Source organism: Rissa tridactyla, chromosome Z (assembly GCF_028500815.1).
Source record: "Rissa tridactyla isolate bRisTri1 chromosome Z, bRisTri1.patW.cur.20221130, whole genome shotgun sequence".
NCBI lineage: Eukaryota > Metazoa > Chordata > Aves > Charadriiformes > Laridae > Rissa > Rissa tridactyla.
Window position 1 is genome coordinate 33,648,161 of NC_071497.1, and position 52,656 is coordinate 33,700,816.

General features: G+C 45.2%; 2 protein-coding genes across 12 annotated transcripts; one reads left to right on the forward strand and one right to left on the reverse strand.

Moving 5' to 3' along the window:
- Positions 1-16,201: 16,201 nt before the first annotated feature.
- FUT10 (fucosyltransferase 10) lies at positions 16,202-28,374 on the reverse strand. Of its 9 annotated transcripts, none has more exons than XM_054186623.1 (5): positions 28,242-28,374; positions 26,008-26,214; positions 23,138-23,423; positions 18,193-19,028; positions 16,202-16,448 (listed from the first exon to the last, which is right to left on the reverse strand). In XM_054186623.1, the coding sequence occupies exons 2-5, from the start codon at positions 26,086-26,088 to the stop codon at positions 16,224-16,226; spliced, it is 1,428 nt and encodes a 475-aa protein (XP_054042598.1). In that variant the 5' UTR covers positions 26,089-26,214; positions 28,242-28,374; the 3' UTR covers positions 16,202-16,223. The 9 variants fall into 9 exon arrangements, with proteins under 9 accessions (XP_054042598.1, XP_054042597.1, XP_054042603.1 ...); XM_054186622.1 differs by having other exon boundaries at positions 26,008-26,211; positions 28,242-28,373; XM_054186628.1 differs by lacking the exon at positions 28,242-28,374 and adding an exon at positions 28,014-28,033 and having other exon boundaries at positions 26,008-26,211.
- A 1,710-nt stretch (positions 28,375-30,084) lies between these two features.
- On the forward strand, positions 30,085-45,955 carry FNTA (farnesyltransferase, CAAX box, alpha). Of its 3 annotated transcripts, none has more exons than XM_054186897.1 (10): positions 30,085-30,259; positions 30,746-30,831; positions 31,423-31,537; positions 32,377-32,481; positions 33,206-33,332; positions 33,752-33,900; positions 39,061-39,123; positions 40,190-40,361; positions 41,896-41,960; positions 45,493-45,955. In XM_054186897.1, the coding sequence occupies exons 1-10, from the start codon at positions 30,129-30,131 to the stop codon at positions 45,548-45,550; spliced, it is 1,071 nt and encodes a 356-aa protein (XP_054042872.1). In that variant the 5' UTR covers positions 30,085-30,128; the 3' UTR covers positions 45,551-45,955. The 3 variants fall into 3 exon arrangements, with proteins under 3 accessions (XP_054042872.1, XP_054042870.1, XP_054042871.1); XM_054186895.1 differs by lacking the exon at positions 45,493-45,955 and adding an exon at positions 43,071-44,407; XM_054186896.1 differs by lacking the exon at positions 45,493-45,955 and having other exon boundaries at positions 30,086-30,259; positions 41,896-44,407.
- Positions 45,956-52,656: the final 6,701 nt, after the last annotated feature.

Genomic DNA, 52,656 nt, shown 5'->3' on the forward strand with positions numbered 1-52,656 from the left:
AACTCAGCTACAGCAAGCATCAGCATTTACTTGCCCAGGAAGACAGTAAGCAAGTCCTAAAATGTTACTGATGAGAAAGAAGAAATCTGGTGGTTTATTGGCTGTGCTAAAAATATATATCCATGCACACTGAAAAGGAGTGATTGGTCTCTATGGTACTTGGTTTTCTCTGTGCTATCTTTCCCTTTCCTCTCTTCGATAAACTCATGTTTGTTAATCCAGGCTTTTAAAGGGGAAAAGTTAGGTCATTGAGCACCAGACAGTTTAAAGTTAACCTTTTGTGTTTTAGTCTCACATTCTTTTATTATGACCACTAAAATTTAAAAAGCAGCCATTGCTGCTGCAGTGAAGTCCTGGTGGAAAGCGTCCATATGCTCTATACAAGACCGTCAGCTGAAGTAAAACTATGTGTTTCTGCTAAAGAAAGTAGAGAAATTATTTTTCTCATCCTCAGACACTGAAAATAAGTCATTGCATTTTTCAAAATGCAGTGCATATGTTCTCTCTCTGCCTGGGAGAGGAAAGGCCATACCACAGGGGAGGTCAATGTTTCTCTTCAACTTGGTATCCTTGAAACTTGTGCTTAAAAAAAAAAAAAAAGAAAGAAAAAAATACCAAATAAAAAACAAAGAAAGAAAACCTGGTGTTCTCCCATCATCCTGTGATTCCAGGAGCTGGAACACTGGCTCTCATCTTGTGGCAGTACTGAATTATTTTATGAACTCCCCACCCATCGGCCCAGAAATAGGCCATGCTGGGAAGTGTCTCACATTTCAGCAAGGTGTGGGCCAGGAAGGTGTCATCTCTGTCACAAGAGCATAGGAAGGCATATTACTTGTGGCCAGCACCTCAAATACCCAGGCTGTACAGGAATATCGTTACTGTCCTCACCATGCTGCGGCTACACCTGCCCTGGGAATCACCATTCCTGCACCAGTTCTCACAAGTGTAGCACACAGACACAGGATTCTGACGACCTGGAACATATCTTTAGCTTTGCCACTTATTGGGCTTCCTTCACCCAAAGCATCTCCACAGCCGCCAGGGGCGATGGCACAGAGGGCTCCTCCTAGCTGGACTGGTTCAATGCCACATGCCACCATCAGCATCTCGGGATGCTTCGCTTGCTGCTGTGAGGGCAGCAGGGCTGCCTGTGGCATCACTTGCATTTATTCACCAGGTCTCTCAACAGCTCAGAGGAAAAACATATCTGCCTCTCTGGCAGAGTTCAGTTAGAGGGAACACCAGACTTTCCTTCTTTTTACAAGCAAGTAGAAAATAAATTGACTGCTTACCTTTTATTTTAATTTAAGTAAGTGAAAACATGAGTTGTTTTTCTTTATAAAACTAAATGCATTCAAAATTGCTTAAAATCAAGTCAGGTGAGTCTAGTCTAAAAACTAGAGCTGCCATTTGAAGGGCAAAGGAAACCCTGAGCCAATGGAAATCTCTACCTGAGCCCTGGGGAAGAGGGTGTTTCAAAAAGGTGAAGTCAGCTTTGGAGAACAGTGACTTCCAAAAGTGCACAGAGAATATTTTCTTCATTCTGAAGCACTTATTTGGCTATTCAGAGCTGAGAACTGGAAGGTAAAAGGAAGGGCAGAAAAGTTTAATTTTCCTCTTCTAATCTATGAATATAAACAAGATGTAAAATGAGATTTATTACTGTTAAAATCTTGAAGGTCATTATGACCAGGAGCTAAATTCAAATCACTGGCTAAGGATCGTATTACTTATGTTTAATAAATGACTTAGTTTTAAATGTTGGACATGTTTTGATAAACCTTCTCTTTTGCAGTATGCATATAGTACTTCTATGTAATTACAAAGGAAAAAAAAGAAGAAACGAGATACCTCTTTCCACACAAACACCATGCAAAACCTCAGTTGAAATGCTGTTTGGGAGCTGACTGAATCCTGGCTCTCTTCCAGAAGCTGTTCAACCAAGATCACAAGAAAGAATCTTTAACTAGGAAAAGCAAATGGGTCTTCATGAGCCTCCAGCACCATAAAGAAAGTAAAAATTATTAATCCGAATAAACATATTAAACCTTGTAACTGGGTGAAGAACAGCTGTGGGTCCTGAGTGTATTCCCAGCTCAGCCAAAAGATACGCTGGATTTTATGAGCAAACGAGAATCAGACTTTCTTTGAGGAGAAAACAAACCTAAAAGCCCACATATAGCCAAATGTAAGCAATAATTTAAATTGAAGGTCCCTGATTTTTGATTTAAATCATGATTAAACATGATGTTTTAAATCATCATGATAAATGAGTTTCCCCTCTTGTCAGGACTCTCCTTATTAAGCTGACACATCTAAATTCTTAGTCAGAAAGTCTCAGCTATTAGTCAACAGAGGTCTCCTGGAGGGGAAAAAAAAGGTTTAATCCTGCTTTCCCATCCCCCTTTTTCAAGTAATTCGATTTTCTTCTATTGATCCTGTTTTTGTCACAGATACCTGGCCTCTTTGTCATAAGGAATGTCACCTGCAGTTAAAATCATGGTAAGCAGAACACAGATTTCCCAGAGCACGTGGTTAAGATATTTATTAAGAAAATGCAGATGAAGGTCATACTTTGCCTAGTTTTTTTAGGATCTGTGTCCATGTGAAGTCTCCCTCCCACTCAACCTTGCTTTTCTGGTTGCGGTTTTGTGATGCACAGACCAAACGCGACGCCAGTATACCTGCCCAAGCCAAGCATGAGACTTGTGGCAGAAGGTTCCCCCTGCAGCCTCCTTTCTGCCACTGTTACCCAGCAGATCCCTGGAGCGGCAGGAGAGGATGATTGATTCTCAATTCGTGTCATCACCGCTTTGCACACCCATATCTTTGAGCAGATGCTCCACCGGTTCCTTGTGTGTCAGTGGGCAGGCAGATTTGTTTTCTCCAACAGCCACTTTAGCAGTCAAGCTTGTCTCACCCTCTCTGCCTGATTTTGAGCACCACAATGCCCGGGCACAGAGAGCCAGATTAACAGCACAACACAACCAGCCCACCTGGAGACCCAGGTCCAGCTGCACAGCAGCAACAAAACATGACTTTCCATGGAAGGGGGGAGGGCTGCAGAGGGACTTGCATGACCACATGCTGTTGACATCTCCAGGTGGGTTGCCAAACCTACAGGAACTTTTACCTTAGTGCAATATTGCCCTGGTCCACGAGGGGCCATTGCAGAAAGCTCTTCCCCATCCCTCACCCTGGTTTATTCTAACACAGTGCTCTTCTGAGAAGGTGCTCGTAAACACCATCAAGGGTGCTTCAGTCATCCTTGGTAATTCTTTTGAATTATTTTAAAAATGTCTGTTAGCAACCAAACAAGGAGGCAAACTCTCGAAGTTTTTCTTTTGTAACCTCTAATTGTCCACTGTTAGTTGTATTCTGTCATGCAGCTTCTGGTGTTTTGCTTTTTTTTGCTAAACATCCAGTATACTGGAGTTTTACTTCTTTTAAGTAACAAATAAGAAAACCCAGATGAGAAATCCCTGCTACATAGGAGGCATCTTTGTCATGCACTTGGAGTGTCAACACACTGCAGAGGCAAAGGGGTGATAGCCGGGGAGAACTCTACAGGTGACAGTGACAGACAAGCAACCCCAGCACCTGATGACAAATTGAGTCCGGGAAGGCAAAACTGGGGGGTTTGTCAACAACCAGGACACCATACGGAAATGGCACTGTCCCTCCCTGTGCAGACCAGGAAAGATGGGCCAGACCTTACTGGTTTAACTGCACAATCCTATCTGCTGCTGTAGGAAGTACTTTATCTGCAAATTAAACTTCAGAAATGTAGAAGAAGGATCAATCACATCTCAATTTGATCCTGGGTGGGATATCAATATGAATATCATAACGTTAATAATGACATGTAGATTCTTCTTATAAAAAGGAAAGAAAAGTCATATGACATTAAATGCTTGCAAAATGGCACTTACCCATTTTCTTCATTTGTGTAAATAAACTGTAGTATTAATATACCAATTCATATTCATTTAGTACTATAGTATTACTTCTGTAAAATTATTGATGTAGTATGACTGATCAATAAACTGCAGATAACTGCTGCTTGGGAGTAAGCCTAGATGTTTGTAAACACAGCTTCTCACAATGGGCTGTGTTATTTTTCCTTTTCCTCCTTTTGTGCTTTCCTGCTGTCACTGTCATTTTGCATTTAGCTTACTGTGCAGGCAGCTCAAAGAACCTGCAGTGGACTGAATGTGAATACGACCACTAGTGGCTATTTCTTGGAGCATAGTTCTTTTTAGGATGATAAGGGGAGGTCTATGTTCATAGGATCTTGGGTGTCACCAGTGCTGTTGAACTCAGTCCCGTGTTGTGTTGGGCAATGCAGAGCAGATGTATATCACAGACAGGACAGCAGGCTGCCTATGCCACGTACACTCCACATGTCTCAGAGTGCTTCCTGACACAGCCTAAAGGGCATATGGGCAGGGTATATAGTCCCAAGCCAGTGCCCTGGATCCAAGAGAAACAGTAGCTTCAGGTGATCCTAAAAGCAAACCACGCTCCATTGTACAGAGCAGAGCAGAAAGAACATCAGCATCTCTCCACAAATCTGTCCTGAAGGGAAAACTATCTTCTGAACATAAAGATTGGTGTTAAATCTGGGTTGCAAGGATGCACAAGAGGCATTCACAGCAATGTAAGGCTGATGCCATGTAAGTCCTGTCTTGACTACGGTCAGTTCCAGGAGCGGTGTTGGGGAACGGTAACATGCTTCACATCCTACTTCTGTAATAATATTAAATTAACACACAGTTTGGCGTGAATTTGTAAATAAACCATAAAATGGTTCATGTGCAATTCACATGCCATTCACATGAATGATTCAAACAAAAAACAACAAACAACCAAACCAAACAATTCAAGATTTCCTGAATTTGATACAATGGCAGTTTTCTCCTTTGCTGTACAAAGAGGATCTTGAAGAGACAGCGGTCCGTAAGTGCAGCACACTAAAAGCCACTCATCATGCCCACATTTGCTCGGGCTGCTTGCCAACGAGGTACCCCTGAAGTTCAACCCCTTCAGTCCAGAAGTCTGAACACTTAGTTCACTTCTCATCGTCGTAAGTATTTGGGCACATCATTCCAATGATTACGTGTCATGGGAAATCAAACAGAGCTTTGAGTACCTCCTTCAAATCATACTCGAGAATATTTGTGCTTCGTGCAAGGGAGCAGGAAGGATTCCCTGGGCTGGCAGGGCAGGAACTGCAAGTGACCACATCATAAGCCTTTTCTCATATGAAGGACCATGTATTTTAATTTTCCTGCCCGACTCCTCAGCTGAGATAACCAAGCGAGGGCTAGTTCCTCTCACTTTTCAGGTGAACGAGATGCAGAGCTCATACCCTGCTTTGGGGGAGGTTCAGCCTTTCCGAGAGGGATACGACATAGCAAAGCGACGGGCACCACACGGCGAAAAGCCCCGGGGGTCCAGCTGCGGTGGGGCAGCGGTGCCCTGCCTTGCAGTGGCACCTGGTGGCCATGCGGGAGATTACACCCGCCGTGTGGGCACTCCTGCTCCCTGCCCCCCGCACTGCTGGGCTCACCGGAGGGGTTTTGCCGGAAGGTTTTTTCGCTCCTCGGGGGGAAGGTGGGGGGATGGTGTTAAATATTGATATGGGTTCTGAGGATGCGGTTGGCTGAGGCATCATGGATGTGAATTCAGGCTAATCAGCACAGGATGTATTGACCGTGAAATGCATCCACAGGGCTGAGTCAGTCCTGTCGTCTCTCAAGGTTATGTTGCCCCATCTGTTAACGAGCATATGGGACAATTTCACAGCCAGTCCCGCTGCTCTTTGGGGCATTGGGATGCTGATGCACCAAACAGTATTTTGGGTACCCACAGTCACCCCTGCTCCTTGTGTCAGACAAAAGGACAGACTCCCTATCTCCCAAAATTAGGCTACATCCATCCATCCACCCTGGACACCTTTCATGCACTACAGCTGCCATCCAGCCTATGTCAGGGCAGATCCCACAGCCTGCTCTGAGGACAGTGGGTCTGTCACATACCAGAGGACATATCTGTCCCCACCCTGCGGCAGGGAGAGAAGTCAGCTGCGGGTGCATGGCCCTGCTCCGTCACATCACCATTGGCTGTAGCATGGTGCCTGACCCCCTCCGACACTGAGGAGCTGGCCTGCCAGTGAGCAAATCAAAGCCTTCACCAAGCAGTGTTCCCACCTGGAGCAAGAAAAAGGCCAAGTGGGCTGCAAACTCGTGAGGCGTGTCCCTGACTCAAAGGGTTTGAGATGGGAGCTGAGTGGGACAGGTCTCCCAGTCCCCCAGCAGCAAGTGGTGCCTGAGAAGGAGCACTGCCCATGATCCTGGGCTGAGAGTTCAGTGCCTTTTTTGGGAAGACACATTTCTGCCTCTCCTTTCCTCTCCATTAGCAGCCTGGCACTTGCTCCCAATTCCTTTGCTCTTCTCCTTGGTAGACTCGACCATATGCACTCCACAGTGAAATGCTGCAAAATCCCATGTTGAACTGTGGCAGTCTGAGTCACTTCTGTGCAGAGCCACAGGTGACAGAAATAAAGGAGAAGTCATTGTGAGAGAGGGATGAGATTTGACCCCATGCTGCCACCAGCTCCTTCTGCAGAAATACTGTAATACCTTCGACCCTGTGAAGCACAGGCATGTGTGGGCCAAGAAAAAAAAACAAAAAAACAAACAAAACAAAAAAACAACAAAAACACAGACAAAACCAAAACCAAAAAAAATAACAACAGCAAAAATCACATGCAAAATATCTACTGTTTGGTCCCCTTACAGAGAAATTCAAGGTCTCAAAACCAGACTTTCCAAGTGTCAGCATATTCAGATGTTTCTATCTATCATCTCAGGCGTCGAATTACTTAGCCTCTTTTCCAAAGATGTCCCTAGCAAGGAATACTCCAGCAGGACATCTGCTTGAGTCTGCAAAGAGCCTGGAAAGAAGCGCTGCCAAGCATAATCTCCTCTAGCACCTTAGCAGTAGATTTGGCCACAGACAGGGGAAACGCCCTCAGGAAGCTGACCCCCCTCCATGCAAATGAGGAACAACTTTCTGGTGGGTTTTCCCATGGGTACAGGTATGAATACCTTTACATAGCAGCTCGTGAAGAGGTACAGAACAGGTGCGGTACAGCTTCTGGCTGTTCTCCACTGATGCTGGAGTGGACTTCAAAGGAAAAATAATGCCTACAGGAGTGAAGAGACAAGAAGTCATACACACACTTTAGGCTGACTGCAGCTGTATCTTCTTCTCCGTAAGTGTAAAAAATTCTACAGCCTTGCAGCTTTCCATAGCACCCAAATCACTATTGCTGTGCCTATAGAAAAAACTCTGGATATCTTCCCCCTGTCCTCAGCAGCACCCCTAGAGCTGGTTTTCCATCCAGCAAACTAATTTTTCGCTCTAGAGCAGAGCCCCAGTGCCAGGTAGCAGGCATGCCTTTTGTTCTGGTGGGAGAAGGGATGCTGGAACAGCTGCAGCATGGGGGCATAGACACACCTCAGTAGCCCTGCCCATCAAAAGTGGTTGGCTCTGCAGTGACCACCATCCTCCCACTATGCCACCCAACATTTGCATTATCTACAGCCTTCTGTGTCCTGATGGTCTCACCAGCTCCCACACAGTGGGCCAGGGATTTAGGATCCAATGACGCATGGTTTCTTCATGCTTCTCTTAAAAAAGCATTCTTAAAAATCCAGTAATAATAGCAAATTGTGTGGACAACGCCTTCTATCATCTCTGAGCTGGGCAGGCCCCAAAAAGGTGAGCTCTTGTTCGAGTGCTTGCATCTGTTTATTTCCTAAACCTACATTTAGGTCATGTATGTAATGGCATTTTCTCCCTTAATAACTATCACCGGCCTCCTTGTGCAAGATGCAAGAGGTCTGCTTTAACACGTGCCAGCCATGAGCTGTATGGCGAAGTGCCATCAGGCGAGCGGTGCAAGGCGAGCATGTAGCAAGGGTAATCCTGACTGTAGTTAAACTACACTCTAGTCACAGCAACTCCTTGCCTTCACCTGCATGTCTCCAGCTCTGTGGAAACCTCGGTTTTAAGCCTCTACAGTAGTGGGTTATCCCTCATAACAGGACTTGTCACTCCAGACCATGTCACAGGGGTGGCAGACATGGCCAAGGCTGACTCCTGAGCAGGATTACTTCCTCATGATGCCATATGCATCTGAGCAGCACCACCCCCAGAAGACACATTCATGTCAGCACATCTAACGCAACTTGCCCTACTTTAAGAACAGCTCAGAGTTGTCTTCCAGAGGCTTTCAGGTGTGTGATCAGCAAGCTTACCTCAACTTTCACACCTCTTGGCCACTATCTTCTCTGCTGCTACCAAAAAAAACCCTGAAAAGCAACGCTATTTTCTTCCAAAATACTGCCGACAGTCATGGCAGCGAGGTTGTTCCTAAGGAGCACGCTTGCCCAGCAGGAGCCAGTACACAAAGCTGTTCTGCCTTTCTTGGGCGACTCCTCCCCTTATGGGGCAGGCTGACTCTGACAAAACAAAAGCAAGTCTTAATGCTGCCTGCCATGGGCAATCTTAAAAACAGCTCTGTGGTGACAACCAGCCATGGGGGCATGGAGCTAGCTCCTCTGCCCATACAGGCTATCCCTCTCCAACTTCACCTGAAACCTTCCTTTTGTCTTCTTTCTCACTCTCTCCAGTGAGTGACCATCAATTCCCACCAGAAGACGTGCCCAGATGGACAGGCTGGCCTTCTCAGGAGTCTAAGCAGGGACAGGGAGGGGGGGTCTATCAATGAGAGGGTGCCACAGCAAGGGGGCAGAGCCTCCCTTTCCTTTGGACCTGCCCCAGTTGCCCCAGCTGATATTTCAAGTCTTTTCTTCCTATTTAAAGAGTGGAGCACAGTGAGCAAGCACTACTGAGCATGGAGAGGAACCCTGCTCCAGTAACAATGGAGGAGCAAAGCTATCTTGCATACCTGTCCCCTGTGCCTCCACAGCCCAAGGGTCTGGGACCAGCTTCTCTGTGGCAAGACTCGTTTGAAGCTGGAGCAAGGCTTTTCAACCAAACCAAAAGTGCAGTCCCTCTGTCACACCACCCTCTGAGTGACCTGCGACCTGCAACCTGCAGTGACAGCCAAAATGTTGTCCCTGTGGCTGCTGCCTACTGCCTGCATGCCTGGTCATTGTTTTGGCTGTGGGCTTTGACTCTAGTCATTAGGCCAGACAGTCCAATTCTGACCTCTCAGACAGAAGAAGAAGGGTTTTTCTTTAATTCTAGATTAAGTCTTTTTAGGCAATGAAGAGGCCTTTTCTGATCAGAGTTTGAATCTACTTCCATTATTATGGGGATTTTTGTGTGTACCGCTCCCACCACTAGAATGGATCATCTTGGGTTTCTGTGGTCTTTGCACGAAATACACGGCATGGAGAGAAAGGATGTGTTTTTGCTGACTCTGGGAAAATGCATCAGTCAGGAACAGTGAGTAATGGCTTTAAATGCAAACAACTGTTAGCAGAACATTTTACTGTATTAATAATTTACACTCCACAGAAAATTTAATTTAGGCAAAGTGAGAGTTTTGTGGCATAGTTACAAAAGGCACACATGATCCTGGGGATAACGGATCTATAGTGAGCCTATGACTCCTCCTGAGGAGCCGTACCCTGACAGCCAAGTCTCTTGGTTTCATCACTGACCTTGAGGTACAGTTTGTACAGTGTCTTTCTCAGTGCGCCAATGGCTGGGACAGGGCTGCAGTACGAGAGCATTTCCTCATCTATACAAAGAAAAAGAAGGTATTCTGAGGCCCACCCATGCTAAAGAAATGCCTGAAGCTGCAAAGTGTGCACACCAAAACATTCAGAAAGGTTGCCAGGAAAGGGGAAAAAAATAGAGTTATCTTCCAAGCTTGTGGCCCTGGAAGGCTTGCTGGATTATATTACCAATGCACTGTCACTTCTACCTCCAGATGGCAGCCACTGCACGTCAAGCTGCCTCGGACCCTGCCCTGCCCCAAGGACTGCAACAGCCAGGGTCCACCAGAGGCCCAAGGACACCCCACCACCCAGAAGACACGTGCCAGTGGTCCAGAAGGACCCTGTTTTCTGCAGGCAACACACAGCATTGAAAGGGAGATTGACGAAGCTGCCAAGCAGCCCTGGAGCCTGCAGCAAAGCTGATCAAACAGAGATGGCTTTGCTTAGGCTTCCCTAAACTGGCTACGTGCAGCATGCTTCAGTCCTCTGAGCCTTACTGCCCCACTTACTCCTCCCAGCCTGGGGAGCCGTGGGACCACAGACCTAAATACCCAGGGTACGCAGAGCCCAGGAAGGTCGTTCTCGGTCTGAAGGCTCTCAGAAAGCAACATGCAGCCTCTTGCCATTTAATGTGGCTTTTTGTGTGTAGGAGACTACCAGACTGGCAAGTCAAATGCCGCAGAGGTTAGAGATGCCAGGTGGTTTCCCTGTGCCTGGGCAGAATGACACAGCCTCTGGCTAAGTCTCTTTCAATGGTGCTTTTCCCAGACTCTCACCCCATTCCAGGTTCAGGATGGACAGCAAGTGAAAGGGAAGAGGAGGAGAAGCTAACTAATCTGTGTGTGCATGCAGTTTTGGGATGGAACTAGGAATGCAAAATGGATGGGGCTTCATGGGCTTGGTGGTGCCCCAACTTCCCATAGTATTTCAGGAATTAAATGTTTTTAATTCCCGTGTTTTTAAAAAGGCCAGTTACACAAGTGTTCTTGATTCTGCTTTAATTTGCAACCTTAGCAATCTTCAGACAGTTTTTCCCTGCAGAATATACGTACATACATTAAACAAGATTGCTTTCAAGACATCTGATTGATCAAATGCAAAAAAGCAGTCTCTACGCCCTATCTTTTTCCAAGGCCAGAGAGTTAAGAGATCAGCAAATGTCTGTAGGTTTTTAATAATTAATTCACCAAGCCTGAGTTTAGGAGGCACACTAGAAACAAGGTCTGCACATGAGGGTTCAATAACAATGGTTTAAAAACATTTAGGGGGGAATGTCAGCCAGCAGGACATAGCAGCATATGTCCACACCACCCCATGCTACCCACCCTTCCATCCTTCCTGCTGCTGAAGAAAGTGCTCCTGTGAAGGGTAATACAGATGAGCTCTCTCTTTCCATTAATTACACAGAGGGAGCCTGGCTGTAGTTAAAGTAGAGCCTGTTTTTTGAACAGTCTCCACAGATCTGTGCCGTATGTCGGCTACATGAAACCTCCCCACCATTCACCTCATGCATACGCAGTAGTGACACACTTTCCTACAGAAGCACACAGGCCCCCTCATTGTATTTCATATTAGGCTAACGCCGCACTGCTAACAAAACTGAGCATCGCGTGCTTTGCAAGTGTGCATTACCAGCATCAAGATCTTTGGCTTTCTTTAATGCCTGCCACAAGGAAGCGTTTCGTTTTGTTTCTCTGTAAAATGCTGAATGAGGGAGGAAAGTTGGGATTTGACCTCTGAAGCCCGCAATGCACAGTTGTGCACCCACAGCATAGGATCAAGGCTTGTCTTGCATTGAAATGAACACAATCAAAGTCCTCCTTATATTTCTTTTCTCTAATCACTTCCCCAGTCATTGGCTTGCTGTTCATTTTCTGTGGTAAATTCTCCATTGTTCCTCTAATGTATGCCTAGCACAGCAGTCTCATATGATCTGCTCCCACCTGTGTTAACACCCCCACCCCATCAAGCCCTCCTAAAGGACATGAAACAAGGGAAGTGTGTTGGCTACTGTCAATGCTAAGGAGATTTTTGAAGAGTAAACAAATATGCAAAAATGAACCAATTTGGGGAAAAACAGGTTGAGTGGTCAGAGTCCAGAGAAGGAAAGAAATTTTGAACCTGAAGTCAGTGTGCACTGGGATCAAAGCGATGTGTCAGGAGAGCCCCCATCACTGGAATGCTGCGGGAAGGTACGGAAGAGGCAGAACACAGTAGGCGAAGGATGGGCCCAACTGCGCAGCACTCTGCCATGGCACGGGGGATGCAGCTGTCGAGGGCTTGTGGGGAACGGTCAGGGGATAAACTAACACCAGGGGTGATGTGGGGGCATCTCCTGTGGACCAGCTCACCAAGAGGTGAAGCAGCTCCTAGACAGTTGTAGGAAGCCTCATGAAGGCAGAACCAGACATTCCCAGGGGAGTTTTCCCACCAGCAATAGCTTCTGGAACAGACAGAAGCACAGTCAGGGTCGAGCACAGGCATCCAGATCCTAGGGATGACAGAGAGGAGGCTCAGGCCTCTGACACAGCAAACGTGAAGTGGAAAAATGTGAGCAAATGTTTGCAGTGAAAAAACATCCACCTCATGTTTTGTTTTCCTACATAACCAGATGCCGCAGAGGAGGAGAGGCACAAGGGCACAGGTACATCAGAGAGAGCTAGTGGAAGGAGGCGGCTGGGAGTAGAGAGGCCAGGGGAATGCAGTAGCAAGGGTAAAAGCAATCCCTGCTCCCATTTGTCTGTGCTTCAGTCCTGATTTTCCTCGGGGAGAGGGAAGAGGAAGACCATGTCCAAGGCTGACTTCCAGGGTCGCCTCTTTCCCCAGGCTCTCCCAGACCCACTGCGACTGCTGAAGATTCCCAGAGACAGAATCACAGAATCACAGAATGGTAGGGGTTGGAAGGGACCTCTGGAGATCATCTAGTCCAACCCCCTGCCAGAGCAAGATCACCTAGAGCAGGTTGCACAGGAAGGCATCCAGGCTGGTTTTGAATGTCTCCAGAGACAGAGGCTCCACCACCTCTCTGGGCAGCCTGTTCCAGTGTTCTGCCACCCTCAAAGAGAGGACGTTCCTCCTCATGTTTAGGTGGAACTTCCTATGCTCAAGTTTGTGCCCATTATCTCTTGTCCTGTCTCTGGGCACCACTGAAAAGAGCCTGGCCCCATCCTCCCGACACCCCCACTTTAAGTATTTATAAGTGTTGATAAGATCCCCCCTCAGCCGTCTTTTTTCCAGACTGAAGAGACCCAAGTCCTTCAGCCTTTCTTCATAAGAACTGCTGTACCCTCTCCAGCAGTTCCCTGTCCCTCTTGAACCGGGGAGCCCAGAACTGGACACAGTACTCCAGGTGCGGCCTCACCAGGGCAGAGTAGAGGGGGAGGATGACCTCCCTCGACCTCCTGGCCACACTCTTCTTGAGACACCCCAGGATGCCATTGGCCTCTTGGCCACGAGGGCACATTGCTGACTCATGGTCATCCTGTTGTCCACCAGGACTCCCAGGTCTCTTTCCACAGAGCTGCTCTCCAGCAGGTCAGCCCCCAACCTGTACTGGTGCAGGGGGTTATTCCTCCCCAGGTGCAGCACCCTACACTTGCCCTGTTGAATTTCATAAGGTTCCTCTCTGCCCAACTCTCCAGCCTGTCCAGGTCTCTCTGTATGGCGGCACAGCCTTCTGCTCTGTCAGCCACCCCTCCCAGCTTTGTGTCATCAGCGAACTTGCTGAGGGTGCACTCTATCCCCTCATCCAGGTCATTGATGAATACATTGAAGAGGACTGGACCCAGTACTGACCCCTGGGGAACACCACTCATCACTGACCTCCAAGTAGACTCTGTGCCCCTAATCACCCTCTGAGCTCTGTCTTTCAACCAGTTTTCAATCCACCTTACTGTCCATTCATCTAACCCACACTTCCTGAGCTTCCCTATGAGGATGCTGTGGGGAGACAGTGTCAAACACCTTGCTGAAGTCAAGGTAGACAACATCCAAGGCAGACACCCCCAAGCTGAATGTAGGCATCACCTGAAGGGGCAGTCTGGCCTCCAGGTTTCGTATTTCTGATGCAAAAGCTGCTGTGAGCTTAGAGGCCACTAATATGTATGACTTCCGGGGGAGCTGACGGATACGCGTTCAGGGGAATAAATGCAAGCCCAGTAGGAACTGCCTTTGTGTCTTACATCCCGCAACAGGGGAAATCAGGACAGCTTGTTACCAGTATGCAAGAGGTTGGGAGGCAGCACACCTTCAGACAACTTCACCTTTCTACTGTGTAAATCTACAGTGGATGGAGATGTCTTCCGAAACACCTTCTGCTGACCACTTGAAATTTCAGAGTGTGGATTGTAAACCAGTTACTTCTGTCTTCCTTTCCCTCTCACTCCACCAAAATAAAATGAAGGATAATAATGCACCATAAATTAAGTTAAATATGCCGCATATCTTTGGATAATATCTATCTACCAGATTGCCCAGGAAGCTCAGGAGCTGACAGATTCCACAATGGAAACAAAGGAAAAAATATCTTCAGTTGTGCAGCTCCTGAGGTCTTTAAACAACATGGCTTGAGATTTTTGGCAAAAGAGACAGCAGTACATCACCAAAAAAAAAAAAATAAAAAATAAAAGACTCCTTCATGTTGCAGATATTCTGTGCCATCCTGGGAGGAGAAAGAGAGATTCATGGCAAGGGGCTGGGATTCAGCAGTTCTCTTTGCGAATGTTGTGGGGTTTATGTCCAGCTCTTGGTCCTGGTTTAGGAAAGCCTCTAAGTCTGGTGTTAATGCCACTCTTCTGAAGGGCTTCATTTGTGAAGCTTAGTTATTATTTGCACTGTAGACCACTGGGGAAAGAGTTTAAGACATGTCCAAGAGATGCTGTGTGCCATACTGGCAAATCACTAGTGGTGAGAAATTTCAGCAGGACTGTTTTTCTTAATCAAAACTAAGTACGTGCTCATAGAAACAATGACCAATAATACTACATGGTTTGTGGCCACAAAACTGCTCTTTCTCTTGTTATATTTAAAATAAATAAAAAATTCACCAGCCATTTGGTGAGGAAATTTCTGGTGAGGAAACTTTTCCAAGGTAAGTAAATTTTGCAGCTGAATTTCCTGGTGTAAATGCTACTCACATCCTTCCACATTGCTACCCATTCACAAAACAGCTAGATGCCTGGCAGCAATCTTTAAATAGCCTGCTACAAGGAACAACTGCATGGGAATTATCAGAAAGGTGAAAACCTGCCTTTCCAGCTATGTGAAGAACTCCATATTAGTAGTTACATTTGGCTGTGTCACCATACCTGGGCAGGGGTACGAATTACTGTCCCTCATCTCAATGACTCCACCCAGACAATGCCATTTTGCAGATCCTGTGGAAGTTGACTCCTCCACAGAATGAGGCTGGAAGAACTTGGGATGAAAACTGCAACAGTCTGCATGCCAGGCAAAGGTGTGTCCTTTGGCAAGTGATGACCTAGATCACCATGCTTTTTCTTTATCAGATAAAGTAACTTGGGGTTTTCTGTGTTACAACGGGGAGGCTGCTTGCCTACCTCTCCTTGTGCCTACTGAAGACTTTTCAGCACCAATGGATAGTTTTATCCCTCTCCTTTCAAGCACATAATTCCATGTTTATATGTGATACAAATACTACTCCATCATCAGAAAGGCAAAAAGGTAAGTCAGATTGAGGCCAGCCCTGTTTCTGGGGAACGGAGATAATTCACGTGCTCTGCTTATTTTTAGCAGAAGTTGGTGGGTAAATCTGAGCCAGCACATTTTTCATTCAATCTGTCCCTGGACACTAACAGATGGTGCTTCTTTGTGCCAAGCACTAATGCACTTTACATTGGCATTCAGTGTCAGGACACAAAGCCCGCCAAGTCCCTGCTAAATCTGCTGATGCCAGGAAAATTGGTAATAAACGCTAGCCAGGGACACAGTCCCAAGTTTTTCCTCCACCTCCAAAGCAGCACAGAAGCTGTACCAGTGCAATAGTGTCAGCTGCTCTCCAGGTCACGGCTATCAAGGCAGCAAAGGAGGGTTCTGGACTGGGGAAAAGGGTGTCCTGAGGCCATGAACACGGATATGTATCTGAAGATGGAGTGAGATCCATCTGCTTCATGGGAATTAGCTGTGTGCTTAAGACTGGGCTTTGAGAACCTTGACAACTTGTGCCTTAATGCTCAAACATCTGAACTACTAACAATTAAAATAAATAATTCTAAAATATAAATATAAATAAATACACACACACACACGGATCTATACCACCTGACAGGGTGATTCTATTGTTTAGCACTCCTTATTACTCATTGAGCACTGAACATACTAAATTCAGTCTTACAGGTCTACTTCCTACAGCTACCAATCCTATGTATGATAAGATCACCTACAAAAGAAAATTCCACAGACCGCTCTGAGGAGCTCGCTTTGTTTTACAGGTCATTGTGTTTATTCTTTGAATACAAGCATCCAAAATTCTTGAGATGTAAAATTCCTGTTTCTTTCCACCAGGTGCCTCAGTGCCCAGGCTTCTTTCTTGGATTGCTCAAAGCTTGCTATCCACATCTCTTGGAGTGAAGTCCAGCCAGGGTTTGAAGATGAGAACCAGAACGCTTCTGGTTTGGGGCAGCTCAGATGGTTAACCTGAGCCTGCCACCTCAGAGGCAGCCGTCCCTGGCAATGGAGAGAAATAAAAGGGGTTATTTCAGGGACCCTGGCAGACAGAGAAGAAAAGTGCTATGCCATTAGTAAACTATGAAAGCAAGTCAGTGACATTTTCCTTTCCACTACAGGCTCTAGCCATGTCCCCGTGGATGTCAGAGGGGAAGCTGTCCCCACAGTGTCCGGGACAAGGTCAGTCATGCTGGCAAGAGTCTGAGTCTCAGATCCAGTCTGGTTGCAAATGAGCAGCATCAGTCCACCCAAAATGAATTCTAAGGCAAGGAGTTCTGTTTTCATCTTACATACACACACACATATTACTGAGATTTTTTTAAGAAGAAAAAACAAGCCATGAATCTGACCAGGAGAGCAAACCGGTCTTCATAATCTTCTTGACTTGAGAGCAACAAAAGCATGGGGAAGGAATACCTGTATCTAACCTATTCTATACCTTTCCATGGTTGTATTCCTAACTCAAAGAGAAGACATCTATCCAGATTTGCACCAGATTCAAACAGGAAATCCTGGTTATCAGTTTGCATTCCCCATCACTACAGCTCACCTTAGTAACTTCAAAAGCTTTCTTCATCTCTCTTCTACTGGCTGACCACAGAGTGTACTGATCAGACTGTGACCAGCTAAAATATGGCCTAATGGATATAAGACAGCTGTAGCATACTAGAGCTGTAGGATACTAGAGCCATTGATCAGTTCCATTACTGGACACAAAAAGATGTGTTTTTTTTATTCATGCTGATAACTGAGCTCGTGGAGAGTGTAAAAAAGGCTACTGACTCTAGGTACATAGACCTGGAAACCATAAGGGAATGTAGCAACTAAAATGAGTATCCACCAACTCAGAAATATACGTGGTGAGAGTTTTTAGCTTCAGTCTAATTCCAAGTAATGCCCTGTTTGTATCAGACAAATCCACAACAATTAGTAGCCTCAGGAGACTGACAGCTCATGGTGCCTTTGAAGTGGCCTTCTGGTCTTATACCTGGCACTGTTGCAAGACTGCTGGGCCCTCAGTGCTGGGCTTCCTGATAAGACAGCCATTTCTAGATGGTCTCTATCAGCATAATTTCAAGAGGATCAGATGGGGAGGAACAGGTCCAATTCCTCTCACAAATACACAACCTGGCTTAAACATCAATGTTTCAATGTTTAGTCATCAAACGTGGCCGCAGACACATTTGCCACTACAGGTTTGAATATACCCATAGACACACAGATCCAGACAGTCATAGAGTATTTAATTCAGGAGGGTGATCCTTACTTCATGATCCTCCACTGATCATCTAGTCCAGTTGCCTATTCCAAACAGGTCTAATCATATCTAATTGCCTAGGGAAGCAGTGAGCTGAGTCTTAAAACACCTCCAAGGACAGAGACCCTACAACCTCTGTGGGCAACCTGTTTCCAAGTGTTCCAGGTCATCTAAAGCAAGCCAGCAAGTTAGGCTACTTCCTGTAGCCTGATAAAAACAATTCAAGCCCTCTGCTGAAATGACTATCAGCTCAACGGCCAATGTGTATGAGCTCAAGCTCTGCAGCAGTATGAGGAACACATGCTCTGGCTGTGCACCCACAAATTCTGCCAACATCTTTTGACATGAGGATGTACAACCCAATGACATTGCAATACAAGTGGCTGTAGACTGGCCAGAAATCTGGTAACCAAACTTCCTGGGACAAATCTGAGACTAGTGTCACTTTAAAGCCTCTCTCAGACACAAGGACAAAGTCACACGTACCTTTTCTGTCCTTCTGATGTTTTCCCACACTCTGTTACACACCATGCACTCAAAGGTGTCAATGTAATTGTCCTGGGTGATATCTTGCACTCCCCACTTACGTTCCTTCATCGCTGTAAGCAACCTTGGGTTGGAAATGTCCCCTTTCAGTTTCCATTGTAGGTAGGACTCATATTCTTGATCATCTGTATCTAGTGTTTTGATATAGTGGGCCAGCTCCCGAGGGTGTGAAAAACTGGACACCAGGATTGCACTCTTGTTACTAGGAAGCCAGTCTACAACGCTGGGAGACCCAAAGTACACTGGTACCACTCCCAACTTCAGTGGCCTCCAGAGTTTTTCAGTGATGTAATCTTCACAGATAGCATTTTCAAAAGCAAGAATGAACTTGTACTGTGCCAGTATTTTATAGAAGTTCCCATCATCCATGGCAGCTGGATTTCTGAGATGCTGAGGAAGGTCTCTGTTATGCAGACATTCCCCGTAAGAGTCTACTTCAATGTGGCACATCAGCTCACGCACATACCTGTCCCGGTCAGAAGGAGGGTTGCAGTCAGACTGCACATATACAAGTGGCGCAAGCCTCTTCCTCAGGCTGTTCTTCATCTGCAGTGGGATCATGTACCTCAATGATTTCAGGACCTCTACGCCCTCAAGGTACTGCGTGGTCAGCGGTAGGTGAGAATGGCGGCTAAAGGTTGCAGTGTGGTTGAATAAGGTGATGGCTGGTTCATGGAAGAGTTTGTAGTTGTTTTTTGGCGACTCTTCATGGAAAAGGGCCCAATCATGGTAGTCTTTACGAGGGAGGGGTAGGCTGTCTATACTGAAGTCAGTACCTAGACAAAAGCAAACAGTGTTTAGCCTGCCCCTAGCAATGATGCAACACTAACTACAATGACACAGAAGTCTAGTTTTAATTTAATATCAGCCCCACAACCATTGCATTTATGACATTATAAGGCAGTATTGCAAAGAGCGGAATTAATGCAAAGATAGAGGACTGTTATGACAGATAAAACTGAATTTGGCAGCAGAATCTAGAGAATGGGGATCAGTACTTAATATTACAAACGGTTTCCTTTCAGGTCGTATTAAAGGCCTCTCATTTCAAAGGCTCACTAGAAATTCTCCATTTTAATGCACTGAAATGAGACTAATAAGATGCTTAATAATTCCTTGGTTTCGTAAATAGGGGAACAGATGGTGTTGCTTCTAACTATGACATGAGGGAAATGGTTACCGCAGGGCTCAATTTGGTCCTAGTAGCAAAACAACAAAAAGGATGCTAGAATATTGGACAGGGTTAAAGAGAAAAATTACAAGAATGACTTCAAGTCTTGGAAAGACATTGTACTATAGCGAGTTTGGAAGCTCATCTATGTAGTTTATCAAAGAGATAATTAAGAGGTGATGTATCACAGCTGCCAGATACACATCAGATGCGTAAAGAAGTAGCTTCTGGCAGAAGATAGCTTCTCAAACTAATGCCAATAGTAGAAGAACCATATCTAAACTCTAAAAACAGACCACTGCAGCTGCTTGCGCCACCCTGTGAGGACAGGGAGCCTCCAGAACAACTTAGAAAAGCTGTGGTGGAAGCTTTAGGACAAACCTAGAAGCCTTTTTCCAAAGGCTGATCTGTGCAAAACTGAATTCAAAATACCGGCTTGTGAATATGACCCTTGGTCTCCCTTCAGTACCGCTGTACCACACTAATACAACTAGCCTTATTGCAGATGAAATGCAAAGCTGGTCGACTCTCTGTTAAGATACCTCCTCACTGTTTTATAACTGTATCTGTTTTTTACTTACACTGAATATACAAAACTTTTAACTGGTCTTGTCAGGAAAGGGAAGTTCCTAACTGAAGCAAACATTGAACAGCTGGTTTAGAAAACACCACAAATCCTTTCTCTTTGAACAAGCCATTCTACCATCCCAGTCACACTCGTAACTTTTCACTCTCTGATGTACCCTTGACCTCAAACCACTGATGGGAAAAAAGCGAGAGCTAGCAAAAGTCTAACACAGAATTTTGATCTAGAACCTAATATATAAAGAAGGAAAAGAAATGCCCAGTGGTCTTTGTGGCTGCACAAGCCTGCCAAGATGACTCCAAGGATGACCCTGTAAAACCAACATAAGACTGCCAGTAACATAAAAACCTCCTATAGAGCAAGATCTTTCAAGAGCATCAGGTGGGTTTTTTTAAGGCCACTAAGTATTTTACCTTCTTTTCTCTACTGAAGGGTGTTCTCAAGTCATCAACACTAAAAGGATGAAGGGCTGTACCACTGAAAAATGCTCTTTGCTGCCTCTGGTTTTGATGTGTTATAGTGATAGAAGAAGGTAAGCAAAATTGAAAGTGAATCATATTCTCACAGGGAAGCTAATAAGGCCTATCTAGTTCTGAAAACACTTCGTTCTAAGCGATGCCCAGAAGAGAACCAGCACTGCATACAGACAATAATGAAATGCTGTGGACTGAAACCACAGCACTTCAGCTCTCTCTCTCAGAAGGGTGCTTCCTCTTTAAGGTAGTATTGCAGGGAAGAGGGAAGGAAAATGCAGGAAAGAATAAGACAAGGAAAAGGATCAGAGAGAGACGAAAATGCAGCATGAAAAACTTAATAAACAAGGAGAGAATTAAGCAAAGAAAAACTTAAAGAAAAATGCACTGTAGATCAGAGCACATCAGAATGACTGATTCTAATAGAACACTTAACCAATCTCAATCCAGCGTGAAGACGCCATGATTTTAAGGACTAAAGGGAAGATAGTATCAGTGTTCCATACCCCATGAGATGAAGGAAATAAAGGAGCTTATGAAGGGATAAAGAGAGCACACCACCACAATTAGGAGCAATTTCAACATCCAAACTATTAATTAGAAAATCTTAGATATGTGGCAAAATGCAGAAGAGAAAGACAGATGCTGTCAGGAGAAGTTATGCACCTTAGGAGACATCTTTTGTTCAGGTTTCATACTCCAAGGACTCAACGCTCCAGCGCAGAAAAGCTGGACATCCTCCTCCCTTGGGAACAACACGCCCGAGGTTCTGACAGCATGGCACCAGATCAAGCTCATACTGACTCAGTTGCACTGGTAGCTCACGCTACACGCCAAGAGTCTGTGAAGCGTGCAACACTGAAAAGGTGGAGTTGGAAATCCCTCCCAAAAGCTGAGACAAAATCCAGCAAGTGGGTGCCACATCTCACTTCCAAACAGGAGATGATGGCCCTTGACAAAGTCATCACCTTCACCTAGAGGCTTCCCAGGCCAGGACAGTAAGTCAGAACAAGCTGCAGAAAAGAAGGTGGTCCTACCAAGGCAGTTCTGCTGGAAAACATCTGTACCCCATATTTTTGCATAATATTTTTCCTAAGCTTCGGATCATTCTTCCCTTGAATAGCTCACTGACCAAATATTAGGGGAAAATGAATGCAGTTTCTTTGGAAGGTGAAACTGTGCCCTGATCCAACCCTAGCATGGAAATGCAGATGTTCCGAGTTTTCACTCAGCAGGCTGTTTAGAGGGAAATTCTGGAACACCAAAACCTGTCTTTTTTGCAGGCCCACAGCTCAGTGCATCAAGGTCAGTGTGTGAAGCTTTTCTTTATTACGTAGCATTTTTTTTCACCTTCAATACCAATCTATGACCTTTTTCTCTGCTGGTTTTAGCACTGTGGTATCATTTATTGTGGTTTAAAAATAAGTAATATTTTGCATGTTTTGACATTTGTCCTTACACAGTTCATAGCCAACATCACTAGAAAAAGAAAAAAAACTACAGGGAGAGTCTTTTGCCTAGCATAAATAGTCCTTTAAAAATAAGTAAGCAAACCATGTTCACAAGCCTGCTAAAAATGAACAGTAATAGTCCTTCTAATGCTGAAACAAACAAACAGAATTGCTTCCAGAGACCAAAACCACCAGAGTTTACAGCCTTCATGTGATGCAAACCCAGATTTCCTTGTCTTTAATTGGGTCAGCTTCTCATTCCTTTGCTTTCATGCTTGACCACTATATTATCAACTGAAAAAGCTGACCTACTTGGAGCTCTGAAAAGATTAGTGATGAGAAGTTTTTAGTTCACTGTTCACCAAGCTAAAGGCCCTTCTTTCTTATATTTTGAGTTCACCTGTATCCTGACTGAGTGAATGAGATTCAGGACTCTGTTTTATTTTGGTTTGTTTCCAGACAAAGGAGCTGAACCTAGCAGTCACAGAAAAGCATTTGGCTTCATTTTTCCACCTAAAATTCACTTTTTCTCTGAAAAGCAACTGTGGGGGGGAAAGGACAAAATGAAAAAAATGCCTGGTTTTAAAAGATGCACCTTTTGCGTTTTGTAGACTCACTTTACAGTATATGTAATGGGAAGTTTCTGAGGTGGCAGAGCCAGTGCAGCTCAGAAGGTTGCACTCGCTGCTGATCCCTGTGCAGAATCAATAGGTCTCTTTCTCTACTTTCCATTTACAGCCTGCTCTCGGCACATGAGGCAGGGGAGTTGCACAGTTACCAGCGAGGGCATTATTTTAAGACAAAAGACTTGCACAAGTGCAACAAAGGCCTTGCAGAACCTCTGCTAGGGGTGACAAGCCAGAAGACTGGAAAGAGCTGGCTTGATCTCAGACTGTCTTTTCATGATTTGGCAACCACAGGAAATTATCTTTTCTCCCATAAACAGGGAGCACATGTGATTGGAAAGCAGCATGAGAAGGCAACAGTCATCCCACAGATGTGCACAGCCACTTTTCAGAGCACATTTTCAGAGAACGTGCATCTCTGTATCTCTACTGATGGCATTCAGCAACAGAAAAGTTTAGCACAATGACCTGCCTAAGTTTCCTGCTCTCAGTGATTGCCTCCTAGAATAATTAATCTGCAAAGGAAAATAGCTGGGCAGGGGGGAAAGTTACTCCTTTAAAAGGAAATAGATCCTTACCATAGAACAGAAACGCTCTCGTCATCTGATTGTGCTGGTAGGTCTTGTTGATGGTAAAGAAGCAAACATCCTCTCCACACTGACCCAATCTCCCTGTCTCTCCAGTCAGGGGAGACCACCAGAGCACAACCGGATAGTGATTTACATCAGAATCTGTCTTGAAGCTGCTGTGAAGCTCCTGCTTCTTAAACTGAAAAGCGTGTCTCTCCACAGGCTTTAATGGACCACTGCGTAAACTGGAGATTACTGACGCCTTATTCTCTGAACTGCCCAGTTCAGTGATAACCTTCAGAGAAATAAACATACATATCACAGTGCACCACTGTCATTAGCCAGGACATTGACAAATCAGAGTTTTAGCATCAAGCACAAACCAAGTCTGCATGTGAAGTTTCTGTCAATCAAAGCAGATACATGCCACTGACTGCAGCCACTGTCCAGGGGATCTTATGTCAGAACAACAAAAGCTTTAATTTGAATTTGTAAGGAGGAAGCAAGGAAATACATTTCTGTACTAAGATATGGCCACATCACATATGATTTAACAACGCAACTTCTGCTTTCTCCCTGGAAAAAGCACAAAACAGAGAACAGCCCTTCTGTAGCCAGGTTTCGTCTGGAAATTAGCTGTAAAAAAAAAAATCCATGAAGCTTTCTTGTCTCTGTGTGGCCATCTGTACTGACCCCTATTAATTTTTAAACCACTGACTGAATAGACTAGGTGCAGACAGGCCTTAAAGACAATGCAACTACAACCTCGTGGCTAGTTAGTGGAGAAAAATCTCATCTGTATGCAAAGAAGTAAAAAACCTCCCATTATGAACCACCATTTACTGATCTGAAACCCTATGAGGAACCTTAAAAACTCTCCACCTGCAGGAGAAGACTCTAACACTGCTCACCATCAGCCATGAGACAGAAGCCCCTACAAAATCTGTGGGATTTCTGGTGTCCATGAAGCCACCACTCTTTTCTACAAGGTAGTACCTGCTATAAAAGTGTCCTGAGGCAGAGCAATCTGTTGAGCAAAGTGACAGAAATAGTGCCAGCAGGTATTGCCACAGAATACATAGCTCCTGCTCTTAGCTTTAGTGGGGCAAAGACCTTTCTGCTACCATGCAAACAGCTCTTTGTGTGTGCACCTTCACAGGCAGTGCGTAATGTCACCCCAGAAAAAAGCTGCAAGAACGATGGGGGAACTCAAATCCACCAGACAGCTTTCGCCACAGCACCTTCACTTGTCAGCCATTTCTGAAGGACAATACTCGAAAGCAGGGCAGGGTTGTTTGGAAACGTTTATCCTCACTGATCGCTTCACCCCAAGCATTCATTTTGCTGTTTGCCCTATCATTAGCTCTCATTGTTTAGCAAAACATACTGATTGTAGCTCTGCGTGACTCTGTGGAATACAGGATACTGGGACAGCACGCACAGGACGCTGTGCAAAGTGCAGCTGTACACAGAAATACAGAAAACATTCCTGCATTGGCGAGTGGACAACTGGGGAAAAGATTATACGTCTAATAGTTTGACAAGATATAACTGCAGCAATATAACTAAACTAAGTCTATAACTATCTCATGTCCAGGTTTCTCATGCCCTGGCAGAATTTAAGGAGTCTTTGTATTTGCACAGAATTTCTAGTAGCTCTCTCTGAACTGCTGGGGGCTGATACACCCCAACTATACTGACAGCTCTTCTGCTATAGCAGTTCCAGCACCAGCGCACCAAGTGTCACCGTCCAGTGAACATTCCCAGATAAAAATCCCAACCAGGCGTGGGGAAGGTCTGACCAGCTCCAAACCTGCTTACCTGTGGAGGTGCAGCAGAGTCACAAACGCTCCCAATAAAGGTTAAAGGTCCGAAAGACTTGCTAGTCTTGCTCCTATGCTAGGGCTGCCGTTATCACCTTTGGATGCCTTGTTCAGGGGAACAGAACTGAAAGTGATCATTGAGTATCAGTAACTGCCCCCAGGAAATAGCTGGAGTAAGCAGCTGGCCTGGGAGAGCTTCAGAGGTCCTGCTGCTATCTCCACTGGAAGTTACCTGAGGTACTGGTCTGATCCAGAGCCTCAGTATTGAGCACAGACCAAGTGGAAAGGCATCTCTGGGGCAGATGGAACACCTGGACACGTTCCTGTGCAACCTGCTCTAGGTGATCCTGCTCTGGCAGGGGGGTTGGACTAGATCATCTCCAGAGGTCCCTTCCAACCCCTGCCATTCTGTGATTCTGTGATCCTGGCTCTCTCGTAACTGAAGTCTCCTACAGTCCCATAACTGCCAGCCAAGGCTGATTCCACCTGTGTAAAAGTTGTTCTCTTTTAACGGAAATCTAGGCTAACCTACACCAGTCACTAATTAATATGCTTCCACATTGATTTTTCTCTCATGCGTTTTTTTACTGACCGGCTACTGGACTTCCCAACGCCAAGAACAGCCTTTGAGTCAAGGACTGAGGAACTAATCTCCATCGCCACTTACTGATGTGCTCAGATTTCCCAGTTTTTCTTCCACATTAGTATGAAATGGGTCCAGCCTTGCCGCCCTGCCTAATGAGTTCAAACGCATGAACAGGGAAGGCAATGCTGCTTGGAGGCAACGCAACACGGCATGGTATGGTACACCACTCCTGAGAAAATCCTCCAGGAACTGAGGTGCTATGCAAGAAAGGTGTTCTCTGTGTAATGTCATTTCTGGAGTGAGCTATTACCACCAGGCCAATGCTGCTGACAGAGTTTCTTTAAACACTCCTCTTAAAGCACAGACTTGTACAGAAAACGTCTGTCGCCTCCAATGCTCTCTCTCATCTGTCAGAATTGTGTCATACTTTGAGAGCAATCTCATGCATACCCCTCCCCTTGCCCCTGTACCTGGAGTGTCATCACAAGGAAAAAGGCAGCTGCAAAGCAGAAGCAAGATGCCCACAGTTTCTTCCTCCTCATCCTAATCATGCTGCACTGCCAGGACTGCCAGAGCAGTTAGAGCTAGACATCAGGAAAGCCAGCTTGTCTAAAGTCTTCAGCCTTTGCTGCAGAGTTTTCCCACTCCATCCTTACTCCTCTTCATGGTGACTGCTGCTGAAAAAGGGTACAGCATCAATAAAGACCACTCCTGAAGCTCAGTGGCTAGCTTGATGTCTACCCACAGCTTTCTGTAGGTGCTGGAGCCACATTTTGAGCCAGGTATCTAGAAAGCAGCCCGCACAAAACAGCACTCTCATACACAGCCCCAGGCATCTACTCTCCCTCTGGCCATCCTGGACCTGGGCATCCACTCTAAATAGGGTCACACATCCCCTTATCCTTGCAGTCAGTGGAGAGAGATGCTGATGGGCCTGGGTCAATCCTGTATGGGACGGGAAGCTGTCTTCCTGAGTTTCAGATGGCAAACTGTGCTGCTTTTCAACAGACTCACAAAGAGATGAGTGAAATGAAAGACCTTGCCCCCCTGGGCAAGCCCTGAAAATGCTCCTGGAGGACACACAAAACTTTCTGGCCTTGGGACTTTCCATACTGCAGACTTCTGGGAATTCTGTTCACCAGCATATCTAGCTCAATGCATAGAGAAAGTAACCATACAGCACACAAACTCTTTCCACACCTAAAAACATTTAAATTTAATAAATTCCTCTTACCCTGTAATCTACATTTGTGCTAGTCTGGCTCTCCTCAAACAACTCTCCCCTTGCCCCCATTTTTTAGCTTCCACAGTACCCTACTGTTTTGCTGCATGCTGGATGTTACTGTGTGAAAATCCCAACTCCTGACAACACGAATAGGTGCAAATTCCAGCTTTGTCTTAAAAAAAAAAAGAGGATGGGAGAAAGATAAGATTTTATCTCTCAACACAGGAGTTTGAAAAAGTGGGTATTCTGAAAACTCAGAAGGCAGAAACACACAATCAAAAATGTTTAATAAATTGCTATTTTAAAACTCATATCTTTCAGAGAGGTGCCTTCTGTAATTTAGGCTCGTTTTCTATGAAAAGAAGGTGTGTGTGATTGCATTGCTTCCATAGGCATATACCTGCCAGCTTTCCCCCCATCCTAATCCCACTGTCAAAGTTCAAAAAAAACTGACAAAGAGGGATGGGTTCCAAACCTACTGCCTGCCATAGTAGTACCTCTGTAGCAATGGCAGCTAGAGACAAAACAATGATCCTGTTTCTGCCTCCACTGCAACATGAGTTCATCCCTTCCCATCGACCATCAGAAAAGCCTCTTTAGTAAAACTTCACACCAAACCATGCTGTGTGAGTTCTGCTCTGCACAGGACAGCTGCTTTTGAAGGTTTTGTGTGGACACAGGCTGCCAGTTGAGCACTTCTCAAATCAGGCTGGATCTTTTATAAAGCCTCTGCCTCCTGCATTAGAGCCAAAATGGGGCACCAGGAAGGGAAGGGGCTGAATTCTGCCCACAACTGTGTTGGTGAAAATCTACTCAAGGCACACCCTGGAGCCTCACAGTATCTTCAATACCAAACATCTTACCCTGTGCATGGCAAAAAGTAAGACTGATGACCCACGGAATGCTCCCCTACCCCCTGCCCACGTAGAAGACTAGTAATCATCCCATTTTCAGGCATTCTAGAGGGGGAACTGCCCACACCATGGGCGTGCTGTACCAGTTGCCGCTGGGTACTGCAGTGGGTCGTGGCTTCACTCCTGCATTTGCAGCGCCCAGCCCGCACTACTTTTACCCACTTGGAGCAGGCCACACCAGGCTCCGTCCTGCCCCAGCTCCCCCGCTAAAGGCGACCTTGCAGCGCTCTCCCAGCCCGGTGACGCCGAGCGGCGGCCCTGAGGGCTTGAGGGAAGAGAGATAAATCACCGCCCGAGATCTGCAACACTTCCTTGCAAATCTTTCCAAACTTCCTACCAGCTCTCCCCGCCCGCTCTGCTTCCAGCCCTGCTTCGCTGCATTTCTCCGGGCTCAGCATCCCATCCGGGGTTGTGCCTGCCCCCCCCAGCGCCGCTCCTTCCCTCACCCCGCCCCCGTCCCGAGGCTCAGCCGGTCCCGCAGCCCCCGTGGGGGCTGCAACTCCGGGCCCTTCTCCCCGCCCGCGGCTCGGGCATCCTCCGGCCGGGCGCCCGCCGCTGTACTCACCCCGAGAAAGTCGCTCCCGCCTCGCCTCACCGCCCACCGTCCCCCTCCGGCTGTGTGCGAAGGGGTTTGGGGCGGGTTTTCTGTTTTTTACTTTCAGTTTGTGCACTTCCCGAGTGCGCGGAGGGAGGCGGGGGCGGAGGGAGGGGGGAGGTGGGGGCGGAGCGGAGCCGCGCTCCTTCCCTCCGCCCACCGTCCTGCCAGGCCAGCGGGTGGGCCGGGGGCCTCTTTTCGGGGTCCCAAAGGCCCTGAGGAGGAAACGCAGAGGGCTAACCGGCCGTCGTTCCCACCCCGCCTGCCCCCTCTTCCTGCAGGTCCCGCACTTCAAGACCTTCACCCTCTCCCCCCCCCAAAAAAAAAAAAATCCGTCCCTGTCCCTGATATCTACAGCTGTTAGCATAGTTGTGGGTTTTGCGTTTTTATGTTTTGGCAACAGTGCCGTTATCTCAGCCGGTGCTACCCTGGCGAGGACTTAGCCGTTCTCCCTCACGCCAGAGGGATGCCGGAAACAGAAGCGCGTCACGAAGGCGGGGGAGGCGACGGGGACACGGAGCCGCATTTCGCCCCACAGCCTGCCCGCCTCCCCGCGGGCGCGGGCGTAGCCGTGAGGAGGCCGTGCTGTCTGACGGCTCTGTGTTTCCAGCGGCTGGCCACCTCTTCACTCGGGTGGTGATTTTTCTCTCTTCCCTCAAGCCCTCAGGGCCGCCGCTCGGCGTCACCGGGCTGGGAGAGCGCTGCAAGGTCGCCTTTAGCGGGGGAGCTGGGGCAGGACGGAGCCTGGTGTGGCCTGCTCCAAGTGGGTAAAAGTACTGCGGGCTGGGCGCTGCAAATGCAGGAGTGAAGCCACGACCCACTGCAGTACCCAGCGGCAACTGGTACAGCACGCCCATGGTGTGGGCAGTTCCCCCTCTAGAATGCCTGAAAATGGGATGATTACTAGTCTTCTACGTGGGCAGGGGGTAGGGGAGCATTCCGTGGGTCATCAGTCTTACTTTTTGCCATGCACAGGGTAAGATGTTTGGTATTGAAGATACTGTGAGGCTCCACCTTTGACAGAGACCAGATTCCTCAGCCTTGCCCTGTCAGAAAGCACAACTCTTGAATGGTGCCATTTTGTGAGTTTCCACAGGGGAGGAAACACAGGTCACCTTGCATCAGCCCCTTAGCAGCTGAGCATCAACTAGTGCCAGGGGACCTCCTATTTGCAGCTCTGTAGCATTCCACCTCTGCTGCCACTGCAGCATTTCCCACCGTCTCTGTTTCCCCGTGTGGTCTCACGGCGTCAACCCGCTGCTGTTGTTCTGGTGGCCTTGCACCTGCACGCCCCAGTACTGGTGTCAGGCTGGCTTCTGGTGGTAAATATGCTACTGCTGGCATGCACCATGCCTCCCTTCTGTTTTTGCCTCTCAGGTCTTGGTTTATAGCAGTGAAAACCAGGCACAGCGCACAGCCGAGCAGACAGCTGCCGCACCAGTTAACCCATAAGCGCTGCTGCCGTAACGCCCGGGCAGAGCCGTGACCACCGGCCGACAGGCCGACAATCCCTGCTGGCACCGTGGCTTTTCCTCAGGGCACGGTGGAAGGGGAGAAGCGAAATGGTGCAGCGCCCGGGCCCCGCTTCCCTCCCCACGCACACGTGTGAGGGTTAATTAGCAGACCCGTGGATAAAAGCTTCTGAGGGCGGCGGGTGGCCCCTGGACGCTACCGGGGGTGGGGGACAGTCCCACTGCCCGGCCGGCGGGCAGGCCCCGCCTGCCTCACGACCCCGCCTGCCTCACGACCCCGCCTCTCCGCGCCAGACGTCGGCAATGCCGAGCCACGCATCGGCTCCGCCCCCCCGCCGCACCGGCCCCTGTGCTTCCGCCGGGTCCCGGAAGCAGCTGCGGGGCGATGGCAGAGAAGGGCAGGGGGGCGGTGGAGCTGGAGCCAGCGAAGGAAGGCTGCAGCGAGCTGGACAGCGGTTTCGGGGAGCTGCTGAAAGAGGATGAGGTGGGGAAGGACCCCAGCTACGTGCTCTACAGGTAACGGCCGCGGCGGCGCCGACACCGACCGGCCGGGAGCGGGCCTCCCCGCGCCGCCGGCGCGGTGGCGGTGTGTCGCGTCGTGTCACGTCTCGTCACATCGTTCGTGGGGGGCGCGGGGTCGGGGCGCGGAGGCATTGAGTTGTTGACGTGTTCCGCGGCCGGGGGTCGGCGGTCGCGGCCGGGGCGGGGGCGCTTGGTGGTGTGGCGGAAGTCGCTGCGGGTGGGGTGGCGCGATGATGGCTTTCCTGTCCCGGGTTGCGTCACCGCTGGGTTTTGAAGCGGTTGCGTGCGTCAGGGTCTCCCTGCGGCGTTCGCGCGCCGGTCTGCGCGCGGGGCAGTAGCACCGTGACAGTAGTGCCCGCTGGGAACAAGGGCGTGTTGCTGGGCGTCGATTCGCTCGTGCAGCGCTTTGAGTGGCGTCTCGTGCTTTTTAGAAACGTTTAAAAAAAAAAAAAAAAAAAAGACAAACCCACGTATTTGCAGGGACAGGAAGAAGTGGGCAGATATTAAACCCATTATCCAAAGCGACGGACCGACCCCTGTCGTCCAGATCATCTACAGTGAAAAATGTAAGTTTTAAATACGTCGTGTGCTGAAAACTTAACGTGGTTGAGTTTGTATCTGTCCCCGGCACTGTTAAAGCAAGACCTCACGTTTTGGGTAATGTATTTTCCAGAGCAGCACTGGGAAGAAATTAGTTTAATGTTTATTGTGTTATTGTGGCTGTGTGTGATGTTTTCACCAAACACCACTGAGGTTGAATCTTCACCTGAGATATTAATAGCCAAAGCTTTATTTTAAAATCATACAGCTTAAGAGGTAATACAACAGACAGTCCGGTTCACACAGTATGGCATTTCTAGCCCACAAGTGGAAGAGAGTGTATAAAGCTACTGCATCTGGGGAAATTGTGGGTAAGCAGCAAGAAATTTTTCTGATTGTTTCATGTGTTACTTGGGTGGTGTATTTTTAAGATATTTTTGCAGCTTTTTGGTATACTAATATAATTTAGAAGATTCAATTAGCAATGCTGTCAGAGCAATACGTAGCTATCATTTTAAATACGTGTATTCAAAGTACACAAAATAGGAAGTAACTTGATTACCCCCTAATCAGGCGATTGTCTCATAGCCTTGGATAAGATGCTGTTATCTATTTAGTTGAAGATGTCTATGACTACTTCCGGGCTGTTGTGCAGCAGGATGAAAGAAGCGAAAGAGCTTTCAAGCTGACAGCAGATGCCATTGAGTTAAATGCTGCAAACTACACAGTATGGTAAGTTATAACTTTGTGATTATTTCTAGCATCGCTTGATTGCCAACTTCTTATGTCTTTAATAAATTTGTTAGTCTAATGAGGGCATGACTAGCTGAGTTTACACAGAGGAGTAGTGTAGCCTTACAGTGAGCTTATGAAGAAAGCCTTTGTTCAGTATTTTCCGTTTCTCATTTTGATTCAGTGGTTTTCATTCGTTTGGCTTTGAGAATATTATCAATCAAGGTCAGGATTAGCCACAGAAAGAACTTTGCCGTTTAAAATTAGATCACTTGCCTGATAACGTGGCTGTGGCAAAATGCTAAAGATGCCCTCACTTGACTTCAAGAAGAGACATAAAAGTATGATAGCTGCTATGTCCTACTAAATAGTTATATACTTACTAAATAGTGCATTTTAGAATATCTGCCAGGTTAATGTGCAGTTAGGTAATGAATAAACAGTGAGGTTTTGATATTTGGAGTAGGGCCATTTAACTCATGAATGCTAACAGGTACCTCTTGTACGTCTATTCCCCTACATGCATAAAATCAGAAAGTTTATATTGTTTTAAGCACATAAGTCATAGTTTCTGCGATAAGATCAGTGCGGGTAGACAGAGGTCAATTTGAAGCAAGATTGCTGTGATCTTTGATAACATGCTGTTGTAAACAGTTGTATTCCAGTTCTCCACTCTTCAATAACTGAATGGCCTTTACCAGAACTGGATACTGGTTTAGTTTTTTGCACTTTTTTAACTCAATATCTACTAGAAGAACTGTGAACAAAAGTTCTATGTTCTCCTCTGTGAATTTTAGGAAAGTCCTGTTGCAGTGTTCGAATGCTTGACTTTTATACAGGTATTTCAGGAGAGTCCTCCTGCAGTCTTTGGGAAAGGATCTCTATGAGGAACTTCAGTATATTACAACTATCATTGAAGATCAGCCAAAGAACTACCAAGTCTGGTAAAATCATGTTTTCTTTTCAGTTCTTAAATTTTTTGCGTATGATTTTTGTTTTGTACATTGTCTAGAACAAGTTGTGATCACTGATCCACAAGGTTGTTAAGAGTTGCTTCCTGTGTCTACTGCATTGGCAGTAGTGGAGGAGTTAAATGGAGTCGCATCAGTATCACTGCCAAAGTCCTCTTTAGCAGTTTGTTCTAAACATGTGATTATGATATGCTTAAAAGGTCTTGTTTTCTTTTAATTTCAATTTTCAAACTGTCAAAATTTTGACATCAAAAAAAAAGATTTATGAAAAGACAAACAAAAAAACAAATAGAAATGAGTGGGTTTTCTTTCATTGGCCTTGGGAGTTTGCTTACCTGTTGTTGGGTTCTTTGCAACAATATGTGAATGGGAATAGGTGAAACAGCAATGCCGGTTTTTGTAGAGAAATTATGTAGTACTAGAAAATTTTATTCTGCTGAAGACTCTGGCCATGAGGTTAAAACATGTTACTTCAAGTAAACATAACTTGCCTAAAAGGAGGTGATTGGCCAATGTGTATGTGCAGTTAGAATTTGTTATAAGTTTGCATCATATATTTCTCAGAGCCAGTAATTTGCAGTATTTAACTACTGGGTTTTTTTCTAAGTAGTTGCTGTATGCTGTTTCGCTACAGAACACGTGTTCACAAAAAAATTTTTAGGCTATTCTAAAAATAGTTTCCTCTACCTATCATCAGGCATCACAGACGGTTGTTGGTGGAGTGGCTGCAGGATCCATCCCAAGAGCTTGACTTTGTAGCTGACATTCTTAATCAAGATGCCAAAAATTACCATGCATGGCAACACAGACAATGGGTTATTCAGGTATTGTATCCACAGAACACAAAGTCACAAAATAACCTGCTCAGGATGTAGAGTTTTGCTTCTTAAATGCAATCTGAATTGCATTTGGCACTTAAGGCTGAAGGGTGGAAAACAATTGCATTTTAATGTGTAGTAGAGGTTAGCTATAGACTTGCCTTTTAGGAATTGAGTTCAAAAAGGTCTGGTTTTGACTGCATACTCTTATGTGTGTGAATTTAATGATGAGCTAATACCATTGCGGGCAACTGAATACTGTAGCATGTTCATAGTGTACTTCCTTATTTTTCTTTGAACTTTGTGTTGATATCTTTAAAAAAGTATCAGTACCTAATGTTCAGAGAACTTAGGAGCAAGGAAAATATGTCTTAAAAAATACAAACTTTTGATTGTGATATTCTCTCTTCCTTCCGTTTCCATAGGAGTTCAAATTATGGGACAATGAACTGGAATATGTAGACCAGCTTTTGAGGGAAGATGTGAGAAACAACTCTGTTTGGAACCAACGATACTTCGTAATTTTCAACACCACCGGCTACGATGATCCAGCAGTCCTAGACAGAGAAGTTCAGTTAGTAATGTTGTTCATGCTAACATGAAGCACTCTTCATTATGTGAGAGCAAAGGAATAGTTTGAAGAAGGTCCATGTGGGCTTGTCTTTCCTATTATAATGCAGTTTTTGGACTCGCTCTCAGGGAGAGCAGATCAAGTCTTAGTGCATATAGAATCATAGGGCTGGAAGGGACCTCTGGAGATCATCTAGTCCAACCCCCCTGCCAGAGCAAGTTCACCTAGAGCAGGTTGCACAAGAACGCGTCCAGGCGGGTTTTGAATGTCTCCAGAGACGGAGACTCCACCACCTCTCTGGGCAGCCTGTTCCAGTATTCTGCCACCCTCAAAGTAAGGACGTTCCTCCTCATGTTTAGGTGGAACTTCCTATGTTCAAGTTTGTGCCCATTATCTTTTGTCCTGTCGCTGGGCACCACTGAAAAGAGCCTGGCCTCATCCTCCCAACACCCCCACTTTAAGTATTTATAAGTGTTGATAAGATCCCCCCTCAGCCGTCTTTTTTCCAGACTGAAGAGACCCAAGTCCTTCAGCCTTTCTTCATAAGAGAGGTGTTCCAGTCCCCTAATCATCTTGGTAGCCCTTTGCTGCACCCTCTCCAGCAGTTCCCTGTCCTTCTTGAACCAGGGAGCCCAGAACTGGACACAGTACTCCAGGTGCGGCCTCACCAGGGCAGAGTAGAGGGGGAGGATGACCTCCCTCGACCTCCTGGCCACACTCTTCTTGAGGCACCCCAGAATGCCATTGGCCTCTTGGCCACGAAGGCACATTGCTGGCTCATGGTCATCCTGTTGTCCACCAGGACTCCCAGGTCTCTTTCCACAGAGCTGCTCTCCAGCAGGTCAGCCCCCAACCTGTACTGGTGCAGGGGGTTATTCCTCCCCAGGTGCAGCACCCTACACTTGCCCTTGTTGAATTTCATAAGGTTCCTCTCTGCCCAACTCTCCAGCCTGTCCAGGTCTCTCTGTATGGTGGCACAGCCTTCTGCTGTGTCAGGCACCCCTCCCAGCTTTGTGTCATCAGCGAACTTGCTGAGGGTGCACTCTATCCCCTCATCCAGGTCATTGATGAATATATTGAACAGGACTGGACCCAGTACTGACCCCTGGGGAACACCACTCATCACTGACCTCCAAGTAGACTCTGTGCCCCTAATCAAGACCCTCTGAGCTCTGTCTTTCAACCAGTTATCTATCCACCTTACTGTCCATTCATCTAATCCACACTTCCTAAGCGTTCCTATGAGGATGCTGTGGGGAGACAGTGTCAAATGCCTTGCTGAAGTCAAGGTAGACAACATCTGCCACCCTCCCCTCATCTATCCATCTAGTCATTCCATCATAGAAGACTATCAGGTTAGTCAGACATCATTTCCCCTTGGTGAATCCATGTTGAGTACTTCTGATAGCTTTCTTTTCCTCCACATGCCTTGAGATGACTCCCAGAACGAGCTATTCCATCATCTTTCCAGGGATGGAGATGAGGCTGACCGGCCTGTAGTTCCCCAGCTCCTCCTTCTTGCCTTTTTTGAAGACTGGAGTGACGTTGGCTTTCCTCCAGTCCTCAGGCACCTTGCCTGTTCTCCAGGATCTTTCAAAGATGTTGGAGAGCGGCCCAGCAATGACTTCCACCAGCTCCCTCAGCACTCTCGGGTGCATCCCATCGGGGCCGATGGACTTGCAAATATCTAACTGACCTAATTGTTTCCTCACTTGATCCTCCTCAACCCAAGGGAAGTCTTCCTCTTTCCCCGTTACTTTCTCCAAAATCTGGGACTCCTGAGGGCTGGGCTGAGCAGTAAAGACCGAAGCAAAGAAGGCATTCAGTAACTCCACCTTCTCCGCATCCTCAGTCACCATGGCTCCTGTCTCATTGCTATCAGTGCCCGCAACTTCTCTGGTCTTCCTTTAGGTTCCAATATACTTGTAGAAGCCCTTCCTGTTGAGCTTGACATCCCTGGCCAGGTGTAATTCCAACGCAGCCTTGGCTTTCCTTGTTTCATCCCTGCATGCTCTGGTGGCATTCTTGTAATCCTCCCAAGGGGTCAGTCCCTTCTTCCACTTATTGTAGACTTCCTTCTTCCACTTGAGCTTTTCCAGAAGCTCCTTGCTCAACCATGCAGGGTTGTGTTTACATATAGATGTGTTCAGTACCACTGACTTGTTGAGTAGTACTGAAGCAAGCTATGCTCACCCTGGCCAAGCTGTTCTCTTGAACCTGTCTTCCTACCCTGCTGTTTATTCAAAACTTTTGGTTTTTTTATAGTCAACTAGCTATAGCGGAATAACCTGCAAAAAGTCTGTGACACTGGAAGCACATAAGTTGTGCTGTTCATTAGTATCTTGCATCCTACCCCTAGAGCTTGGAAGGAGAGGCACTCTGTGTTGCACTAAACTGCTATTTTAGTAGTACAGTAGCGACAATGATTTAAAAATAACATGGACATGGATTGTACGAAGAGGAATTGCCTTTTGTGAGGAATTTGATGCAGCTGGAAAAAGAAAGGAGCTTTCAGGGGTATGTGGTCAGCACAAAAGCAACTAACTGAGTGAGTTTTGAGGAAAGTGATCTTTGAAAGCTGTTTCAGAGTGATGTGTTTGTAACTGAAGACAAACTGGGTTTATAGCCATTTATTTCACTACTGATGGTGGTAAGGGAAGCCTCCTTCTATGGTTTTCAACTCTCAGACTGCTGATCAGGGTTGATGATTATGAGAAGACGTTTGTCTAAAGTGAAGAAGCAATAAAAAGAACGTACTGCAATTTTTCTGAGTTATTCTTTAGAAGAAAGGCTGAGTCTCTGAATAGGTCCATTGGTACATTGTTCATAGAGGATCCCAGCCCCCACCACCTTTCATTGCCCTTGCAATTGTCTTTGCAAACTGCAGTAACTCGTACTTTTCTTTCAGTTTATAACTTTCTTGCAGATTAATAAATCTGCACCATTTCCACGACTTAGGCTTGGATATTTGCAGCTTTCTGTCTCCAGAGGTTAGATCTGACATCCTCCCTTGATCTGTTTATACGTGCTGCTATGTTCAGCATAATTGTATACCGTCTTAAGAATCAGACTGTCCAAGGTTAACACTTCCCAGGTGTTGTTGTAGAACTGTTGTTGGGCTGCTTGTTGCTTGATAAACTTGGTCTTTGTCATAGTGACTGCAGAAGGTTAAAAAAGGTTTAGGGTTGGTTTGAGGTATTTTTTCAGTATAGAACTTTTTAATCAGTGTCCGCTGTCTCTGAAAATAAGCTGAATGCCTAGTTATACTGGGGAAGGGCAGAAGGTAAAGCTTGTTTTGTGAACATGAAATGTGGCTTTGTGACTGTATGGCAGGTGCCTCTTGTTGCTTTGCTTCTAGAGGAGTTGCCTAACTACTGCTTTAAAAGAATTGCTGCAGAAGGCTGTGTGAGCTGAAAGGTCAACCTCTGCCTTTCTGTGTGTTTGCTCAAGTGCAGCCTCATGAAAAAAGTTCTGCAAATAGGTACAGAACATACCATACGCAGTCATAGTAACATAGCTCACCCTGGGCTTCGATTACTCTAGCCTTTTCGGTCCCTTGCCATTTCTAAGTGTTAAGACACAAGTTATTCCGTTAGCATACTGGGAGAGTATGTTGTTTCTTAATTGGCTGTGATGACAGTCAACATGGCTTCACTAGGGGCAAATGGTGCCAGATAAATTTGGTGGCTTTTATGATGGCATTACAGTATTGGTGAATAAGGGAAGAGCAACTGATGTCATCTCCCTGGACTTGTGCAAAGTACTTGACACTGTCCTGCACAATGTACTTGTCTCTAAATTGGAGTGATGTGGATTTGACAGATGGACCACTCAGATGATAAGGACTTGGCTGGATGGCAGCACTTAAAGAGTTGCAATGAATGGCTCTGTGTCCAAGTGGTGAGCAGTGATGAGTGGTGTTCCTCAGGGGTTAGTACTGGGATCAGTGCTGCTTAACAAATTTGTTGGCAATGCGGACAGTGGGATTGAGTGCACCCTCCGCAAGTTTGCTGACGACACCAAGTTGTGTGATGTGGTCGACATGCTGGAGGGAAGGGATGCCATCCAGAGGGACCTGGACAGGCTTGAGGTGGGTCCATGGAAACCTCATGAAGTTCAGCCAGGCCAAGTGCAAGGTCCTGCACCTGAGTCATGGCAATCCCAAGCACAAACGTAGTGTTGGGTGAAGAATGGCTTGAGAGCAGCTCTGAGGAGAAGGACTTGAGGGTGTTCGTTGATGAGAAGCTCAACATGAGCTGACAGTGTGCGTTTGCAGCCCAGAAAGCCAACAGCATCCTGGGCTGCATCAAAAGAAGTACGGCCAGCAGGACAAGGGATATGATTCTGCCCCTCTACTCTGCCCTGGTGAGATCCCACCTGGAGTACTGCATCCAGCTTTGGAGCCCCCAACATAAGAGAGAGATGGATCTGTTGGAGTCCAGAGGAAGGCCATGAAGATGCTCAGAGGGCTGGGAACCTCTCCTGTGAAGAGAGGCTGAGAGAGTTGATCTTGTTCAGCCTGGAGAAGAGAAGGCTCCGGGGAGACCTTATAGTGGCCTTTCAGTACCTAAAGGGGGCCTACAGGAGAGATGGAGAGGGACTCTTTATGAATGAGTGTAGTGATAGGATGAGGGGTAATGGCTTTAAACTGAAAGAGAGTAGGTTTAGATTGGATGTTAGGAAGAAATTCTTTACTGTGAGGGTGGTGAGACACTGTAACATGTTGCCCAGGGAAGTTGTGGGTGCCCCATCCCTGGAAGTGTTCAAGGCCAGGTTGGATGAGGCTTTGAGCAGCCTGGTCTAGTGGGAGGTGTCCCTGCCCATGGCAGGGGGGTTGGAACTAAATGATCTTTAAGGTCACTTCCAACTCTAACCATTCTATGGTTATTGCTCATAATTTTGAGAACTGTTTCATTATTGTATAAAATGCAGCAAATGGAACACTTCAGAATTTCAAACTGTTCTCAGAGTGTTTGCCTTTCTGAGACTTGCAGTGATTATATTATGAGGTGTTTTTGATCTATGACCCAGTTGAGATGATCTTCAAAAAGGCTCTGAAATATAGACTAGAGGGATGTATTTGGGAGTGTCTGAGCACAGTTAGGTAATTTCTAACTGCATTGTTAGTGGTTGCATTCATGACCTGTTATCTTTTTCTCACAGATACACTCTTGAGACGATCACAGCAGTGCCACATAATGAGAGCGCTTGGAACTACTTAAAAGGGTGAGGCATCCTTCTCTGTGGGGCAGAGAATATCTGTAGAAGGGTCTTAAGCCTAACCCTTAACTGAAAAGAGCTTGTTGCTGTTCATCCTAGTGTTGTGTGCTTAAGCAGGCAGGCAAAAACCTTCGCAAGGGGTCAATATATTAACCTAATTTCTCTATAACTTTCCATTAAGTTTCTGGCCCTGTTCTTGTGGGAGGATTGCAAGTACTTCTCATGCTTTTAAAAAACTGAGCCATAATGTTACTGGTTCAAAAGCATAGATTAGAAAGTAATGAGCATGCTTTCAGTCTAATTTCTGTTCAGTTGAGCATAACTATACTAGGTGACTACAACATTAAGCTGTATTATTGCTGGATGCTTCTCACTTTCTGCCTTACTATTTCAAAACTGATCTCCTGTCATGGTTTAACCCCAGTCAGCAGATAGGATCACGCAGCTGCTCACTTAATGCCCCTGGTTGGGATTGGGGAGGGAATCAGAGAAGTAAAAGTGAGGAAACTTGTGGGTTGAGATACAGATAGGTTAAGTAAAGCAAAAGCTGCGTGCACAAGCAATGCAAAACAAGGAATTCATTCAGTACTTCCGTTGGTAGGCAGGTGCTTAGCCATCTCCAGGAAAGCAGCACTCCATCATGCGTAGTTACTTAGGAAAATAAATGCTGTAACTTCAAATGTTTCCCCCTTGCTGCTTCTTCCCCTAGCTTTATATACTGAGCATGATGTCATATGGTGTGGAATATTCCTTTGGTCAGTTGGGGTCAGCTGTCCTGGCTGTGTCTCCTCCCAACTTCTTGTGCCCCCCACTCAGCCTGATTGCTGGCAGGGCAGTATAAGGAGCAGAAAAAGCCTTGAGTGCTTATCAACAACTAAAATCACCAGTGCACTATCAAAGGTATTTCTCATCCCACATCCAAAATACAGCACAATACCAGCTGCTGTAAAAAAATTAACTGTACCTCAACTGAAACCACAACATCTCCAAATAAAGGAGTCATAACAAAAATGTAATTCTTCATGCCATATTTCCCAGTGTTATATTTCAAGCCTATTAACCTCTGTTCTAGGATTCTACAGGATCGTGGTCTTTCTAAGTATCCAAATCTGTTAGAGCAACTGTTGAATTTACAGCCTAGCCACAGTTCACCCTATCTGCTTGCCTTTCTTGTGGACTTATATGAAGATATGCTTGAAAACCAGTGTGATAACAAGGAGGAAACACTAAACAAGGCATTGGAGGTAGGTTTTGAGAGCTTGGCTTTGTTTCTTAGGGATGCCATCTATTGCTCTCTTGTTTTATATCCTGACAAAATGGGATTGATTTTCATAAATAGAACAGGTTACTTGTTAATCACAGGAGCTCTATAAAGACTTGAAAGCCAGATAATAACAAGGGTCTTGAGAATTTATCTATAAATAATAACTTGCCAGTTAGAAAATTGCTGTAAGTTTTCTTCACCTGGTAAAAAAGGAAGGTTTCTAATATTGCCTGCAAAAGAAAGGAGATGCTTGTGCAATCAAGGTTTCCAATGCTAACTTTGTAGCCTGAACTCACTTTCTTCTCTGAGGGTTGGTGGATCTTGTTTTCAGAGTATCTGTATCTAAATAGAATCTCAAGCTCCCTTTGCATGTCTTAGTTCTTTCTAAGAAAGCTACAGAATTAGCTTAAAGGCCAGCAGGCACTGGGAGCATTAGTAAGAAATGTCAGGCATCGTTTCCTACAGAGAATAAGTGACTTCTAGTAATGTTGTGTATCTCCCTGTACTTCATATTCAGGGAACTCCTTACTGTGGTTTGCAGTGTAGTTTTGACAAGAACACTTTTCACTCACTGTGGGACAGACTGGAACTCAGTGTAATTAGAGCTGCAGTTCTTCCCTGGAGTCTCGGTGTTCCAACAGCGTTCTTCCTCAATATTTTTCCTTTGTGTTCCAGGACCAGAGTGTAAATAAGTGCAGTTTTACTTCACAGATTCATGTCCCTTTAGACTATTTCATTGAGTTTGACTTCATCTGTTTAGGCATTGAAACTCCTATTCCTGAACTCTGGTTCACTAAGTAAGGCAACATCATCTGCATAATAAAAGGGAATTGACTAGAACCTTTGTAGACAGTGTTCATACCATATAAGCTTACATAGCGCGTCCTGTGAGTCGGGTTGACTTCTGCTGTGCCTCAGTGCTCACACAGATCAAAATAAAACAAAAATCAGAAGATATAGAAGTACGTGTATAGCACCAGCTCTAACACATTGTGAGAGAAGGTTACTGACTTGCATGGAGAATCCTTTTGGGACAGTCTGCTAAGAGAAAAACCATTAAAAAAATATCTCCTGTCAGTCTGTCAGGACTACTGAAGATTCGAGCAGGATGTTGCCCCACTGTTTTGAATGAAGTCACGTACAGCCTACTGGATCACTAAAAGACAGTCAGGCTTTTCAGGAATTCACCAGTGCCCTGCAGTATACTGCAGGCTGCATAGGCTGGGGTAGATGATGAGTGGTAGGCACGGAAAGGAGTCACAGGGAAGCCGTTGCAACTGAAATAGGACTGAAGAGATTTCTGTGCGGTGTCACATTGGTTGACTACTGGTTGGAGCAGAGATCGCTTTGAGGTCATTGGACAGTTGCAAATCTGGTGAATAAAACAAATGTTGTTGCTGAGGAAGGTGTTTCTAATACTGGCTGAACCACATCTTGTATGCATTTTATAAAGATAATAAGGTTTCCGTAAGCTTTTGATTATAACACTACAATCTCTCAATTTTCTTTCATAGCTTTGTGAAATTCTGGCTAAAGAAAAAGACACCATCCGAAAGGAATACTGGAGATACATTGGAAGGTATCTTAAGAACAAGCACAGCTCAGGCACTGAACACACCATGCTGACTGACAAGCAGCAGTAGCTGAACGCATAGGAAGAAAACAGCGTTAAGCTCTCAAGCTATTCTAAAGCAGTACTAAGTAGGGTCATCAACTAGTTTAAAATCCAGTGTAGTATTCAGCTGGTGAAGAGGTATTGCAATGAAAGAAGAGTGCAGTGCTGTATAGTCTCAGGTTGTGCTGCTGACAATAGCTGTAGGAGCAGTCAAAAAATAAATTAAGGCTTAATTATTGAAATGTACCAAAAAAAGGGTTTATTTCCTAATAATGAATACATATACCTATGTATAGGTACATAGGTATAGCTATATCTACTCTTTAGCTACATAGCCACATAGATACATATATATACCTACATAGGTATGTAGGTAAACTGTACCTACTATTTATAAAGTACTAAACCAATTTCTGATGCCCTGGCTTATCCATTCATGGTTCCTAACACAGTCACATCAGATGCAGTAATGACTGCAGGTAACTTAAGCTAGTGGATATGAAATAACCTACTTGTGGTTAGCGCAAGCAGGAGCTGCAGTTGTTGCCTTAGTGGGAGCAGCTATGCAACACTGACAGCACAAGCTATGCAGCTAACACCAAGTGTCATTTTAAAGCATTTTTATGAAATATTTTAGTTTCTTCTAGTCTTCAGATGCACATAGTCTACTCTTCTCAAATGCTAATAGAGATAAAAATAACATCCCCCTTTTAGGGATATTAGATTCTATTGTGTTGAGGTGTCTTTTGCACTGGTGTATTCTCATCCCAGAAACTTTCCATACGCTTGATGTATTCATTGGAGCCTTGAATTCTTACCTGCACAGTCAGAAAAAATGCTTTGAGGACCCTAGATGATCTTCTTAGTTTTTTCTTGGAGTTCTGTTCACATGACTGAAAATCTGAATTATTGGTTTTTTCTTCACCCTTTGTAACCAGACCAAACTGAAGTCATAGGTCAGAAGAGATTATAACTAACTAGTTATGTTATAGACCTTCACTGAACTGGAAGGAAAGGAGTGGTTTTATTGGGGACCTATTCCCATTAAATGTCTTAACCTTGTTGCTCCTACAGGCTTTTCATACCTTTTCCACGCATATATTCAGCCAAGAAGTATTTTCCTCCCCTTTGTGAAAGATAGAGCGTATCTGCAGTGCAGAACTGCAAAGGATGTGTATACCTGCACAAGAAAACTGCTGCATCTGCTCTGTTTTCAGTAAATGACCGTTGTAAACTGTGTTCTTCACATAGACTGCTTGGCTGATCTGAAATATTTTTTTTGAGAAGATCATAATGGGAACAAATAAATACTAGTATTCATAATAGGAAGTCTTTCAGACACTAAACATCAAAAGCTGCTGCTGTAATTAAACCATAGTGGAGATTATTTTAAATGCTTGAAATATGTTAATTCAATGCGTTCTTTAAATTTAAAACAACTCATGGGGGGTGCAATCACTATGTGAAAGCTATGTAATTCGTTTTAATATTTTTACTGTTTTCTCTGCGGTAGAGAAAACATTTTTATAGTGACACACAAACATTTAAAATGGACAAGAACTTCAAACTTTTGGAGATTTTTTTTTACCTGCTTTTTTCTTTTTACTTTACACAAGCATAGTGATACTCCAAAGATAATGCCACTCCTGAGCTAAGTTTACTAATGAAGGAATAACCAGATATGTACTATAACAGGAAATATCTCATCTCATGTAAAACAAATGTTTGACCAAACAAATCATGCAAATCCTAAGAAAAAACCATTCTGGAGACTAGAGTCCATTTAAAAAAAAAGTCGTTATGTTTTAACAGAAATGTTTTGGGTTTTTTTAAATGTTTATTTTACTATTATGTTTTAGCAGAAATGTTCATTTTCTTCTTTCAAATGCTTATGTTTACTATTATTTGGGTTGCAAGGAAGCTCTAAACTCCTCTTCAAAAGGCATCTCAGTTCTGTGGTAGTGAGCCATACTCAGAAATACCGAGTTGTGAGAGCTGGGAAAATGACAGGCTGCCCAGCCAGGTTGCAACTGCAGCTACCAACCCTTTAATTTTAAAAATATGCCTGAGACAGAATCTTTCTCGCAGAAGTGGGAGCTTGACGAAGTGTATGCGTCATAGAGAAAAGGGCCTTACAATAGGAAGTGTTAAATGATGTATAGGAATTGGTACTGACTAACAAAGTTCAGGGGAAGCACCAAGCTGATTTGTTCTAAGGGTTCATCTGTACAAGAAAACTTCCTGTTGTTACTGATTGTGTGTAGTGATGGGACTCCTGTGTACAATTTTATTACTGAAGAGCTGTGCCTAAATGGAAAACTGTATTGGTACGAATGTCCCTTGTAAATCAATGTAATTGGAATATTCAGTGGAGTATGGAGAATTATTAAAGCATGTGAAATAATTTCCTATGCCTGCTTTCATCAGAGGCTGATGTTCTTACCTTGGTCTAGCTGTGTCTGTCTGTCTAAGCTGTTACGGACTTCCACCTTATTGTCTCTGCAACTTGGCTGACAAAACAGCCCCCAAGTCCTTCCTAATCTATTCAGTACAAAACGACCTCAGCTAGCACATAATGCTCTATCAGTTGCTGTCTGGCTGTGCTGAGACAGATTAGGAGCGTGCTGCTCAGCTGGACCTCATGTGGGAGCAGTATCCTGCAGCAGGGAAGCAGTGAGGTTTCTAATCGCTCCTGACATGTGAAACGCTTCTGTCCGGGAGGTAATTCATGCAGTGCAGTGGTGACAAGGGGCATATGGAGACCTGGGCCCCTACAAGAGCACAAAAAGCCTTGAAGCTCCTCTGGCTTTTAGAACAAAGGGGTAAGGGAACAATATTAAGTGATGGTGCAGAGTCATCCCTTGTGGGCTCACATGAAGGCTTTGCAAATGCCTATGTGCAAGTTCAAAATTGGCAGGGGAGACAGTGCAGGTCTGGTTTTCTTGTACACACAAATGGAAAGAGAATATTGACAGCTGGAGACATGTGTCTCAGATGTTGTCCCAGATATGGCGTGGTGAATACAATAATATGAAGAATGCTCTTCAGCCTCGCTTGTGCCCTTTTTTGAACATCAGTGCCTTCTGCCACCTTACTGATATTGTGGGATAAGGTGTATGCCTTGCACTTTCTATTCCGAGTCTGGTTTTAGTTGGTGATTACCCCTGTGACTTTTGGGTTGGCAGCAGGTTTCCCTAGTGTATCTTCTGCTTAAGACAGACTGTTTTGGAAAATTTTGGTAAGACGATGTTTGACTGAGTTTTGGCAAGCCTGTTAATGTGTCAGTATGGCAATTTACTTCTCCCCAGGTGTAAAATATCCTTCAGTATTTAATTTTTCTTGTAAATAACCATCTCTATGAAATATTCCAAGCTGAAAACATTTACTCTTCTTTTAAGGCTGTACTGTCAAGCTTTTGATACAATATATTCTAACAGCAAAGGGTAAAAAAATTGCATTTGAATGTAAAAAATATATTATTTTTGTCCTATAACAGGTCCTTTCCAGAATCCCTGGCAGTCTGGACTGGTCTGTGTAATTCTGGTCATGAATAACATTGCCATTTTAAAGTACTCTGTGTACATTTACATGATTACACTCTATGGATGAAATGGATGAAATCTGAAGCAGACAATAGAAATCTCTAAAGCAGACAATCATTTGTTTTCCTCCACAATATGTTATCTTATGCCTAAGTGTTCAAATAGGGATGATCTGTACCTAGCAGAAGTCACAGTGTAGAAGTGACACGGTCATTTTCTCTATTCATCCCTTCTCTGCTCTTAGCATCGTTTTATCTTAATGCATCACTTAGCTTAAGAACATACACCCCTTGACACAAGACTTTTTGAAAATTAGGAGCCTATTCCTGCACTGGAAGCGGTACTGTTGACACTGTTGACGGAGGAACAGCGCCTCCCTGTGCCTGCTCTGAAAAGAATACCTTACCTTCTGCCTTGAATTTGACGAAAAGAAAAAAAAAAAAAGAAGAAGAAAAAAAAGCATTGTAGTATGTAAAGAGGCATACAGGTGCCTGCCTATGAACATCGAGGACAAAACTGACAAAATCGAGGGCGCATGCACTTACTTAGTTTTCTATAAATACTTGTCAAGAAGAGCTAATAGAAGCTTCAGCAAATTTAGCTGTGAATCCCACCTCAGGATGTCTAGATGTCTACATCAGCTATCCTGTGTAAGCTCCCTGGGTCTCTGTTCTCCATTACGTGTGTCACCCATCACTGTACCTCAAGAAGCCATGGGATATAAGCCTACGTAAGATTTCAGCCTCAGGGAATTAAAATCTGCTTTATCGTTTTTCTGCAGTTGTGCAGCAGGGAGAGTGGACATTAATCGCTAGATGGCAGTGTGAAATTCACCCCGAGTTCACTGAGGCCGGCTACGTGCAGGCAAGCAGCGGTGTAACTGGGACAACTCTTTCTCCGTGCAGCACCACTGATTTCACACCTGCTAATTCAACACGGAAGAGCAGCTGCTAGTCAATACATAGCACCACAGAGGACTCAAGCATGAGTATCTCGGGAGGGGCTAAATGGTCATCTTCACTAAAAATTGTTGGTGTTAATTGGAGAGGAATTTTTCATTAACTGAAATGATGCCTCCTCTGACACTGCACACCTTGTACCAGATCCGGAGTCTGTTAGAGTCCTGGTGTTCTAAAATAACCGCGTGACTAAACCCCTCTGCTCAGAGTGTGGGTTTTGTGGCCAGTTCACACCTTTTGGAGATGTGTCTCCAGTTAGAGCGCTACATGCATGCACCTTCACAAACTGGGAAGTTTTGCTCCACTAAAGCCAGCTTTGTTATGGTAACTTTTTACAGTCCCTCTGTAATGAAATGCTGGCCATTGCTGTCTGTTTCTGTGAATATGGGCTGAAGGACAACAGGACCTGCTGCTGCTTCTTGAAGGTCAGGGGAGGACTTGGGCCTAATCGAGGAAGTCAAGCATGCTGTCGCAGGTCCAAAGTGGTTGCATCACTCATTAGGAAGCAGGACCAAGGACTTTGGCGAAGGGCAAAGACAGACCCCTCTTCCACATGTACTGGTTTGTCAAAACTCAGTTTTGTGGGTTGTCACCACAAGGAATGGATTTTAAGTGAATGAAGAGATGCTACGTGTGACCTCAGACAAGTCAGCTTGAGCACCCAGGGCTACTCGGGTGCAGATGCTTCCTATATGTGTATGCATTGAGCTGCAAGGACATGCTACCATTACCTTCTCCTGGGGGTATAATGATAACTCTGGTACCTCTGCTCTTATCTGAAGTGGTCAGTGTAATGCTGCCGTATCAGTACTGCTCGTGAGGAGTGGTCTTGCCACTGCAGAAGAGTTATTGCTGTGCTTGCGCTTCTCATTCTTCTGGGTTTGGGTTGCTTTGTAGAGATGTATTCAGTTAATTACTTCAGTGGTTCCCTGATGTGTCTTGTCTATTCTCCAAGTCACCTCTCCAAGAGACCAAAGAACACCTGAATAAATGCTTGTGCTGCTACCAAGAAGCTTTGGAAGGAGGGGGAAAAAAAAAGGAAAAGCGAGCTACACTTGTATTGTTGATGTACATCACCTGTCCTTCCCCTTCTGCCAAAGCCTGTCATCAGGACAAGAAGACATACAGATAACCTCCTTCCCTTTCCAGACCGAAGGTGCTTACACACATACGTCCTTGCTGTAGCTTCCAGCCACACCATGAATGTGAGTTTTATTTCTGGTTTTACTAGCAGACAGTGAGAACACACTCTCCCTGTACCTCATAGCGTATGGTGCTCACCATAGTTTCCCTGCTGCAAAATGAGCCAAAATGACCATTTGCAGGTACCCACAGCCCAGGTGGAGGGCTCCCAAGCATATAACTCTTTGCAGCACTGTGCCAGCACTCTGCTACCAGTTGAGTGGTAGTGCAAATCATTTCACCAAGTTGTTTTAGAGGTCTAGCCTGCAAAGACCCTGAGCTCAGCTGAAGGCTAGAATAAAAGGAGAGACAGTTCAGTGTTTTAAATTGGCAAATGAAAACCAGAAACAGCTGTTTTTTAAAACACACTTTCAAATGTCAATGTTGATAATTCTTTAACTGAAAAATTAAAAACTTGTATACTAGAAAACTGCTTGGCTTCTGACATTCAGAGGGAAAATGCATGAGAAAGCTTTGTCTTAGGTGAGATCTAGTTTTTTGTTAGAAGGAGATTTCTGGGCAAAATACCAAAAGCTGGATGACTTCTTCTTGTCATTAGCAGTGTCCCAGGCATAGCTAGGTCCTTCTCGGAAGTGAAATTTTATTTTGTGTCATTGCAGAAGGAAGGGGAAGATGAGGGATGACTGGGTCTGGGGCAATCCAAAATCACTACTCATGCATCGCTAACAACAGCTAAAAATATTGCAGCAAATCATTTCAGGAGAGGCGCCTGCTGCTGAACCAGACAGAGCCACCTAGCACACCCAGCAGTTCTGTGCATTTGCAGTAAGAGCAATGCTTCCCTCCAGCTTAGTCTGTATTGACTTTCTCATTTCTTTTTTTAATTGCTAATACATTGGTGGCTCTGTGCTTCTCTGAGCTATGCAGGCTAAAAGTTAAGAGTGAGAGCAGAGGAAGGGAAAGATGAGATATAACCCTTTTTGCTACACGATTGCTACTCAGCAGCCATGGCCAGGACGTGACCCTCATCCCCTGGACTTTATATCCCATGCTGCCAGCTTTCAGCTGTCACTTTATAGCACAGGTTTTTTACAGCAGAAACCACATGTCCTCATATGTTCAAAAATGACTATACACAGAGGTGCCCTCCCCACACCCCAACAAATGCCAGCAGTGTCTTTGTCACTGTTGGAGTTTCACAGGCTTTCTGTTCCACAGCTCCATGCCTGCATAGCAGACACAAGCAGTGCAGAGCAATGCTTTCCCATGCTTTGCCATGCTGAACTTAGCCTGGGTAGTGCTGGAGTCGTTGAGATTTTGCAGTGACTTCTACAGGACCCCTTTGCTCACAAGGCTGCTCATGGAAAAGTACCGAGCCATGAAAGCCCACTGTGACCTCCCCAAGTCCTGGGACAGTTGTGGAGACTAGAGTATGTGACTCCATTGTACCACCTCATCATAGCATCCCACCCATCACATGATCTCAGCAGGTGAGTTTAGAGCTCTAGGCATAAGGTAGCACCTGCTTTAAATTTTACTGAAATAGAGATGTATAGACCCAAAGATTAACCACTATGATTTGCAAGGAGCAGCTTGTCTCCTGTATCAGATGGCAGCATCCACTGTAAGAACATGCACAGAGCAGCACTCAAAAAGTTCAAATACGCTCATTCAGTGATTTGAATTCATAAGGAACCTGCCTAAGTACAGTTATTGTTTTGAAAGAGGGTGGGGATAGCAGAGAAGAAAAGGGCAGAAAAAACACAAGAAGGTAATAAAAACCTAGCTCATAGCCTGAACTGGTATTACAGCATGGCCCTGAGAGTCATGTGCATAAAATACATCTTAGCAGCAGAGGAAACGGTGTTTACGGTGATGAAAAGATACTGTTTTACTTGCTTCCCCCTGCTCACAGAAACAGGGCTTTGTAAGTAAACAGCATACATCCCCAATACCTCATGCTTGCTGGAACAGTGCTTGAGACACTCTGTTTCTCATTCATTCACGTGGAATGGAGTAAAACCAGCAACATTTGGGATTATCAAGTAGAAGAATATTTAACCTCCAAAGTAACAGTAATAATGATGTCAAGAAAGAATAAATTCTTTTTTCTTTGTCCTCTTCTGACAGAGAGCAGAGCTGGAATTTGAAGAATTTTAAAAGCTGTTTCTATTTCCTAGTACACTGTGACTTTAGATACTGTAAGAACAGTGTGCCTACCGGAACCATGCCGTTCCGAGGGTATGTAGTCAGTTTGGAATATTTTTGTAAGAGGACAGAATGATTTAATGAATTTTCAGTGTTTATTTTGGCTCAAATTCTTCATAAAGGTTTGGCCAGAAAAGTAGGAGAGAAAGAGGTAGCTGGGGCATTTTTGGCTTTATATCAACATCTGGTATCTTAACCAACATCGGTACAGACTGCTGAAAAGGATGAAAGCTCTCAGTAGTGAAGGATAGAACCTCTGAATGCTGACTCCAAAATGGAGAGGTCTGGAAAGGTGAGGAGATTAACAAGACAGTTCATGGTTTTGCCAAAGTCCAGATATATTTGCTGATAGAAGGAAAAGACTAGCAATATATTAGAATTCTGTGTAGTGCCTGCATGCATCTGTCTGACTGTGTACAAGTACCGATCAACTTAACCTCTTCACAGCACCTATCTGTTTTCCAAAAAAATTTTGGGAACATGCAAAGTCTGCTACAGATGGCCTGTGCTGAAGGCGGAAGTTTCAGGGTTTGTGCAGCTGAATGTGGGGATGCCACTGCTCAGGAAAGATGGCAAACGGGACATCTACACCTCAACTGCACATCTCAAAAATGGAACAGCTCCTGCAACTGCTGGTAGCCAGTACAGTACAGGCATAGCAGTGTAGCATTTGCATTACACATCCTAGCAGTGTCCAGCATTCAAAAGGAGGAGTTCTGATAAAAGTTTAAACTGATGATGACCATTTTATAGCATATTTAGTTGTGCTTACCCCAGTTTAGCTCCAAGGCCAAATGCTGTTCCCACAGGAGGGATGTCTCTGCTAAAAATTCAAGCCCCACTCTCTTCCAGTGGGATGTTTGTACGCCATTGCAAATGCACTAAATAAGACCCAGTGAGCAAAGCCATATGATGTTCCTGATGACTCCAAGTTCACTTGTGCTGTTCCTCAGTGCTTTGGACACTTCAAGCTGGATTGCGATACACAATAGGCCTGGGAACATAGAAAGATTCAGTTCCCAGGAAGTATTTATGTAGAAATACCATTTCCTATCTAGCATCCAGCCACAGGAGTCTCAGACTCTTTGTGTTTTCTGGTCCATTATCATGGCAGAGCACATGTCCTTAATGCAGACACCAAAACAAAACAGAAGAAGGTAAGTACACAAAGTTCTTTTAGGTCTTTGCTTCTAAATTAGAAAGCAGCAAGAATGTCTTTCTCAGTTTGATTTTAAAAGCTTTCTTTACAGATCATGCTGAAAACAGCCAGTAAGCAGCTATATATCCCGTTGAATGACTACCGGGCAAGAGGAGGCAGAAAAGCAGCAGTGAGAAAAGAAAGCGTAGTGGGAGGCCCTGACATGTACCAGTGTGCAAATGTAACGTTTGAGCACATATGCAATCACAGTTCCATATTTATCTTATGATGACCGGAATGATCCAAGCAACTGACTTATCTAAGTCTTATACCACTGTAGTGACAGCATATCTTGCCTCCAAGTGTGAAGCTGAATCACCTAACCGACAAGGAGCTAGCGTGTGTAGCTGGGTCCCCAGCCTTGGTAATTACAAGTCCAAGCAAAGTGAAGCAGCAATCACTTCCTCAAACAGATGAAGCCTGGTAGGGACAGCACTGAAACAAGTAAAACCACTGTTTTAGTGGGCTTTCAGTAGCCCACAAAGGGGTGAAAGATTTCAAGGAGAGTAATGGACTAAGTGGCACCTAACTTAATAGTTTTACCGCTCAGGAGCTCTGCTCTAGGATGTCACTATTCAGTCCAATATCCAAATTTAGCCTGCTCTGCTCCAGACACTGAACCCTTTTACAGAGGCAGGGAGAGGAACCACAGGAGGCCACACTAGCATCTCTTCCCTATTTCAGAGGATTTTATTACTTCCAGGCACAAATTTTATCGTATTATGATTTCATGTTGCAAAAATTCATGATTTTTTTTGTTTCTTGTGGTTTATGCAATGGCCTAATTAGCTATGAGATCTGGGTCTCTAATCTCTTGCCTGGCTCTGACCTTGAATGACCTTGGGTAAGTAAAATTTCATTTCTCAGCTTGTGTTTACCAATCAGGAAAATACTAACGTTGAAATTTTTTTTCCTCGCAGCACTATAGGAAGTCTCACCTATGGATTATTCTGATGCACAGGAGGGAAAGGATAAGAAACCCAATTATGGCAGCCTCTTCCCTTAGGGACAGAAGGATCCATCCACACTAGTGTCCTGGTTTGAGACATAACAAAACCAATCTTTTCAATAATTTTACTTTTCAGATTAAGTCTCTCTGAAATTAACAGTATGTTTTTCAGACAGTGCTTGCTTCCAGAGTGATAAGGCCTGATGTTTACAGTTAATACCACACAATGGTATGCAGAGAGGCTCTTCCTTATACTTATTGCTATAAAACCCTAGCTCAGCTGACTTTGTTGTGTACCATGTAGGAGGGTCAGAGGTGGAAAAGCATAGAGGGGTCGCACCTGTGGGGAGGAGCAGACAGGACAGGTGACCCAAAACTGACCAACAGGGTATTCTATCCCATCTGCCCCTTGCTCAGTATAAAAGCTGAGGGATCAAAGGGGTCAGGCTCTTTCATCAATGGCCGGCATCCAAGGAAGACTGTCTGTTCATCTGCCTTTAATCCCAATGCGTGTGGTCCCGAATCCAGTTGCTGTTCATCACCTAGACCAGTCTGTGACTTTCCCAGTGCCTGCTGGTGACATGATCATCATCCTGGGAGCTTGATACTGTATATATTGTATATATTTCATTATTATTAATATTTTTTTCTTTTTATTGTT

Coding starts and splice junctions, on each gene's coding strand:
- FUT10 (XM_054186623.1), bottom strand. CDS start 26,088: ATGATTAGGATGAGGAGGAAGAAACTGTGGGCATCTTGCTTCTGCTTT. Junction 23,424..26,007: donor TCCTTGTGATGACACTCCAG/GTACAGGGGCAA, acceptor ATTTCTCTGAAG/GTTATCACTGAACTGGGCAG. Junction 19,029..23,137: donor GAGAGCGTTTCTGTTCTATG/GTAAGGATCTAT, acceptor GCTTTTGTCTAG/GTACTGACTTCAGTATAGAC.
- FNTA (XM_054186895.1), top strand. CDS start 30,129: ATGGCAGAGAAGGGCAGGGGGGCGGTGGAGCTGGAGCCAGCGAAGGAA. Junction 30,260..30,745: donor CCCAGCTACGTGCTCTACAG/GTAACGGCCGCG, acceptor ACGTATTTGCAG/GGACAGGAAGAAGTGGGCAG. Junction 30,832..31,422: donor GATCATCTACAGTGAAAAAT/GTAAGTTTTAAA, acceptor TTATCTATTTAG/TTGAAGATGTCTATGACTAC.